This window comes from Psittacula echo (assembly GCF_963264785.1).
Source record: "Psittacula echo genome assembly, chromosome: 24".
Classification (NCBI taxonomy): domain Eukaryota; kingdom Metazoa; phylum Chordata; class Aves; order Psittaciformes; family Psittacidae; genus Psittacula; species Psittacula echo.
In genome coordinates, this window is record NC_137759.1 from 2255193 (window position 1) to 2316140 (window position 60948).

At 55.9% G+C, this 60948-nt stretch overlaps 1 protein-coding gene across 1 annotated transcript; it reads right to left on the reverse strand.

The window, feature by feature from the left end:
• Positions 1-24672: 24672 nt before the first annotated feature.
• On the reverse strand, positions 24673-58719 carry UNC13A (unc-13 homolog A). The gene is made up of 43 exons (XM_080634095.1): positions 58626-58719; positions 55361-55390; positions 54883-54982; positions 54619-54736; positions 54322-54445; positions 54118-54191; positions 53981-54035; positions 53312-53347; positions 52891-53101; positions 52265-52390; positions 50198-50788; positions 48551-48644; positions 47567-47616; positions 46268-46346; positions 44725-44796; positions 44242-44461; positions 43781-44008; positions 43403-43544; positions 42861-43030; positions 42321-42436; positions 42065-42228; positions 41697-41847; positions 39682-39750; positions 39503-39592; positions 39212-39346; positions 38750-38883; positions 38461-38546; positions 38061-38187; positions 37879-37975; positions 37595-37738; positions 36973-37056; positions 36611-36688; positions 36264-36352; positions 35957-36109; positions 35682-35805; positions 32465-32503; positions 31359-31388; positions 30130-30186; positions 29886-29966; positions 29624-29771; positions 27082-27174; positions 26852-27011; positions 24673-26593 (listed from the first exon to the last, which is right to left on the reverse strand). Exons 1-43 carry the CDS (start codon positions 58645-58647, stop codon positions 26305-26307), a joined length of 5280 nt encoding a protein of 1759 aa, XP_080490221.1. The 5' UTR covers positions 58648-58719; the 3' UTR covers positions 24673-26304.
• Between the last annotated feature and the right edge of the window lie 2229 nt (positions 58720-60948).

Consider the following 60948-nt stretch of genomic DNA (forward strand, 5'->3'; position numbering starts at 1 on the left):
GAAATCGAGGAGCGACAACAATGCGGGTGGCACCGTTGCAAAGCTGACTTTCTGCAGAAGAGGCACAGCTCAAGTTTTTTGCCCTGGCTCTTCGGCTGTGGGAGCAGAGGCCAACCCTTCGTGCTCTACTCCCTGGGATGCTGGGCAGCCGAGCACGGGTGCCAAAGAAGTTCCATTGTAATGGAATTTGAGTTGGGAAATCGAGGAGCGACAGCAATGTGGATGGCACAGTTGCAAAGCTGACTTTCTGCAGAAGAGGCACAGCTCAAGTTTTTTGCCCTGGCTCTTCGGCTGTGGGAGCAGAGGCCAACCGTTCGTGCTCTACTCCCTGGGATGCTGGGCAGCCGAGCACGGTTGCCAAAGAGGTTCCATTGTAATGCACTTTGAGTTGGGAAATCGAGGAGCGACAGCAATGCCGATGGCACCGTTGCAAAGCTGACTTTCTGCAGAAGAGGTACAGCTCAAGTTTTTTGCCCTGGCTCTTCGGCTGTGGGAGCAGAGGCTAACCGTTCGTGCTCTACTCCCTGGGATGCTGGGCAGCCGAGCACGGGTGCCAAAGAGGTTCCATTGTAATGGACTTTGAGTTGGGAAATCGAGGAGCGACAGCAATGCAGATGGCACCGTTGCAAAGCTGACTTTCTGCAGAAGAGGCAGAGCTGAAGTATTTTGCCCTGGCTCTTCGGCTGTGGGAGCAGAGGCCAACCGTTCGTGCTCTACTGCCTGGGATGCTGGGCACCCGAGCACGGCTGCCAAAGAGGTTCCATTGTAATGGACTTTGAGTTGGGAAATGGAGGAGCGACAGCAATGCGGATGGCACAGTCGCAAAGCTGACTTTCTGCAGAAGAGGCACAGCTCAAGTTTTTTGCCCTGGCTCTTCGGCTGTGGGAGCAGAGGCCAACCCTTCGTGCTCTACTCCCTGGGATGCTAGGCAGCCCAGCACAGGTGCCAAAGGGGTTCCATTGTAAGGGACTTTGAGTTGGGAAATGGAGGAGCGACAGCAATGCGGATGGCACTGTTGCAAAGCTGACTTTCTGCAGAAGAGGCACAGCTCAAGTATTTTGCCCTGGCTCTTCGGCTGTGGGAGCAGAGGCTAACCGTTCGTGCTCTACTCCCTGGGATGCTGGGCAGCCGAGCACGGGTGCCAAAGAGGTTCCATTGTAATGGACTTTGAGTTGGGAAATCGAGGAGCGACAGCAATGCGGATGGCACCGTTGCAAAGCTGACTTTCTGCAGAAGAGGCACAGCTCAAGTTATTTGCCCTGGCTCTTCAGCTGTGGGAGCAGAGGCCAACCGTTCGTACTCTACTCCCTGGGATGCTGGGCAGCCGAGCACGGGTGCCAAAGAGGTTCCATTGTAATGGACTTTGAGTTGGGAAATGGAGGAGCGACAGCAATGCAGATGGCACCGTTGCAAAGCTGACTTTCTGCAGAAGAGGCACAGCTCAAGTTTTTTGCCCTGGCTCTTCGGCTGTGGGAGCAGAGGCCAACCGTTCGTGCTCTACTCCCTGGGATGCTAGGCAGCCCAGCACAGGTGCCAAAGAGGTTCCATTTTAATGGACTTTGAGTTGGGAAATCGAGGAGCGACAGCAATGCGGATGGCATCTTTGCAAAGCTAACTTTCTGCAGAAGACTCACAGCTCAAGTTTTTTGCCCTGGCTATTCGGCTATGGGAGCAGAGGCCAAACATTCGTGCTCTACTCCCTGGATGCTGAGCAGCCAATAGGGGAGGCGTGGATGTGTTGATTCAAATGGACATTTAATTGGGAAATCGAGGAATGACAGCAATGCGGATGGCACAGTTGCAAAGCTGACTTTTTGAAGAAGAGGCACAGCACAAGTTTTTTACCCTGGCTCTTCGGATGTGGGAGCAGAGGCCAACCGTTCATGCTCTACTCCCCTGGATGCTGGGCAGCCGAGAACAGGTGCCAAAGAGGTTCCATTGTAATGGAATTTGAGTCAGGAAATCGAGGAGCGACATCAATGCGGATGGCACAGTTGCAAAGCTGACTTTCTGCAGAAGAGGCACAGCTCAAGTTTTTTGCCCTGGCTCTTCGGCTGTGGGAGCAGAGGCCAACCCTTCGTGCTCTACTCCCTGGGATGCTGGGCAGCCCAGCACGGGTGCCAAAGAGGTTCCATTGTAATGGACTTTGAGTTGGGAAATCGAGGAGCGACAGCAATGCGGATGGCACCGTTGCAAAGCTGACTTTCTGCAGAAGAGGCACAGCTCAAGTATTTTGCCCTGGCTCTTCGGCTGTGGGAGCAGAGGCCAACCATTCGTGCTCTACTCCCTGGGATGCTGGGCAGCCGAGCACGGGTGCCAAAAAGGTTCCATTGTAATGGACTTTGAGTTGGGAAATCGAGGAGCGACAGCAATGCGGGTGGCACCGTTGCAAAGCTGACTTTCTGCAGAAGAGGCACAGCTCAAGTTTTTTGCCCTGGCTCTTCGGCTGTGGGAGCAGAGGCCAACCCTTCGTGCTCTACTGCCCGGGATGCTGGGCAGCCGAGCACGGGTGCCAAAGAAGTTCCATTGTAATGGAATTTGAGTTGGGAAATCGAGGAGCGACAGCAATGCGGATGGCATCTTTGCAAAGCTAACTTTCTGCAGAAGACTCACAGCTCAAGTTTTTTGCCCTGGCTCTTCGGCTATGGGAGCAGAGGCCAAACATTCGTGCTCTACTCCCTGGATGCTGGGCAGCCAATAGGGGAGGCGTGGATGTGTTGATTCAAATGGACATTTAATTGGGAAATCGAGGAATGACAGCAATGCGGATGGCATCGTTGCAAAGCTGACTTTTTGAAGAAGAGGCACAGCACAAGTTTTTTACCCTGGCTCTTCGGATGTGGGAGCAGAGGCCAACCGTTCATGCTCTACTCCCCTGGATGCTGGGCAGCCGAGAACAGGTGCCAAAGAGGTTCCATTGTAATGGAATTTGAGTCAGGAAATCGAGGAGCGACATCAATGCGGATGGCACCGTTGCAAAGCTGACTTTCTGCAGAAGAGGCAGAGCTCAAGTTTTTTTGCCCTGGCTCTTCGGCTGTGGGAGCAGAGGCCAACCCTTCGTGCTCTACTCCCTGGGATGCTGGGCAGCCCAGCACGGCTGCCAAAGAGGTTCCATTGTAATGGACTTTGAGTTGGGAAATCGAGGAGCGACAGCAATGCGGATGGCACCGTTGCAAAGCTGACTTTCTGCAGAAGAGGCACAGCTCAAGTATTTTGCCCTGGCTCTTCGGCTGTGGGAGCAGAGGCCAACCATTCGTGCTCTACTCCCTGGGATGCTGGGCAGCCGAGCACGGGTGCCAAAAAGGTTCCATTGTAATGGAATTTGAGTTGGGAAATCGAGGAGCGACAACAATGCGGGTGGCACCGTTGCAAAGCTGACTTTCTGCAGAAGAGGCACAGCTCAAGTTTTTTGCCCTGGCTCTTCGGCTGTGGGAGCAGAGGCCAACCCTTCGTGCTCTACTCCCTGGGATGCTGGGCAGCCGAGCACGGGTGCCAAAGAAGTTCCATTGTAATGGAATTTGAGTTGGGAAATCGAGGAGCGACAGCAATGTGGATGGCACAGTTGCAAAGCTGACTTTCTGCAGAAGAGGCACAGCTCAAGTTTTTTGCCCTGGCTCTTCGGCTGTGGGAGCAGAGGCCAACCGTTCGTGCTCTACTCCCTGGGATGCTGGGCAGCCGAGCACGGTTGCCAAAGAGGTTCCATTGTAATGCACTTTGAGTTGGGAAATCGAGGAGCGACAGCAATGCCGATGGCACCGTTGCAAAGCTGACTTTCTGCAGAAGAGGTACAGCTCAAGTTTTTTGCCCTGGCTCTTCGGCTGTGGGAGCAGAGGCTAACCGTTCGTGCTCTACTCCCTGGGATGCTGGGCAGCCGAGCACGGGTGCCAAAGAGGTTCCATTGTAATGGACTTTGAGTTGGGAAATCGAGGAGCGACAGCAATGCAGATGGCACCGTTGCAAAGCTGACTTTCTGCAGAAGAGGCAGAGCTGAAGTATTTTGCCCTGGCTCTTCGGCTGTGGGAGCAGAGGCCAACCGTTCGTGCTCTACTGCCTGGGATGCTGGGCACCCGAGCACGGCTGCCAAAGAGGTTCCATTGTAATGGACTTTGAGTTGGGAAATGGAGGAGCGACAGCAATGCGGATGGCACAGTCGCAAAGCTGACTTTCTGCAGAAGAGGCACAGCTCAAGTATTTTGCCCTGGCTCTTCGGCTGTGGGAGCAGAGGCCAACCCTTCGTGCTCTACTCCCTGGGATGCTAGGCAGCCCAGCACAGGTGCCAAAGGGGTTCCATTGTAAGGGACTTTGAGTTGGGAAATGGAGGAGCGACAGCAATGCGGATGGCACTGTTGCAAAGCTGACTTTCTGCAGAAGAGGCACAGCTCAAGTATTTTGCCCTGGCTCTTCGGCTGTGGGAGCAGAGGCTAACCGTTCGTGCTCTACTCCCTGGGATGCTGGGCAGCCGAGCACGGGTGCCAAAGAGGTTCCATTGTAATGGACTTTGAGTTGGGAAATCGAGGAGCGACAGCAATGCGGTTGGCACCGTTGCAAAGCTGACTTTCTGCAGAAGAGGCACAGCTCAAGTTATTTGCCCTGGCTCTTCAGCTGTGGGAGCAGAGGCCAACCGTTCGTACTCTACTGCCTGGGATGCTGGGCAGCCGAGCACGGGTGCCAAAGAGGTTCCATTGTAATGGACTTTGAGTTGGGAAATGGAGGAGCGACAGCAATGCAGATGGCACCGTTGCAAAGCTGACTTTCTGTAGAAGAGGCACAGCTCAAGTTTTTTGCCCTGGCTCTTCGGCTGTGGGAGCAGAGGCCAACCGTTCGTGCTCTACTCCCTGGGATGCTAGGCAGCCCAGCACAGGTGCCAAAGAGGTTCCATTTTAATGGACTTTGAGTTGGGAAATCGAGGAGCGACAGCAATGCGGATGGCATCTTTGCAAAGCTAACTTTCTGCAGAAGACTCACAGCTCAAGTTTTTTGCCCTGGCTATTCGGCTATGGGAGCAGAGGCCAAACATTCGTGCTCTACTCCCTGGATGCTGAGCAGCCAATAGGGGAGGCGTGGATGTGTTGATTCAAATGGACATTTAATTGGGAAATCGAGGAATGACAGCAATGCGGATGGCACAGTTGGAAAGCTGACTTTTTGAAGAAGAGGCACAGCACAAGTTTTTTACCCTGGCTCTTCGGATGTGGGAGCAGAGGCCAACCGTTCATGCTCTACTCCCCTGGATGCTGGGCAGCCGAGAACAGGTGCCAAAGAGGTTCCATTGTAATGGAATTTGAGTCAGGAAATCGAGGAGCGACATCAATGCGGATGGCACCTTTGCAAAGCTGACTTTCTGCAGAAGAGGCACAGCTCAAGTTTTTTGCCCTGGCTCTTCGGCTGTGGGAGCAGAGGCCAACCCTTCGTGCTCTACTCCCTGGGATGCTGGGCAGCCCAGCACGGGTGCCAAAGAGGTTCCATTGTAATGGACTTTGAGTTGGGAAATCGAGGAGCGACAGCAATGCGGATGGCACCGTTGCAAAGCTGACTTTCTGCAGAAGAGGCACAGCTCAAGTATTTTGCCCTGGCTCTTCGGCTGTGGGAGCAGAGGCCAACCATTCGTGCTCTACTCCCTGGGATGCTGGGCAGCCGAGCACGGGTGCCAAAAAGGTTCCATTGTAATGGACTTTGAGTTGGGAAATCGAGGAGCGACAGCAATGCGGGTGGCACCGTTGCAAAGCTGACTTTCTGCAGAAGAGGCACAGCTCAAGTTTTTTGCCCTGGCTCTTCGGCTGTGGGAGCAGAGGCCAACCCTTCGTGCTCTACTGCCCGGGATGCTGGGCAGCCGAGCACGGGTGCCAAAGAAGTTCCATTGTAATGGAATTTGAGTTGGGAAATCGAGGAGCGACAGCAATGTGGATGGCACAGTTGCAAAGCTGACTTTCTGCACAAGAGGCACAGCTCCAGTTTTTTGCCCTGGCTCTTTGGCTGTGGGAGCAGAGGCCAACCGTTCGTGCTCTACTCCCTGGGATGCTGGGCAGCCGAGCACGGGTGCCAAAGAGGTTCCATTGTAATGGAATTTGAGTTGGGAAATCGAGGAGCGACAGCAATGCGAATGGCACAGTTGCAAAGCTGACTTTCTGCAGAAGAGGCACAGCTCAAGTTTTTTGCCCTGGCTCTTCGGCTGTGGGAGCAGAGGCCAACCGTTCGTGCTCTACTGCCTTGGATGCTGGGCAGACCAGCACGGGTGCCAAAGAGGTTCCATTGTAATGGACTTTGAGTTGGGAAATGGAGGAGCGACAGCAATGCGGATGGCACAGTTGCAAAGCTGACTTTCTGCAGAAGAGGCACAGCTCAAGTTTTTTGCCCTGGCTCTTCGGCTGTGGGAGCAGAGGCCAACCGTTCGTGCTCTACTGCCTGGGATGCTGGGCAGACCAGCACGGGTGCCATAGAGGTTCCATTGTAATGGACTTGGAGTTGGGAAATGGAGGAGCGACAGCAATGCGGATGGCACCGTTGCAAAGCTGACTTTCTGCAGAAGAGGCACAGCTCAAGTTTTTTGCCCTGGCTCTTCGGCTGTGGGAGCAGAGGCCAACCGTTCGTGCTCTACTCCCTGGGATGCTAGGCAGCCCAGCACAGGTGCCAAAGAGGTTCCATTGTAATGGACTTTGAGTTGGGAAATCGAGGAGCGACAGCAATGCGGATGGCATCTTTGCAAAGCTAACTTTCTGCAGAAGACTCACAGCTCAAGTTTTTTGCCCTGGCTATTCGGCTATGGGAGCAGAGGCCAAACATTCGTGCTCTACTCCCTGGATGCTGAGCAGCTAATAGGGGAGGCGTGGATGTGTTGATTCAAATGGACATTTAATTGGGAAATCGAGGAATGACAGCAATGCGGATGGCATCGTTGCAAAGCTGACTTTTTGAAGAAGAGGCACAGCACAAGTTTTTTACCCTGGCTCTTCGGATGTGGGAGCAGAGGCCAACCGTTCATGCTCTACTCCCCTGGATGCTGGGCAGCCGAGAACAGGTGCCAAAGAGGTTCCATTGTAATGGAATTTGAGTCAGGAAATCGAGGAGCGACATCAATGCGGATGGCACCGTTGCAAAGCTGACTTTCTGCAGAAGAGGCACAGCTCAAGTTTTTTGCCCTGGCTCTTCGGCTGTGGGAGCAGAGGCCAACCGTTCGTGCTCTACTCCCTGGGATGCTAGGCAGCCAAGCACGGGTGCCAATGAGGTTCCATTGTAATGGACTTTGAGTTGGGAAATCGAGGAGCGACAGCAATGCGGATGGCACCGTTGCAAAGCTGACTTTCTGCAGAAGAGGCACAGCTCAAGTTTTTTGCCCTGGCTCTTCGGCTGTGGGAGCAGAGGCCAACCGTTCGTGCTCTACTGCCTGGGATGCTGGGCAGACCAGCACGGGTGCCAAAGCGGTTCCATTGTAATGGACTTTGAGTTGGGAAATGGAGGAGCGACAGCAATGCGGATGGCACCGTTGCAAAGCTGACTTTCTGCAGAAGAGGCACAGCTCAAGTTTTTTGCCCTGGCTCTTCGGCTGTGGGAGCAGAGGCCAACCCTTCGTGCTCTACTCTCTGGGATGCTGGGCAGCCGAGCACGGGTGCCAAAGAGGTTCCATTGTAATGCACTTTGAGATGGGAAATGGAGGAGCGACAGCAATGCGGATGGCACCGTTGCAAAGCTGACTTACTGCAGAAGAGGCACAGCTCAAGTTTTTTGCCCTGGCTCTTCGGCTGTGGGAGCAGAGGCCAACCCTTCGTGCTCTACTCCCTGGGATGCTGGGCAGCCAAGCACGGGTGCAAAAGAGGTTCCATTGTAATGGACTTGGAGTTGGGAAATGGAGGAGCGACAGCAATGCGGATGGCACCGTTCCAAAGCTGACTTTCTGCAGAAGAGGCACAGCTCCAGTTTTTTGCCCTGGCTCTTCGGCTATGGGAGCAGAGGCCAACCGTTTGTGCTCTACTCCCTGGGATGCTGGGCAGCCCAGCACGGGTGCCAAAGAGGTTCCATTGTAATGGACTTTGAGTTGGGAAATCGAGGAGCGACAGCAATGCGGATGGCACCGTTGCAAAGCTGACTTTCTGCAGAAGAGGTACAGCTCAAATTTTTTGCCCTGGCTCTTCGGCTGTGGGAGCAGAGGCCAAGCGTTCGTGCTCTAAACTCTGGGATGCTGGGCAGCCGAGCATGGTTGCCAAAGAGGTTCCATTTTAATGGACTTTGAGTTGGGAAATCAAGGAGCGACAGCAATGCGGATGGCACAGTTGCAAAGCTGACTTTCTGCAGAAGAGGCTCAGCTCAAGTTTTTTGCCCTGGCTCTTCGGCTGTGGGAGCAGAGGCCAACCGTTCGTGCTCTACTCCCTGGGATGCTAGGCAGCCGAGCACGGGTGCCAAAGAGGTTCCATTGTAATGGACTTTGAGTTGGGAAATCGAGGAGCGACAGCAATGCGGATGGCATCGTTGCAAAGCTAACTTTCTGCAGAAGACTCACAGCTCAAGTTTTTTGCCCTGGCTCTTCGGCTGTGGGAGCAGAGGCCAAACATTCGTGCTCTACTCCCTGGATGCTGAGCAGCCAAAAGGGGAGGCGTGGATGTGTGGATTCAAATGGACATTTAATTGGGAAATTGAGGAACGACAGCAATGCGGATGGCATCGTTGCAAAGCTGACTTTTTGAAGAAGATGCACAGCTCAAGTTTTTTACCCTGGCTCTTCGGATGTGGGAGCAGAGGCCAAGGGTTTGTGCTCTACTCCCCTGGATGCTGGGCAGCCGAGAACAGGTGCCAAAGAGGTTCCATTGTAATGGACTTTGAGTCAGGAAATCGAGGAGCGACATCAATGCGGATGGCACCGTTGCAAAGCTGACTTTCTGCAGAAGAGGCACAGCTCAAGTTTTTTGCCCTGGCTCTTCGGCTGTGGCAGCAGAGGCCAACCGTTCGTGCTCTACTGCCTGGGATACTGGGCAGCCGAGCACGGGTGCCAAAGAGGTTCCATTGTAATGGAATTTGAGTTGGGAAATCGAGGAGTGACAGCAATGTGGATGGCATCGTTGCAAAGCTGACTTTCTGCAGAAGAGGCACAGCTCAAGTTTTTTGCCCTGGCTCTTCGGCTGTGGGAGCAGAGGCCAACCGTTCGTGCTCTACTGCCTGGGATGCTGGGCACCCGAACACGGCTGCCAAAGAGGTTCCATTGTAATGGAATTTGAGTTGGGACATCGAGGAGCGACAGCAATGCGGATGGCTAAGTTGCAAAGCTGACTTTCTGCAGAAGAGGCACAGCTCAAGTTTTTTGCCCTGGCTCTTCGGCTGTGTGGGCAGAGGCCAACCATTCGTGCTCTACTCCCTGGGATGCTGGGCACCCGAGCACGGATGCTAAAGACGTTCCATTGTAATGGACTTTGAGTTGGGAAATGGAGGAGCGACAGCAATGCGGATGGCACCGTTGCAAAGCTGACTTTCTACAGAAGAGGCACAGTTCAAATTTTTTGCCCTGGCTCTTCGGCTGTGGGAGCAGAGGCCAACCGTTCGTGCTCTAAACCCTGGGATGCTGGGTAGCCGAGCACGGTTGCCAAAGAGGTTCCATTGTAATGGACTTTGAGTTGGGAAATCAAGGAGCGACAGCAATGCGGATGGCACAGTTGCAAAGCTGAATTTCTGCAGAAGAGGCAGAGCTCAAGTTTTTTGCCCTGGCTCTTCGGCTGTGGGAGCAGAGGCCAACCGTTCCTGCTCTACTGCCTGGGATGCTGGGCAGCCCAGCACGGGTGCCAAAGAGGTTCCATTGTAATGCACTTTGAGTTGGGAAATGGAGGAGCGACAGCAATGCGGATGGCACCGTTGCAAAGCTGACTTTCTGCAGAAGAGGCAGAGCTCAAGTTTTTTGCCCTGGCTCTTCGGCTGTGGGAGCAGAGAACAACCGTTCGTGCTCTACTCCCTGGGATGCTGGGCACCCGAGCACGGCTGCCAAAGAGGTTCCATTGTAATGGAATTTGAGTTGGGAAATCAAGGAGCGACAGCTATGCGGATGGCACCGTTGCAAAGCTGACTTTCTGCAGAAGAGGCACAGCTCAAGTATTTTGCCCTGGCTCTTCGGCTGTTGGAGCAGAGGCCAACCGTTCGTGCTCTACTCCCTGGGATGCTAGGCAGCCCAGCACAGGTGCCAAAGGGGTTCCATTGTAAGGGACTTTGAGTTGGGAAATGGAGGAGCGACAGCAATGCGGATGGCACTGTTGCAAAGCTGACTTTCTCCAGAAGAGGCACAGCTCAAGTATTTTGCCCTGGCTCTTCAGCTGTGGGAGCAGAGGCCAACCGTTCGTGCTCTACTGCCTGGGATGCTGGGCAGCCGAGCACGGGTGCCAAAGAGGTTCCATTGTAATGGACTTTGAGTTGGGAAATGGAGGAGCGACAGCAATGCGGATGGCACAGTTGCAAAGCTGACTTTCTGCAGAAGAGGCACAGCTCAAGTTTTTTGCCCTGGCTCTTCGGCTGTGGGAGCAGAGGCCAACCCTTCGTGCTCTACTGCCTTGGATGCTGGGCAGCCGAGCACGGGTGCCAAAGAGGTTCCATTTTAATGGAATTTGAGTTGGGAAATCGAGGAGCGACAGCAATGTGGATGGCACATTTGCAAAGCTGACTTTCTGCAGAAGAGGCACAGCTCAAGTTTTTTGCCCTGGCTCTTCGGCTGTGGGAGCAGAGGCCAACCGTTCGTGCTCTACTCACTGGGATGCTGGGCAGCCGAGCACGGGTGCCAAAGAGGTTCCATTGTAATGGAATTTGAGTTGGGAAATCGAGGAGCGACAGCAATGCGGATGGCACCTTTGCAAAGCTGACTTTCTTCAGAAGAGGCACAGCTCAAATTTTTTGTCCTGGCTCTTCGGCTGTGTTAGCAGAGGCTAAGCGTTCGTGCTCTAAACACTGCGATGCTGGGCAGCCCAGCACGGGTGCCAAAGAGGTTCCATTGTAATGGACTTTGAGTTGGGAAATCAAGGAGCGACAGCAATGCGGATGGCACCGTTGCAAAGCTGACTTTCTGCAGAAGAGGCACAGCTCAAGTTTTTTGCCCTGGTTCTTCGGCTGTGGGAGCAGAGGCCAACCGTTCGTGCTCTACTCCCTGGGATGCTGGGCAGCCGAGCACGGGTGCCAAAAAGGTTCCATTGTAATGGAATTTGAGTTGGGAAATCGAGGAGCGACAGCAATGCGGATGGCACCGTTGCAAAGCTGACTTTCTGCAGAAGAGGCACAGCTCAAGTTATTTGCCCTGGCTCTTCGGCTGTGGGAGCAGAGGCCAACCATTCGTGCTCTACTCCCTGGGATACTGGGCAGCCCAGCACGGGTGCCAAAGAGGTTCCATTTTAATGGACTTTGAGTTGGGAAATGGAGGAGCGACAGCAATGCGGATGGCACAGTTGCAAAGTTGACTTTCTGCAGAAGAGGCACAGCTCAAGTTTTTTGCCCTGGCTCTTCGGCTGTGGGAGCAGAGGCCAACCGTTCGTGCTCTACTCCCTGGGATGCTGGGCAGCCCAGCACGGGTGCCAAAGAGGTTCCATTTTAATGGAATTTGAGTTGGGAAATCGAGGAGCGACAGCAATGCGGATGGCACCGTTGCAAAGCTGACTTTCTGCAGAAGAGGCACAGCTCAAATTTTTTGCCCTGGCTCTTCGGCTGTGGGAGCAGAGGCCAACCGTTCATGCTCAAAACCCTGGGATGCTGGGCAGCCGAGCACGGTTGCCAAAGAGGTTCCATTGTAATGGACTTTGAGTTGGGAAATCGAGGAGCGACAGCAATGCAGATGGCACCGTTGCAAAGCTGACTTTCTGCAGAAGAGGCAGAGCTGAAGTATTTTGCCCTGGCTCTTCGGCTGTGGGAGCAGAGGCCAACCGTTCGTGCTCTACTGCCTGGGATGCTGGGCACCCGAGCACGGCTGCCAAAGAGGTTCCATTGTAATGGACTTTGAGTTGGGAAATGGAGGAGCGACAGCAATGCGGATGGCACAGTTGCAAAGCTGACTTTCTGCAGAAGAGGCACAGCTCAAGTTTTTTGCCCTGGCTCTTCGGCTGTGGGAGCAGAGGCCAACCCTTCGTGCTCTACTCCCTGGGATGCTAGGCAGCCCAGCACAGGTGCCAAAGGGGTTCCATTGTAAGGGACTTTGAGTTGGGAAATGGAGGAGCGACAGCAATGCGGATGGCACTGTTGCAAAGCTGACTTTCTGCAGAAGAGGCAGAGCTCAAGTATTTTGCCCTGGCTCTTCGGCTCTGGGAGCAGAGGCTAACCGTTCGTGCTCTACTGCCTGGGATGCTGGGCAGCCGAGCACGGGTGCCAAAGAGGTTCCATTGTAATGGACTTTGAGTTGGGAAATGGAGGAGCGACAGCAATGCGGATGGCACCGTTGCAAAACTGCCTTTCTGCAGAAGAGGCACAGCTCAAGTTTTTTGCCCTGGCTCTTCGGCTGTGGGAGCAGAGGCCAACCCTTCGTGCTCTACTGCCCGGGATGCTGGGCAGCCGAGCACGGCTGCCAAAGAGGTTCCATTGTAATGGAATTTGAGTTGGGAAATCGAGGAGCGACAGCAATGTGGATGGCACCGTTGCAAAGCTGACTTTCTGCAGAAGAGGCAGAGCTCAAGTATTTTGCCCTGGCTCTTCGGCTGTGGGAGCAGAGGCCAACCGTTCGTGCTCTACTCCCTGGGATGCTGGGCAGCCGAGCACGGGTGCCAAAGAGGTTCCATTGTAATGCACTTTGAGTTGGGAAATCGAGGAGCGACAGCAATGCGGATGGCACCTTTGCAAAGCTGACTTTCTTCAGAAGAGGCACAGCTCAAATTTTTTGCCCTGGCTCTTCGGCTGTGGGAGCAGAGGCTAAGCGTTCCTGCTCTAAACCCTGCGATGCTGGGCAGACCAGCACGGGTGCCAAAGAGGTTCCATTGTAATGGACTTTGAGTTGGGAAATCAAGGAGCGACAGCAATGCGGATGGCACCGTTGCAAAGCTGACTTTCTGCAGAAGAGGCACAGCTCAAGTTTTTTGCCCTGGCTCTTCAGCTGTGGGAGCAGAGGCCAACCATTCGTGCTCTACTCCCTGGGATGCTAGGCAGCCCAGCACAGGTGCCAAAGAGGTTCCATTGTAATGGACTTTGAGTTGGGAAATGGAGGAGCGACAGCAATGCGGATGGCACCGTTGCAAAGCTGACTTTCTGCAGAAGAGGCACAGCTCAAGTTATTTGCCCTGGCTCTTCGGCTGTGGGAGCAGAGGCCAACGGTTCGTGCTCTAAACCCTGGGATGCTGGGCAGCCGAGCACGGGTGCCAAAGCGGTTCCATTGTAATGGACTTTGAGTTGGGAAATCAAGGAGCGACAGCAATGCGGATGGCATCTTTGCAAAGTTAACTTTCTGCAGAAGACTCACAGCTCAAGTTTTTTGCCCTGGCTCTTCGGCTATGGGAGCAGAGGCCAAACATTCGTGCTCTACTCCCTGGATGCTGAGCAGCCAATAGGGGAGGCGTGGATGTGTTGATTCAAATGGACATTTAATTGGGAAATCGAGGAATGACAGCAATGCGGATGGCATCGTTGCAAAGCTGACTTTTTGAAGAAGAGGCACAGCACAAGTTTTTTACCCTGGCTCTTCGGATGTGGGAGCAGAGGCCAACCGTTCATGCTCTACTCCCCTGGATGCTGGGCAGCCGAGAACAGGTGCCAAAGAGGTTCCATTGTAATGGAATTTGAGTCAGGAAATCGAGGAGCGACATCAATGCGGATGGCACCGTTGCAAAGCTGACTTTCTGCAAAAGAGGCAGAGCTCAAGTTTTTTGCCCTGGCTCTTCGGCTGTGGGAGCAGAGGCCAACCGTTCGTGCTCTACTCCCTGGGATGCTAGGCAGCCCAGCACGGGTGCCAAAGAGGTTCCATTGTAATGGACTTTGAGTTGGGAAATCGAGGAGCGACAGCAATGCGGATGGCTAAGTTGCAAAGCTGACTTTCTGCAGAAGAGGCAGAGCTCAAGTTTTTTGCCCTGGCTCTTCGGCTGTGGGAGCAGAGGCCAACCGTTCGTGCTCTACTCCCTGGGATGCTGGGCACCCGAGCACGGATGCCAAAGAGGTTCCATTGTAATGGACTTTGAGTTGGGAAATGGAGGAGCGACAGCAATGCGGATGGCACAGTTGCAAAGCTGACTTTCTGCAGAAGAGGCACAGCTCCAGTTTTTTGCCCTGGCTCTTCGGCTGTGGGAGCAGAGGTCAACTCTTCGTGCTCTACTCCCTGGGATGCTAGGCAGCCCAGCACAGGTGCCAAAGGGGTTCCATTGTAAGGGACTTTGAGTTGGGAAATGGAGGAGCGACAGCAATGCGGATGGCACTGTTGCAAAGCTGACTTTCTGCAGAAGAGGCAGAGCTCAAGTATTTTGCCCTGGCTCTTCGGCTGTGGGAGCAGAGGCTAACTGTTCGTGCTCTACTGCCTGGGATGCTGGGCAGCCGAGCACGGGTGCCAAAGAGGTTCCATTGTAATGGACTTTGAGTTGGGAAATCGAGGAGCGACAGCAATGCGGGTGGCACCGTTGCAAAGCTGCCTTTCTGCAGAAGAGGCACAGCTCAAGTTTTTTGCCCTGGCTCTTCGGCTGTGGGAGCAGAGGCCAACCCTTCGTGCTCTACTGCCCGGGATGCTGGGCAGCCGAGCACGGCTGCCAAAGAGGTTCCATTGTAATGGAATTTGAGTTGGGAAATCGAGGAGCGACAGCAATGTGGATGGCACAGTTGCAAAGCTGACTTTCTGCAGAAGAGGCACAGCTCAAGTATTTTGCCCTGGCTCTTCGGCTGTGGGAGCAGAGGCCAACCGTTCGTGCTCTACTGCCTGGGATGCTGGGCAGCCGAGCACGGGTGCCAAAGAGGTTCCATTGTAATGGACTTTGAGTTGGGAAATCGAGGAGCGACAGCAATGCGGATGGCACCGTTGCAAAGCTGACTTTCTGCAGAAGAGGCACAGCTCAAATTTTTTGCCCTGGCTCTTCGGCTGTGGGAGCAGAGGCTAAGCGTTCGTGCTCTAAACCCTGCGATGCTGGGCAGACCAGCACGGGTGCCAAAGAGGTTCCATTGTAATGGACTTTGAGTTGGGAAATCAAGGAGCGACAGCAATGCGGATGGCACCGTTGCAAAGCTGACTTTCTGCAGAAGAGGCACAGCTCAAGTTTTTTGTCCTGGCTCTTCAGCTGTGGGAGCAGAGGCCAACCATCCGTGCTCTACTCCCTGGGATGCTAGGCAGCCCAGCACAGGTGCCAAAGAGGTTCCATTGTAATGGACTTTGAGTTGGGAAATCGAGGAGCGACAGCAATGCGGATGGCACCGTTGCAAAGCTGACTTTCTGCAGAAGAGGCACAGCTCAAGTTATTTGCCCTGGCTCTTCGGCTGTGGGAGCAGAGGCCAACGGTTCGTGCTCTAAACCCTGGGATGCTGGGCAGCCGAGCACGGGTGCCAAAGCGGTTCCATTGTAATGGACTTTGAATTGGGAAATCGAGGAGTGACAGCAATGTGGATGGCATCGTTGCAAAGCTGACTTTCTGCAGAAGAGGCACAGCTCAAGCTTTTTGCCCTGGCTCTTCGGCTGTGGGAGCAGAGGCCAACCGTTCGTACTCTACTCCCTGGGATTCTGGGCAGCCGAGCACGGGTGCCAAAGAGGTTCCATTGTAATGGACTTTGAGTTGGGAAATCGAGGAGCGACAGCAATGCGGATGGCAACGTTGCAAAGCTGACTTTCTGCAGAAGAGGCACAGCTCAAGTTTTTTGCCCTGGCTCTTCAGCTGTGGGAGCAGAGGCCAACCGTTCGTGCTCTACTCCCTGGGATGCTAGGCAGCCCAGCACAGGTGCCAAAGAGGTTCCATTGTAATGGACTTTGAGTTGGGAAATCGAGGAGCGACAGCAATGCGGATGGCATCTTTGCAAAGCTAACTTTCTGCAGAAGACTCACAGCTCAAGTTTTTTGCCCTGGCTATTCGGCTATGGGAGCAGAGTCCAAACATTCGTGCTCTACTCCCTGGATGCTGAGCAGCCAATAGGGGAGGCATGGATGTGTTGATTCAAATGGACATTTAATTGGGAAATCGAGGAATGACAGCAATGCGGATGGCATCGTTGCAAAGCTGACTTTTTGAAGAAGAGGCACAGCACAAGTTTTTTACCCTGGCTCTTCGGATGTGGGAGCAGAGGCCAACCGTTCATGCTCTACTCCCCTGGAAGCTGGGCAGCCGAGAACAGGTGCCAAAGAGGTTCCATTGTAATGGAATTTGAGTCAGGAAATCGAGGAGCGACATCAATGCGGATGGCACCGTTGCAAAGCTGACTTTCTGCAGAAGAGGCAGAGCTCAAGTTTTTTGCCCTGGCTCTTCGGCTGTGGGAGCGGAGGCCAACCCTTCGTGCTCTACTCCCTGGGATGCTAGGCAGCCCAGCACGGCTGCCAAAGAGGTTCCATTGTAATGGACTTTGAGTTGGGAAATCGAGGAGCGACAGCAATGCGGATGTCACCATTGCAAAGCTGACTTTCTGCAGAAGAGGCACAGCTCAAGTATTTTGCCCTGGCTCTTCGGCTGTGGGAGCAGAGGCCAACCGTTCGTGCTCTACTGCCTGGGATGCTGGGCAGCCCAGCACGGGTGCCAAAGCGGTTCCATTGTAATGGACTTTGAGTTGGGAAATGGAGGAGCGACAGCAATGCAGATGGCACCGTTGCAAAACTGACTTTCTGCAGAAGAGGCACAGCTCAAGTTTTTTACCCTGGCTCTTCGGCTGTGGGAGCAGAGGCCAACCGTTCGTGCTCTACTCCCTGGGATGCTGGGCAGCCGAGCACGGGTGCCAAAGAGGTTCCATTGTAATGCACTTTGAGTTGGGAAATGGAGGAGCGACAGCAATGCGGATGGCACCGTTGCAAAGCTGACTTACTGCAGAAGAGGCACAGCTCAAGTTTTTTGCCCTGGCTCTTCGGCTGTGGGAGCAGAGGCCAACCATTCGTGCTCTACTCCCTGGGATGCTGGGCAGCCGAGCACGGGTGCCAAAAAGGTTCCATTGTAATGGACTTTGAGTTGGGAAATCGAGGAGCGACAGCAATGCGGGTGGCACCGTTGCAAAGCTGACTTTCTGCAGAAGAGGCACAGCTCAAGTTTTTTGCCCTGGCTCTTCGGCTGTGGGAGCAGAGGCCAACCCTTCGTGCTCTATTGCCTGGGATGCTGGGCAGCCGAGCACGGGTGCCAAAGAAGTTCCATTGTAATGGAATTTGAGTTGGGAAATCGAGGAGCGACAGCAATGTGGATGGCACAGTTGCAAAGCTGACTTTCTGCAGAAGAGGCACAGCTCAAGTTTTTTGCCCTGGCTCTTTGGCTGTGGGAGCAGAGGCCAACCGTTCGTGCTCTACTCCCTGGGATGCTGGGCAGCCGAGCACGGGTGCCAAAGAGGTTCCATTGTAATGGAATTTGAGTTGGGAAATCGAGGAGCGACAGCAATGCGAATGGCACAGTTTCAAAGCTGACTTTCTGCAGAAGAGGCACAGCTCAAGTTTTTTGCCCTGGCTCTTCGGATGTGGGAGCAGAGGCCAACCGTTCGTGCTCTACTGCCTGGGATGCTGGGCAGACCAGCACGGGTGCCAAAGAGGTTCCATTGTAATGGACTTTGAGTTGGGAAATGGAGGAGCGACAGCAATGCGGATGGCACAGTTGCAAAGCTGACTTTCTGCAGAAGAGGCACAGCTCAAGTTTTTTGCCCTGGCTCTTCGGCTGTGGGAGCAGAGGCCAACCGTTCGTGCTCTACTCCCTGGGATACTGGGCAGCCGAGCACGGGTGCCAAAGAGGTTCCATTGTAATGGACTTTGGAGTTGGGAAATGGAGGAGCGACAGCAATGCGGATGGCACCGTTCCAAAGCTGACTTTCTGCAGAAGAGGCACAGCTCCAGTTTTTTGCCCTGGCTCTTCGGCTCTGGGAGCAGAGGCTAACCGTTCGTGCTCTAAACCCTGGGATGCTGGGCATCCCAGCACGGTTGCCAAAGAGGTTCCATTTTAATGGACTTTGAGTTGGGAAATCAAGGAGCGACAGCAATGCGGATTGCACAGTTGCAAAGCTGACTTTCTGCAGAAGAGGCACAGCTCAAGTTTTTTGCCCTGGCTCTTCGGCTGTGGGAGCAGAGGCCAACCGTTCGTGCTCTACTCCCTGGGATGCTAGGCAGCCCAGCATAGGTGCCAAAGAGGTTCCATTGTAATGGACTTTGAGTTGGGAAATCGAGGAGCGACAGCAATGCGGATGGCATCGTTGCAAAGCTAACTTTCTGCAGAAGACTCACAGCTCAAGTTTTTTGCCCTGGCTCTTCGGCTGTGGGAGCAGAGGCCAAACATTCGTGCTCTACTCCCTGGATGCTGAGCAGCCAAAAGGGGAGGCGTGGATGTGTGGATTCAAATGGACATTTAATTGGGAAATTGAGGAACGACAGCAATGCGGATGGCATCGTTGCAAAGCTGACTTTCTGCAGAAGATGCACAGCTCAAGTTTTTTACCCTGGCTCTTCGGATGTGGGAGCAGAGGCCAAGGGTTTGTGCTCTACTCCCCTGGATGCTGGGCAGCCGAGAACAGGTGCCAAAGAGGTTCCATTGTAATGGACTTTGAGTCAGGAAATCGAGGAGCGACATCAATGCGGATGGCACCGTTGCAAAGCTGACTTTCTGCAGAAGAGGCAGAGCTCAAGTTTTTTGCCCTGGCTCTTCGGCTGTGGGAGCAGAGGCCAACCGTTCGTGCTCTACTGCCTGGGATGCTGGGCACCCGAGCACGGCTGCCAAAGAGGTTCCATTGTAATGGAATTTGAGTTGGGACATCGAGGAGCGACAGCAATGCGGATGGCACAGTTGCAAAGCTGACTTTCTGCAGAAGAGGCACAGCTCAAGTTTTTTGCCCTGGCTCTTCGGATGTGGGAGCAGAGGCCAACCGTTCGTGCTCTACTGCCTGGGATGCTGGGCACCCGAGCACGGATGCTAAAGACGTTCCATTGTAATGGACTTTGATTTGCGAAATGGAGGAGCGACAGCAATGCGGATGGCACAGTTGCAAAGCTGACTTTCTGCAGAAGAGGCACAGCTCAAGTTTTTTGCCCTGGCTCTTCGGCTGTGGGAGCAGAGGCCAACCGTTCGTGCTCTACTCCCTGGGATGCTGGGCAGCCGAGCATGGGTGCCAAAGAGGTTCCATTGTAATGGACTTTGAGTTGGGAAATGGAGGAGCAACAGCAATGCGGATGGCACCGTTCCAAAGCTGACTTTCTGCAGAAGAGGCACAGCTCCAGTTTTTTGCCCTGGCTCTTCGGCTGTGGGAGCAGAGGCCAACCCTTCGTGCTCTACTGCCTTGGATGCTGGGCAGCCGAGCACGGGTGCCAAAGAGGTTCCATTGTAATGGAATTTGAGTTGGGAAATCGAGGAGCGACAGCAATGTGGATGGCACAGTTGCAAAGCTGACTTTCTGCAGAAGAGGCACAGCTCCAGTTTTTTGCCCTGGCTCTTCGGCTGTGGGAGCAGAGGCCAACCGTTCGTGCTCTACTCCCTGGGATGCTGTGCAGCCGAGCACGGGTGCCAAAGAGGTTCCATTGTAATGGAATTTGAGTTGGGAAATCGAGGAGCGACAGCAATGCGGATGGCACCTTTGCAAAGCTGACTTTCTTCAGAAGAGGCACAGCTCAAATTTTTTGTCCTGGCTCTTCGGCTGTGGGAGCAGAGGCCAACCGTTCGTGCTCTACTCCCTGGGATGCTGGGCAGCCCAGCACGGGTGCCAAAGAGGTTCCATTGTAATGGACTTGGAGTTGGGAAATCAAGGAGCGACAGCAATGCGGATGGCACCGTTGCAAAGCTGACTTTCTGCAGAAGAGGCAGAGCTCAAGTTTTTTGCCCTGGCTCTTCAGCTGTGGGAGCAGAGGCCAACCGTTCGTGCTCTACTCCCTGGGATGCTGGGCAGCCGAGCACGGCTGCCAAAGACGTTCCATTGTAATGGACTTTGAGTTGGGAAATGGAGGAGCGACAGCAATGCGGATGGCACCGTTGCAAAGTTGACTTTCTGCAGAAGAGGCACAGCTCAAGTTTTTTGCCCTGGCTCTTTGGCTGTGGGAGCAGAGGCCAACCGTTCGTGCTCTACTCCCTGGGATGCTGGGCAGCCCAGCACGGATGCCAAAGAGGTTCCATTGTAATGGACTTTGAGTTGGGAAATGGAGGAGCGACAGCAATGCGGATGGCACAGTTGCAAAGCTGACTTTCTGCAGAAGAGGCACAGCTCCAGTTTTTTGCCCTGGCTCTTCGGCTGTGGGAGCAGAGGCCAAGCGTTCGTGCTCTTCTCCCTGGGATGCTGGGCAGACCAGCACGGGTGCCAAAGAGGTTCCATTGTAATGGACTTTGACTTGGGAAATAAAGGAGCGACAGCAATGTGGATGGCACCTTTGCAAAGCTGACTTTCTGCAGAAGAGGCACAGCTCAAGTATTTTGCCCTGGCTCTTCGGCTGTGGGAGCAGAGGCCAACCGTTCGTGCTCTACTCCCTGGGATGCTAGGCATCCCAGCACAGGTGCCAAAGAGGTTCCATTGTAATGGACTTTGAGTTGGGAAATGGAGGAGCGACAGCAATGCGGATGGCACCGTTGCAAAGCTGACTTTCTGCAGAAGAGGCACAGCTCAAGTTTTTTGCCCTGGCTCTTCGGCTGTGGGAGCAGAGGCCAACCGTTCGTGCTCTACTCCCTGGGATGCTAGGCAGCCGAGCACGTGTGCCAAAGAGGTTCCATTGTAATGGACTTTGAGTTGGGAAATGGAGGAGCGACAGCAATGCGGATGGCACCGTTGCAAAGCTGACTTTCTGCAGAAGAGGCAGAGCTCAAGTTTTTTGCCCTGGCTCTTTGGCTGTGGGAGCAGAGGCCAACCGTTCGTGCTCTACTCCCTGGGATGCTGGGCAGCCGAGTACGGCTGCCAAAGAGGTTCCATTGTAATGGACTTTGAGTTGGGAAATCGAGGAGCGACAGCAATGTGGATGGCATCGTTGCAAAGCTGACTTTCTGCAGAAGAGGCAGAGCTCAAGTATTTTGCCCTGGCTCTTCGGCTGTGGGAGCAGAGGCCAACCGTTCATGCTCTACTCCCTGGGATGCTGGGCAGCCCAGCACGGCTGCCAAAGAGGTTCCATTGTAATGGAATTTGAGTTGGGAAATGGAGGAGCGACAGCAATGCGGATGGCACCGTTGCAAAGCTGACTTTCTGCAGAAGAGGCACAGCTCAAGTTTTTTGCCCTGGCTCTTCGGCTGTGGGAGCAGAGGCCAACCCTTCGTGCTCTACTGCCTGGGATGCTGGGCAGCCCAGCACGGGTGCCAAAGAGGTTCCATTGTAATGGACTTGGAGTTGGGAAATCGAGGAGCGACAGCAATGCGGATGGCACCGTTGCAAAGCTGACTTTCTGCAGAAGAGGCACAGCTCAAGTTTTTTGCCCTGGCTCTTCGGCTCTGGGAGCAGAGGCCAACCATTCATGCTCTACTCCCTGGGATGATGGGCAGCCAAGAACGGGTGCCAAAGATGTTCCATTGTAATGGACTTTGAGTTGGGAAATCGAGGAGCAACAGAAATGCGGATGGCACCGTTGCAAAGCTGACTTTCTGCAGAAGAGGCACAGCTCAAGTTTTTTGCCCTGGCTCTTCGGCTGTGGGAGCAGAGGCCAACCGTTCGTGCTCTACTCCCTGGGATGCTGGGCAGCCGAGCACAGGTGTCAAAGAGTTTTCATTGTAATGGAGTGTAATGTAATGGTGCCATCCGCATTGCTGTCGCTCCTCGATTTCCCAACTCAAAGTCCATTTGAATCCAAACATCCACGCCTCCCCTCTCGGCTGCCCAGCATCCAGCGAGTAGAGCACGAATGTTTGGCCTCTGCTCCCACAGGTGAAGAGCCAGGGCAAAGAACTTGAGCTCTGCCTCTTCTGCAGAAAGTCAGCTTTGCAACAGTGCCATCCGCATTGCTGTCACTCCTCCATTTCCCAACTAAAAGTCCATTACAATGGAACCTCTCTGGCGCACGCTCTCGGCTGCCCAGCATCCCAGGGGTTAGAGTACGAATGGTTGGCCTCTGCTCCCACAGCCGAAGAGCCGGGGCAAAAAACTGGAGCTGTGCCTCTTCTGCAGAAAGTCAGCTTTGCAACGGTGCCATCCGCATTGCTGTCGCTCCTCCATTTCCCAACTCAAAGTCCATTACAATGGAACCTCTGTGGCACCCACTCTCGGCTGACCAGCATCCCAGAGAGTAGAGCACGAATGTTTGGCCTCTGCTCCCACAGCCGAAGTGCCTGGATAAGAAACTTTAGCCCTCCTCTGTAGAGAGTCAGCTTTGCAACGGTGCCACCCGCATTGCTGTCGCTCCTCCATTTCCCAACTAAAAGTCCATTTGAATCCAAACATCCACGCCTCCCCTCTCGGCTGACCAGCATCCCAGGGAGTAGAGCACGAATGTTTGGCCTCTGCTCCCACAGCCGAAGAGCCAGGGCAAAAAACTGGAGCTGTGCCTCTTCTGCAGAATGTCAGCTTTGCAACTGTGCCATTTCCATTGCTGTCGCTCCTCGATTTCCCAACACAAAGTCCATTACAATGGAACCTCTTTGGCACCCGTGCTGGGCTGCCCAGCATCCCAGGGAGTAGATCATGAATGTTTGGCCTCTGCTCCCACAGCCAAATCGCCAGGACACAAAACATGAGCTGTGCCTCTTCTGCAGAAAGTCAGCTTTGCAATGGTGCCATTTCCATTGCTGTCGCTCTTCGATTTCCCAACTCAAATTCCATTTGAATCCAAACATCCATGCCTCCCCTCTCGGCTGACCAGCATCCCAGGGAGTAGAGCACGAATGGTTGGCCTCTGCTCCCACAGGCGAAGAGCCAGGACAAAAAACTTGAGCTGTGTCTCTTCTGTATACAGTCAACTTTGCAGCGGTGCCACCCGCATTGCTGTCGCTTCTCTCTTTCCTACTCAAAAGTCCATTTGATTTGAACATCTATTGCAGAGTATGGAATCAAATGAAGTTTTCGGTGGGAAAGCAAGGAACGACAGCAATGCCGGTGAAAAGCTGCAGGATATGTGCAGTTATGTGCACAACTCTGCTGGCTGGGTATGGTGGGGCAGGGGACAGATCCTGCTCAGGGTGCTGCCATGCTTTGTCTTGCCTCAGGGAAATGCTTAAGGCTCAGTGGAAAATAGCAGACGCATTTGGGGCATTCCTGAGCAGGAGCTTCCAGATGATCTGCTGGTCATAGCTGCTCTCCCTGGACACAGAAAGAAGCGGATGGGGCTAGCATGGGACAGCAGACACTGGTGCTTCAACACTGCTCTCCTTTCTGTAACAGCCATCCGTGATTTGCTGGACAACGCCCACAACTCTGTTCCCTGGCATTTCAGACTTTGTTGATGCTGGAAACTATACAGCAGCAGCCACCATCAGGATGGTCCATATGAACACACTGCCGCTGGCTCTGTCATGGCAGGGAGAGAACAAGATCTCTTGAGGATAATGGCTGCATGTGAACTAAGCTGGAACAACCAGCCCAGTCCCACAGCATCCTTTGCATTCTGAGAGTGATGAGCAGTCAGCATCATTCCTGGCTTCTATTGCTGCCCGCAGGACAGCTCATCCTTCAGCACACCCTGGCCCCAGTTCTGTTTTACAAGTTTACCCCTTTTTTGAGCTTTCCCCCCAAAAGGAGCCATGTTTGTTCAGCCCTTGAGCAAGTTTTTCTTTTGGGAGGCAGAGGGCAAAGCGGAAATGACAGATGCCATCAGCCAGCCACTGGGGCCAGCATGTGCCAGGCTCCCCACACTCATCTTCCCAAAGGCTGGGAGGAGGCAGGGCATCAAATGCCCAGCAGCAGAGCTCCTCACCACCACTGACCAGCAGCTCCCTGCCTCTGGGACCAATCCCAGCCTGTGTCCCTGGGGAACCTCTGCCCTGCCAGCAAGCAGCTGCCACTTCAGCAAGGAGAGGAGGCAACAGGCTGGGAGTCCCAGGTTGGCAGGGATGTGCTGGCACCCTGCTTGTTCCAGCAGCAGCAGCACCAATGAACCTGCCGAGTTCCAGTTCCTCCTGTCACCTACACAGAGATACTATTTTGAAGGACAGTAGCCTTTATTATTTTATTTTGAAGGACATCTTTAGCCTGACAGCTTTCTCTCCAGTGCCAGTCGAGTTTCTCTCAAGCACCCAAAGGCTGTCACAGCAGCAGAAGTTATTGCTTGTCCAGACCTACCTTGTTAGTACAGAGGTAAGGCTTTGGCAAGAAACCCACAAAACCCTGTTTTCCTTGACTTCCTGTAAAGCCCTGCTGCACTTTACAGAGGAGCTGATCCTGGGCAGAACTGTCTTTCACAAGCACTTCCTTCTTGCCATAAGCTCACTCCACCCCAGGAGCCCAGCCCAGCTCAGAAGCATAGGATCAGCCCAAGGCATCACTTTCGCTGCCACTTCTGGGCTCCCTCAAGGTTTCTCTGGAGCTCACTAGATAAGTGAGGTATGGGTTTGCCCTTGGTGAGTCCACGTTGGCAGTCTCTAATCACTCCCATGCCTGGAATTTTGCAGCACAGCAGTTGAGAATAGTGTCACTTCTCAGGACAGATCTGTCCCAGTTCCATTTAATCCCTGCCCTCATTTTCTTGGCTTTGCAGCACTGAAGAGCAGACCTCAGGGAGGCTGAATGTGAACAGAGTTGCTTTAGCATTCCTGGGCTATTTATCTGTGGTGCGCTAACCTTGGAGTGGTTAGTGGATTGGAGTGGGAGTGAGTATAAAGAGTCCCTGTGTGCCTGCCCTCTCATAGCCCCACAGCAGCTGCAGTGAAGGGTGTGCTTTTTAATGTCAGTTATAATAAAATATCTTTACAGAGCCCAAAAAATTCAAAATAGTGCAAAACATCTCACTGTCATGCATCCATGGTAGCCGCCGCCAGCAGTGCCGCGCGTGGTGGAACAGACACACAGGCATCAGTGACACATGTGCTACAGGAGCAGAATTTGTTGGTTCAATCACATGCCAAACAGGACAGGTTGGGAAGGGAGCAAAGGGCCAGGGGCACCATGGTTGGGGGGCACAGGGCTGAGCCCCAGCCTCACTGTGTGGGAGTGGTGGTTAGAAAAGGGCTGTAAACACTGAAGAGTAACGAGAGGAAAGCTAAACCCTTTGGTCCCAGGTAAACCCTATAGAAAAAGGACCACAGGGGCCAGTCAGCGTACCCTGTTATGGGATGGAGAGGGGACTTGAGAGAGAGATATTCACTTGTAGGGTCATCAGGCCTCTGTCTTTCCCAGTACTCAGAGCCAGCTGGGGTGGCCATCCCCAACACTGCACATCCCAACCTCCCAGGCACTTGCACAAGACACACACACACCCCACACACATGACACAGAAATGGTGGTTAACGGGAAATTGAGGGGCAAGGGGTCCTCTGGGCTGGGGGTTGGAAGGGTCTTTCTTGCGCCAAGGAGGTCTCATGGGCACTGCTGCACTGCACAGGCATGGCTGGCCCCCACTGGTCAGAGCAAAGGGAGATGGGTCTCTGTACTCCAGCACTTCCAGCCCTTGCCCCCAAGCCCTGGCACCCTGGGGGCAGCAGTGGGGCAGCCCATGGTGGGACAAGGCAGGGAAGACAGAATATGGGCTGGAGGCTAATCCCTGCTGCTCCTGGCCCCAGTGGTGCCACTGCCATCCAGGAGGGGACCCTGTGCAGGGTATGTGGGGCTGCACCCACCAACCCAACAGCCCCAATAGCCCTTCCAGGTACAGAACACGGCCAGCTGCCAGTGTACGTACAGCGAATTACATATGTACAAGGTGCTCAGTGGGTGGGAGCCTCCCTGGCCCCCAGGGTGCCTGAAGATGCTTGAGGGACTGGGACAAGGGGCCATTGTGCTGTGCCAGCAACTCATCAATACCGCCAGGGGTGGGATGAGGCACCCCTCCCACCTTCACCTCCAGCTATTTCCTTTCGTTGTCTGATGAGGTCTGGGTAGGACAGGGTAGGGTCAGGGATGGGCCACTGTGGTTCCTCCATCTCAGGCACCCAGTCTGGATCTAGCCTTTCCCTGCAGCCCCACCAGACCCAGCACCTTCCCATTGGGGTGGGATGGTGGCATGGCCATGCTCTGCATCACTGTCACTCAGTCTGGCTGAGGGAAGGATGGCATGAGTCTGTCACTGCAGCCACACTGCCCCCCCTCACCAGCACAGGGAAGGAGACTCCTCTTGTGGCCACTCTTATGGCTTATACATGGCTGGAGGACGGTGTAGAAAAGGGGCCAGGAGGGAAGGGCTGGGGAAATGACAAGGGTTTAATTGCTGCCCTCCTCAGCTGAGCGTGTATCTGACTTGAGCTTGACGAATTCCTTGGCCACCTCATCATTGTTGCGCTGGGAGAGGATGCGGAGGACAGTGAGGCCGGTATCATCCATGTGGATGCGGCGGCCCAGGGGCAGCCAGCAGGCACAGCCAGGTCGCTGCAGGATATCACGGAGCTGCAGGACAGCAATGCCCACCGTCCGGTCCTCGCGGGCGAAGCAGTAGTCCTTCACACACACCTGCAGTTCATAGCACTCGGGGCCAGTCTCCACACCCAGCGTGCTGCAGGAGGTCAAGGGACAAGCAGTCATCACAGTGGGTTATACTCCCAGGTCCCCTGGTTCTGCCACAGGACACCTGGGTGCTACCTTCCCACTGCCCCTAAAAAACTTAGTCTTTTTTTTCCCCCCTTTCCTCAATCCCTGCTTTTACCAATGAGAAAACATCTAAAATATCTCAAGCTCCCTGTCAAGACCCCACCATGGGGCAGACGCATCGCCCAGCCCAGCCCCGTATCCCAAGCCCTGCAGCACCACTCACAACTGGAAGCTCTCATTGTACTTGGGGGCCCAGCTGTTGTTCTTGGATTTGGTAGCAAATTTTCTCTTCTTGTCACTGAGGTGAGGCCCAATGATGTTGACCTCAATGAAGGGACGGAAGATGCCTGATGTCTGCCATTTGAGGTCATTCGCAGCCACCACTGCAAAGAGGGAGCACATGAGCCTCATGGAGCACTGCCAGATCCCAGTATCCCAGCTGGGAGAACCCACCTTTGACAGTGACTTTGTGTTCACCAGTGCCTGGGTGGGTGAAGAGCTCCACATGGATGGACACCTCCCCAACAGGGTCATCCACACCAGAGCCTGCATGGCAAAGAGAGGTGACATGAGTGCTCATTCCTGCTGTGTCCCTGATGTCCACCACCAACCCCACTGGAGGAGGCAGGTCACCCACCAAGGGCAGCAGGACTTGGCCCAATGTGGCCTCTGCTAAAGAGTTCTGAGGAGAGCAGCATGGGTGAAACAACTGTCATGGATGGCTGGGGATGGCAGCAGGTAGGGCTGGGGGCACGGCAGGACATCCCCAGTACCAAGCTGGCTCTCTGTCATGCCACCTCACATCAGCAGGACCCAGTGAGCCCTCACTTGCCCAGGCAGGGGCTGAGGTGTCTGGGTGGGATGGGGCAGGGGAGAGTAGCCCTGCTCCACCTCCTGTAAGCACAGGGCAGGGGGTGCTGTCAGTGGTCCATGCACAGATCCGAGTATGGGCACAACACTGGGCAGAAGGGACCTGACCTGGCCCTTGTGCCACACGGCAGCCATGGCCCTGCCAGGGTTTGAGGCTGACCTGCCCCCTCCTGTATCCCCTCCATCCCTGGGGAATTCAGGTGACCTGTGACCAACAGCCCAGCACACCCCCTCCCCTCCAGGAGCCATGCATGCACTCATGGGTGAAGTAGGGGGTGCAAGGCAGAGGGACAGGGTCTGTATGTCAGACAGGGCCAAGGAGATCAAAGTGAGCTCAGCGGAAAGCTCCCAGGGTAGAAATAAACAGTGGGAAAAAGGACGCATACCCACGTGTCACCGCATGGCCCCCAGCACAAGGATGCCAGGCCATATGTGGTGGTGATGGCACGCTTTCCTCTCCATCCACCCTCATCCTCCACAGAGCCCGGCACCCCATCCCTACAGGCAGTGCCGCATGCTGAGCTGAGATGGAGCTGATGGCAGGTGAGGACGGGGTGTCTGGGTATGGGAGGCCAAGCATGGGGTGCAGTCCTGGCCCCTCCGGGTGCCAAGGAGGCCAAGCAGGGCCCATGGAGCTGGGCTCATTCCTCACACCCTGGAGCAGGCAGGCAGAGCTCACCGGAGCAAGGCTAGTAATGGTCCTTCTGGCAGCAGCGTGGAGGGGATGGGGGACATGGGCATGGCCTCCCCCAGGGCCACATGTCCCAAGTGGACAGCTCCCAGCTTGCATGGAGGTCAAGGCAGGTTCCCACCCCCAGGCAGCACTGGGGACAATGCAGGGTGCCCAGACCTAACCTGGGATGGGGCAGGGGTTGTCAATATAGCTGAGCACAGCTCCTCCAAATTCGGCTCAGAACAGCCCTGGGAGTGGGAGTCTGTGGGCAGAGGGCTCCAGGCTCTGGCCACAAGAAGGGCACCCAAGGCTGGCAATGCTGGGATGAGGCTCGTAGCCACCCCAGCCCACAGTGCTGGGACTATTACTAGCCCAGGCCGGTGGCAGGGGGGTGCAGGGGAGGGCAAGCAGCACACGTACCCTTCTCAGGATAAATTTCTTCACTAAGGGTAAACCTAATACCTTTCCCACCATGGACTAGTGGGAAGGAGAGAGAATGAGACAGAGGCACAGCACAGAGTAGATGGAGAGAGAAGGAAGGAGATGATGTGTGGAGGGGATGGGATCAGTAAAAGAGGAGGGGAGAAAACAGAGAGAAAGAGATCAGATCTCACAGACAGATGAACAGCTGAGCATCTGGACCACACTGCAGCAACACAGGAGTACCAGGCACTACCCGGCTCTGAGCCCAGGGGATCCTGGGGCCAGGCTGCAACTAGGCGCTCTGGCACCAACCAAACCCAAGGCCACCCCACCGACACAGCTGGCACAGGACACACAGACAGGACAGTTGTCCCTTGCAAGGAAACACGCAGACAGCAAATGCATGTCCCACTCCCTGAGGACACAGACAAGCCTGGCTGAGGCACTATACAACAGCCCATGACTGCAACAGAGCATATCTGTCCCCTCCTCACGCAGCCAAGGGGCAAATAAAGAGCAGCATTTAGAGACGAGGTCCTGCCCCAGAGGGTGCTCAGCACATGGCTGTGTGGCAGGGACAGTGCCTGGCACCCTGGACAGATCCCAAATCATGGGGTATGTGGGGCACCCAGCATGCCCAGGACAGGCTCTGGCACAGCATCTGTTTGGCCCAGATGTCAGCTACAAGGCAGCACTGGACCAGAGGTGTCTGTACTGGGTGACAGGGACCAGAGGGTGATCTCCCCTACCCACGGGGCCCATTTCTGTGCCAGCCTAGCCATGCCTTGGCACTGGGGACGCACTGTTGTTGCTGGTGGGGAACTTGGAGGTACCAGGCTGCTTCTGGGCACCCATGGTCCCTCTTCACCTGCAAACCATGGGAGAAAGAAGCCCTTCCCTTCCTGTCTATCCCTCCCACCCCTCCATGAGCCTAGCTGGGGCCCCCTAACCCCACAACTCACTGGGGCAACCAACCACATGCACAGGGAGAGGGGGCCTGGGTAGGAGGCCCAGGGCAGTGCATCCTACCCTGCGAAGCCTGGGTCTGCACAAAGGTTTTGATGAGGAGGTCAGTAGCCTGGGTGTAGAGGGACAGGGCATAGCGCAGCGACTGCAAGTCGGGGCTCTTCTCCAGGAATGTCTTCTTCAGCCCCACACCACCGGCATGGAAGTATTGCTGGAGGAGGGAGAATGGCCTTGGGGCCCTCAGCAGCTCTGCTAGAGCTCCTCCAGTGCCCTTCCAGGGCTAAAGCCCTCAGGGACACCCCTTTGTTCCCCAGAACACCCTTACCTTGATGGTGTCCAGTGCCAGCTCCACCACTGCACATTGCTTTGGGGTCAGGCTCTTGGCTTCCTCCCGCACCATGTGGTCCTGCAGGGCATGAATCCCGCTTTCAGTATGGAACCAGGGTCCCATTTCCCTTGCCCCAAACATGCCAAAAAGCGAGCACTGGTGGGGTCCTTGCAATAGTGCCAGTCTTAGCACAGAGAGGAGAACAGATCGCCTGCCCCCAGCCCACCCTCCCAGCCCTCACCTTCAGCTTGGAGAGCTGCCCCAGCTCCTTGGCTGCATTGAAAATCATCTGTGTGCCCTGCAGAGAACAGAGACAGGAACAGCCCCAGTGAGTGGCCAAGCTGGGGGTGACATGGCCAGGCTGGCACATGGTGCCAGGAGCTTGCTGCAGCTCTGGGGGCTCCCCCAGGCTCCAGAGGGATGAAGTAACACTCTCCAGATAGCCCCAGGTGCTACTGGGCATGGTGATGTGAGTGCACACCCCAGCCAATGAGTTCTCATTACACATGGGTGGCTTGGGACCTGGGGACCCCAGGGCAGGACATCATTGTGGCATCAGGGACCTCACACCCTGCTCAGCACAAGTAGCTTGGCCCAAGGGTCTCATCCTGCTCCCTGTGGTGCCCAAGCACCTACTTCTGCATCCAACAAAGCCCAGCACGGCACATCACTGGCACTGCCTGGACAGTTGTATGACACTAGGGAGCAGAGAGCAAATGCAGGGGGACAGTGGCCACGGGGAGGATGCAACATAATCCCCCTGTACTCCACAGCGCTGGCAGCCAAGCCAAACACACCCCTGCTACCCAGACCCCTGCCCAGTCCCAACCCCAGGGATGTTCCCCAGCCCCTGTGCACCCCAGGAATACGGCAGATGGGAGCTCCCGGCTGCCTTCATCTGCCCTGTGTCATGCCACCCCCATGGGCAAAGGCCATGAAGCCATTCCATGGGGCCCACTGGCACAGCTCCTAGGGACGCAGCCCCATGGCAGAGGCAGATCCCACTCACTTCCCTGGTCTACTGCCTGCTTACTGGGCTGAGCACAAGCTCCCCTTCTCAAGCCCTCCAATGTGCAACATACAACTGGATAAGCACAGGCCCCATGGGGCAGAGCCAGCAATTCCCACTTCCTTCCCCCAGCACCCGTAGCTCCAGTCCTTCCCAACCCCCAGCATCTATCCCACTAACCATTACCTTCTGCAGGGGCCTGGTCCCCCCATGCTCTTACTCTGTACCCCCTCCCACTAGCCTTTTGTGTCCTTCTCAATCCCAAGGTACTGTCCCATTCACTTGCTGTCCCCATCTCCTGCAGTTGAACAGGCTGGGAGCCGGGGACACTGGTGGCTTCCAGACAGAGCACAATGGAATACTGCACCCACACACACCCCACAGCACATGGGACAAAGGACAGGGAGGAGGCAAGAGGAGGGACCAGAGCCAAGTGGGGAGCAGAAGAGCCATGTCCTTACTTCAGTGTGACTGGGCAGCTTCACCCTGCTCTGGAAGAGAACAGCAAGGGACAGTTACTGGTGGCCCCAGCAGCAGCCAGCCGCAGGTCCAGGGCCCCCCACAACCCCCAGCCATGTGGGCTCTTGTCTAGAACAGCTCCTCTGGCTGTGCCCAGTTCTCCACTACTTGCAGGTGTCAACTGGTTCAGCACTAGTTCACATGTGCAAAGGCTCAGCCCCGTATGCTTGCTGCTGAGCCTGTGATGAGCAAGCCATGGCGGGTTCAGCAGGACTAAAGATACTTGCTGTGTGGGGCAGGCCTGTTCCCTACCTTGTTTGGGGCTGGGGAAATGTCAGCTGGTGGGAGGAAGCAGCTCACACAGCACACTCAACAAACTGGGGCAGGACCCAGCATCACCTATGAGAGGATGAGGCATTGCCCAGACAGATGCCAGCATGGCTCTTCCTGAGGTGTGGGTTTTGGGAACATGCAGCCCTCAGGGCTGTGCTAGGCCCCAGCCCAGCAGTGGGGAGCACCCAGACAGAGGGGGAGCCCATGTGGCTGAAGTAAGCCCTTTTGGCAAGTTTTGGGCCTTAGTGAGCCTTCCTGAGGCCTCCCTCAGCATCAGGAGGAAGCAGGTTCAGAGGTCCAGGGGACCTCAGCAGCCCCATGGCCTCCAGTGTGCCCTGCACATCCCCAGCATTCTGGGGGTGACCTCTTCCTGTGCCTCCAGGGATGGGACAGGTTTGTGGCTGGGATGCCCCATGCTTGGGTACCATGTCCCCATGCTGTTCTAGACAGGCAATGGGAGGGGTGCTGAGCAATGTGAGGCTGCCTGGGGATGGGTAACACCCCAAATACCCACCCACAGGGACTCAACACAACACGACACCCGCTCCCTACCCCAGGCGACACAGAAACAGGTTACTGTGCCCATCCTGCACACAGGCAGCACATCCCAGGCAACACAGCACACCCCAACAGGCCACGCAGGCAATGGCACATCCAGACAGCACAACAGAGGAAGCACAGACAAGCCTGGGCCTGGGGCCTCTGCAGCAGGTGGGTGTGGGGCCACGAGTGTGGCCACGGGGCAATGACACATATGGAGCCCACAGCTATTTACCTTCTCTGTCCCCTTGCCATGTTTTCTCAAGAGCGTGCCCTGTAGAAGCAACGTCAGAGGTTGAGTGGTGGGGTGGGGAGACAGAATGGGATGGGACACAGGGAGAGCAGGACAAGGCTGGGCACATGGGGTGACCACGAGCTGGTGGCAAAGACATCGGTGATCTCCTCAAGGACAGTTAACAGCCAGTGGGGAAATGGTCCCTCTTGGGGGTGCTAAGCCCATGGTGGACTGGCCCCCACTGGGATACAGGGTTAGTGGGGGACTGATCCAAAGAGGGATACTGGGTCAGTGAGGCACGGGTGTCTCTGGTATGCTTGGACAACTGGTTCTCACTGGAACACACAATGTCACACTGATGGGGAACCATTTCCCACACAGGGATGCTGGGCTTATGGTAGCTGGTTCCTTCTGGGATATAAGGGATGCTGACCACATGGGGGACTGGTTCCCAGTGGGATATAGGGAGGCAGGAGCCTGGTGGCACTGTGTGTGGGAAGCCTCTGGTGCCCCCACATTCCCCTACAACACTGGGGAGGAGACAGGGAGGGGGCAGCTGTACTTGAGTTTCACACGCAGCGTTCTGGTCCATGCACTGCTGGGCCCTGTGACAACCTCACACTGACCCAGGCCAAGAGAAACTATAAAATGGGGCAGCAGTGCCATGTGGAGGGTTTCTAATCAGCCTCTCAGGACCCTGTACCCTGAGTGAGCTGACACCATCCTAGTCCCCTGATAGCCTCAGCAAAGCTGAGCCCATGGGGTCCCTGTGGGGCTCAAGGGGAGGCTCAGCCCAGGCTGATCCAGGGTCTCTCCAAATGCTGCTTTTGGAAAGAAATGGTGTTGGGGGATGGGACAGTAATTTGTTCCCACATGGATTGGCACCAGCACCCAACCACCAGAACCCACACCACTGCTCCTTGCAAAGGTGCCCGTGGTCAAAGCAGGGGTGGGAGCAGGATTGGGGGTGGATGTGGCCCTTCCTTTGCCCCACAGGGCATAAGCCCATGGCCACAGACTGAGCAGAAGAGGACAAAAGGAAACTGCTCAGTCAAAGCCATGCAGGGACTCAGCAGGAATGCCACGAAGGGAACCCAGGAGTCCGGGCTCCCAGTGCTGTATCCTCGGCAAGGAAAAAGTACCACAACTCATGCCAGAAACTTGGGCCACCACTGAACAACAGGACCAGGGGCTGTTGTGTCCCAGGGAGATGCTCCTCTCCACAGACCTCTGCTTTCAACCCTTACCATAGCCACCTCCCAGCCAGAGCTCCAAGTAAGAACTCAGGCACAAGGGGTCAGGAAGAGCAATTCTGACTGCCGGGCACTCACTACACCCCCTCCCCATGTCTCCAGTGGCCTCAGCATGAAACAAGACAGGATCAGCCTGGATTAAATGTCTCTAATTACATGGCACTGCCCTATCCCCGTGCTCACCCACACCATCACTAACCCTTGAACTTCCCCACATCCAGCTCCCTTGAATCTCTCCAGGACCTTTCTTTCCACCCCCCAACCCACGCAAATGCCTGCCAGGAGCCAGTGCCAAGCGGGCAGCACAAGGATGGGGACCACAGACGTGGGCCATGTCGGGAGCCGAAGGAGGGTGTGGGCAGGGTGCGGGCAGCCACACGAGACAGGAACCGGCGGGGCCAGGACCGACACACAGCAGACAGACAGACAGACAGACAAAGAGCTGCCGTACTTACAATCATCTGCCATTGAGAGGCAAGCGGAGCAATTGGAGAGAACAACCATGGCATGAGTGTCGGCCCCTTCCTCCATCCTCCCCAGCCCTGGCTGCCCCCCAATCCCCACCAGGCAAGAGGAACAGCAGAGCGAGGGGCATACACTATCTGACATGCCACAGCACTCAGCATCCATGCCCTGCCACCAGCATCACTGGTCTCCATAGACCCAAGGTGGCCCCATCCCAACCTGCCTACTCCATCCTTACTGTGGCAGGAGGACTGAGCTCCAGGGACCCAGTGAACCCCCCTCAACACTCAGCTCTCTCATGTAGCCCCAGGTCATCAGCCATAGGGACCAGACCTCCCTTCCAAGGACTGCCTCCCCACAGGAAAATACACAGATCTACATGTCCATGGCACCTCCTCTGCCCTCAGCACAGGGCTCACTGCCTTCAGAACATGGCACAGTCACACACGGCCATGAAAGGACAGAGACAGGGACTGGATGGCAACTGGAGTGGAACCAGCGCTCCTGGTAGATTTGGACAGCTTTGGCCAAGGGTGTGTCACTCTGGCCAGGAGTGATGCAGGGTTGACCTGAGCTAGGCTCTGGGCTGTGACAAGGTGCCAGTAAGGTGGTACCATTGAGGGCTGACATGTCACCAATGTGCTGTCCCTTACCAACACAGCATTAGAATCCCCAGAGCTCCAGAAAAGTGACACAGTGGATGGTGGCTCCAGGGACTCCAAGTAAGAGCCTGAGCCCAACTATGTGACAGTGACAGAAGCTACTGAGAGTGACAAGGATGAATGTACAGTTGGCTCAGAGCCCTCAGTGTTACCATTCCCTTCCTGACCCTAAGTGAAGAGCTTCCCCAGGAAGCTTCAGGGCACATGGCTGCATGCAAGGGAGGATACACACAGCAATGTGATACAGAGACCTGAAGCCTGCCGGCAACCTCCCTTTGAGGAGGGACCAGCAGGGCTTTACTCAGGTTCCCTAGAAACTGTTCAGTCTATGAGGAAGGAATAGTTCAGTCCTGCTGAAGGGACATGACCCCTCATCCCCACATTACCCCCATCCCTGCAAAGCCAATCCCTGCTCCCCAGGCAATTCCAGCCCCACAGCAAAGCCAAGATGTGGTGACTTCTCACACTCCAAGAGCCTCCTGATCCATCTCCTGGCACAGGGATCATGTTCACAGCCAACACAGATGCGCATGGCATGGGATGTTGGCTAGCTCAGAGGGAAGGGTGGAAAGGAAAAGACCAGTGCCCTCTTGGTACCATGATGGAGATGGCAGGAAGGTCCTTTGGCAAAGCCAGCGAAGAGCGTGCTGGGCTGCACTACAATGACCTTTCTCTCCTCCATCCTTGCCTGGCCATGAGTTGGGAGTCAGTCTGGGGAGGCTGCCGAAGTCCTCAACCCCTCAGCAGCCAGTGAAGGCACTGGACCAGCAATGTCTCACTCTGGCCGCAATCAGCCATCCTCTCAGCTCCAGGGTCCCCTGTCCCTGTCTCACTCACTGTCTGGTCAGTAAGCGGGGGCAGGACAATGGTCTTCTCCATTGTGTTCATAACCAGCTTCCAGAGCTCCTTTAGCACACGCTTCAGCACTGTCTTCTCACAGATCTTGGCAAAGAGCGTCAGGCTGCAGAGAGGGGACAGGGCTGAAGGTCCCAGAATGGCATCCCCGATGTCACCCCCTTCCCAGTCACCCTGATCCTGCAGGTTCTCCAGACCTCCGGAGCGAGTCAGGAGCATCAGGAAGGGGGGGGGTCCCTACTGGCCCCTACACTCACTTGCTGTCCAGGAGGTCCATGATGGGCTGCAGGACATTGTCAGCATCCTGTGCAACACTGCTGCAGGTGCTGGCAGGGACATTGCCAGTGCCCTTCACCTGGCCCAGGATGTCGCCCATCTGCTTCACACACTCTTCAATGTGTGGCTGGAAACTGGGGACCGCAACACCCAGGCAGCTCAGCATCCTTATGGCCATGCCCAGGACCTGCTTGGCCAAGCAAAGTACCCAGCCTGGCCCCAGCCACAGCTCCTGGACCCCTAAACCTCTCCTTGACCCACTGCCCATACCCTTTTGCCTGGGTGTACCTGGTGGCAAAGACTCGGCTCAGCTCATCCAAGACATTGTTGAGTTTCACCTGCAGCTCCTTAAGGATATCACTGGCTTCCGTGTCCAGCTGAAAGAAGGACATGTTGGAGAAGCTATCAGAGTCTCTGACAAAGTCCACAGGGGGGTCTCTGCACCCCTAAATGCACCCGTGGGCAGGGCAAAGCCCATCCATCATCTGACATGGTGGGACACCATGATCCCATACAGCACTGAGGAACTGAGGTCTTCTCCCAGCACTGTGGAGCCAGGAAAGGGTCTGCTTCTGAGGAGAGGGGACAGATCCAGCCTCGCCATAGGCCTCCCTCCCAAAGACCCTGATACACACCTCCTTCCCACCCATGGCTTCAAACATCTTCTCGAGCTGGACACGGAGCTGCTGGATGTTGTTCATCAGGATGCAGGGCTGGAGGGGTGAGATGAAGATGGGAGTCAGCACCAACAGATGTGGCTGGAACAGCTGCCCACCACGACAAGTCCCTCTCATCCTGTACTGGGGTACAGGAGAACAGTCATGGTATGGAGCTCTGCCTGCTAGCATTTCAGGGACTGCCATCAGGCAGAGACCAAGGGCACGACCTGCTCCATGGGTACCAGCTGTGGAGCTGAGGTGGTGGCTGGGGTCACCATGTGTGGACAGTCCTGCCTGGCAGCACCAGGCAGGTAACAAGCAGAAAGGAGATACATCACCACTTTCTCCTTCTCCTTGGAGCAGTATGAAGCAAAATCCTTGGAGATGATCTCAGCATACTGGAGTAGAACATTGCTGATGGTCTGCAGCCAATAAGGCAGGAACAAGACACCCAGACATCAGGAACAAGGAGGAAGGATGGAGAAAGGGAGACCGTGAGTCCCACAGCAGTGAAACAACCCAATGCCTGAACACACCCTGCAACCCCTAGACCCTCTGGACCCACAGATGCACCAGGAGCTGCATAAGCACAGCCCCTAGAAAAACAGATCCAGCACTTCTGGTGTCCATAGACAGGTCCATTATCCACACAGCTACGAAAGCACCAGCCATCAAGCCTACATCCAATCCCACCCCACACTGCAGTGAGCCAGTGCATTTAATCTAAATTAATTAACCAATTAACTCATTAATTATCTAATCTCCTGTGCTAGCAAACATGGGAGGGCCACAGGGTCTGTTGATAGCATATTTGCTTGAGCATCACCATTAGAGGTGACACAATCTGTGCTGTATGCTGCTGCCCACAGCAGGATGGGAGGTGGCAAAGGCAGGCCAGAAGCCCTGCACCAGGGCTGGAACTGGGGTCCCAAGCATGCCACTGGCCTGGCAGCTGCCCACCTTGGCAAACCGTCGCATGTAGTGCCCAACAATCTGGGGATCGGGGCACTCAAGTTTCTTGATGATCTCGAAGCTCTGGTTGAGCTGGGAGAAGACGTCCACCACGGAGCAAGAGAAGAGCGCGTGCTCGGATGTCTGCTGGAACTGCGGGAGCAAGAAGCCGTGTCAGCATGAGGCGAGAAGGGAGACATTGACCCTGGCTGGGATACACTGGGTATTGAGGGACAAGGCCCTCACCCACCCCCAGCTGCAGCTCCTGTGCTCACTGACAGTCCTGTTCATACCCCATCCTTCTTGTCCCGCTCCAGTGCTCCGTGCAGGAAATCCCGTGACACCTCTTCATTCTCATCCAGCCACTGGATAACAAAGGGCTCAAACCAGCTGGAAGAGAGATCCATCCTCAGTGAGGCCAGTAGCCCCCAGGGCACAAGCACCCCCTCCCCTGCCCCCCAAGGGCTGCACTCACGCAGGGTACTCAGGCACACGGCTCTTGAAGGAGGGCAGCTCAGTGACATACTCATTGTAAAGCCACTTCACCTTGAAGTGCAGGTTCATGTAATCCGCGCTCTTGCACAGGCGGTGCTTGTCGTGCTCTGCATAGGGAAGGCAAGTACCATGGGGAGGGTTTTGCTTCAAGCCCCAAACCATGGCAAGGGAGGACACATTTGCCCCAGAAGCAGTGCTGGGGATGCCAGGGTGACGAGGTGAAGATGGAAGTGCTTCTTGGTGGGGTTTAAGCTAGGCATCGTGTTGATGAAGGGGTGAAATGGGCTTGCCCAGGGAACAGGTGAAGTGGGAGCAGAGGGCAGCTCCTGCCTGGTTCCTGGCTCCCTACCCAGGTAAGAGTGAGATGTGGTGGGACTCACCCTCCATCGCATACTTCATATCCTGAGCGAAGAGGTTCCACATCACCTCGGCACTGATCTTTCCCACATTCAGTTCTTGGGGGAACCTGAGGCAAGGGGACAGTGTGGACACAGGGTGGACCAGCCCTTCGCTTTGAAGATTCATCCCCACACACCTCCCACCTTCCTTGGTTTCCCAACTGTAGAATAGATGTTACAACCCACTTCCAAAAGACTAAAGCCACCATTGCCACCATGTGGGCATCCCCCCAGGTGCAATGCAGGGGCCCCTTTCCTGGCACCTACTCACTGGTTCAGGCACGGTGTGTAGGAATTCTTGTCTTCCTCGATAATGGAGACTATCAAGGTGATGAGCTTGGACCAGAAGTCTAAGTTTTTGATGCTGGGGCCCTGCTCCTCAGGGGGCACTTCGCCTTTCTTAGTCTGGAGTGATGGGGACACAGCAGAGGCTCTGGTCACCCCACCCATGGGGCTTGATTTTGGGGCAGAGTTAACAAGGAGGCAGGAGGGCTCTAGGAACACCCTGGAGGCCCCCACATAGGCCACCCGTGTTTGCCTCCAGTCTCAGCCCCACAACAGTGGGTCCCAAACCCTGCCCAAGGCTTGGGCCTCATTCTATATGGGACTGAGCACTCCGGAGAGGGAGCAGGAGCATCGCAAAGGGAAAGGACAGGGAATAGGGAGGTCAGTGGGGGAAATGAGGCTCCCCCGCAGCATCCCAGTGCATCCCAGCTCCCCCTGCCCCACACACCGGGTCCGTCTGGTACTCGCGGCTGTACAGCTCGTGGCAGTTGTTGAAAATGTACTCATAGGTGGAGTTGAGGCAGGCTTTCACGCAGTCCTTCACTACCTGGCTGGCTCGTGGGGGGCTCTGCAGCTCCTGGACCTAGGGCGTGTGAGGGGGGAGCGGTGCTGGAGGCAGACTCACAGCTCCAGCCAGCCACCAAGGAGCTACCACAGGAACCCAACTTTGTGAAGAACTGGGGCCAGTGGGGGTCGGCTCCTTGCTTAGGGGATGGGGTGAGTAGGGCCCCGGCAATACCTTCATCCGAAAGAAGGTGATGCTGGTCAGCAAATCCACCGTGGACTTGAGATCCTGCAGCCGTTCGGGGCTGCTGGCAGGGAAATTGTTCTGCCAAAGGGGAAGAAAAGACGAAACTCTCAACAGGGTGGGTAGAGGGGAAGAAAACAGCCAAAACTGAGGATTGGCAGGCACCTTACCCGATACATGGACAGGTCAATCCGCAGCGAGTTGTGAAGCTGGTCAAGGAGTTTGACGAAACGCTCCTTCTGCAGAGAAACACCCCAGAGACAGGTAAGAGGGGGAAAAGGTGGCAGGGACCGTACCCCCTCCCAGCTGCCCCTGGCTCCCTCTGATCCCCGCCTACACCATCCCAGCTCATCCCTCTCCTTCCTGCTGTCCTTCCTTGCCTCCTTCCTTCACCAGAGCCCAGCAGGCAGGCATGGGATGCCCACAGAGAAGAGCACATCCTTGCTGGTGGCCCAGGCTCACTGGCAGCCGTCGACAGCCCCTGGGGCAAATGCGGCTGTGCCAGGCACGGTACAGGATCAAGAGGCGACACTGCACATCCCCTTCGCTCTCACTGGCAGTTGGTGTCAGAAGTGGGAGACAGGCTTCTCTATCTGCCCTGTTCACCTGAACACCTCCAAGCCTGGAGCAGGCACACGGAGAGGGTGTGCATGATGGTGCCCCTGGGCCACATGGAAAGAGATCAAGCAAAAAGGGCAGGGAAAAAGCAGCTGGGCTCTTGCTGCAGTCACCCATCTTCTGGGCTGAGCTGGTATGACAAGACCAGGATGGCCCACCTATGTGGGCTCCTTGCTCACCCAACCAGGCTGCGCTGGGGACTGTGGGCAGGGAATCGTCCCAGGTAGATGATATACACTGGGGCTGAGTGGCTTTAATTCAGCTCAGCCCAGCTCCTGTCCAGGGAGTGCTGGGGCAGGAGGATGCAAATCCCAGGTTGGGCTGCAGATCAGGTGTCAGAGCTGAGGGCAAAGCAACTAATCTACCCCAAAATGCTGTTGGGAGGCATTTATTTTACTTTGCATCTCTGCTGGGGCAGGCTTTGGACAACCCTGTGGGCTCCCATGAGAGCCCTGGGTCTCCCCTACAGCACTTGCTGTGCTGGGTCAGGCTGCCCCATAGGGCAGCTCCCTGAGTGCTGGGGGGGAGGACAACAGGACGGGATGGGGCAGCGAGTCCTGCACCCGCGGCTCAGCCAAGCTCACAGCCTGCACTGGCAACCGCAAACCTTTGGCAGAGCCAGGCTCTGGGCCAAGACCGTGAGTCCCAACCACCGAACGGCTGCAGTGCTTTAAAACTGGACACGACGGGTGCTCGGGGTTAAAGCGACACGGCTGGGCACTTTAGGACCCAACCTTAGGCTCTCTAAAAAAAGAGAAAGAAACAAGTTTTTTAAACCCTCCATGTTAGAGAAAAGGTGCTTTTTCTTTTGAGTCTCGTATGGTTTCCTCCTCCTGTGTGACCTGGAGGCACAGCTCACACAGCTCCAGCTCCCATGAACCAAAGCTGCTGCTCCCAGAGCTGTGCTTGACCCTGGCTGCATCCCTGGCTACCCAGCTCTTTGCCTAACCCAGAGCTGGGCACTGATCCTGGCTCAACCCTTGTGCATCCAGAGCAAGGACCTGCAGCCTCTGGGATGACATGGGGGAGTCAGGGGGAGAGCTCAGCCCTTTCTCACCCGGGTTCACCTGGCCCCGGCACAAACTCGCCCTGCTTGCCATGAGGCTCCTATTGGGCACCCATGGGTGTTGGTACAGTCAGGCAAGTTTGCAGCGGTTCCGGTACACCCAAATGCACAGGGTGGTGCAAAACTCCCAGCAAGCTGCAGGGATGGCTTCTTGCCACCTGCTTGTGGTTTTGCCACCAAGATTTCACCCTCTCACCACCCAGCATCCCACTGGAGTCCCACTAGAGACCCAGAAGTCCCACTTGGACTCCAGCCACTGTTTCACCATAACAACTGGCAGGGGAGCAAATTTAGACCTTCTCCCAGAAAGGTGGTGGCTCTTTTCCTTCCTGAATAATGGAAGTGGGATGAATTTCAGGGCAAGCAGGTGCTGAGACCCCACTTCACCTGGCTGCCCTTTGGAGCAGGGTGTTTTGCACAGCCCTTTTTGCCCCCTTGAGCCCCCCACCCCCTCCCAAGAGAGAGAAGAAGGAAGGAGTGTTTACGCACCATCGGACTTACCCCGAAATTGGAAGCAGCAAAGCGGTCGGAGGCTGAAACGTTGGTGGACGCTGTGGTGTGTGCGTAGTAGGCATTGATGTTAGCAAGCAGGGTGCTCATCACTGCTGGCACCCCGGGGCACATGTACTTGGAGGAAAGGCAGGCAAAGTGCCTGCAGAGGGAGGGGGAAGGTGAGGGCCATGGAGCGGCTGCCCCTAAGAAGGGGTGCGGGGTTCGGGGTGCATGCATGGGAAACTATGGGGAAGGGGTGTGGGGTAAGCTAGGGCAGCATCTCTGTATCTGTGGCAGGCTGCAAACAGCAGCAGGGTGATGCTGACAATGACTCCCCCACACCCCAGACACAGCAGGATGGAGGGCAAGGAACTCACGTCATGGCCTGGTAGATGGACTCCACCCCATAGCGCATGGCAAACTCATCCACAATCTCCTGCGCTGTTTCATCAAAGTACACCTTCCAGGCGTCGTCCCCCTTGGCATCAGGGATCTTCACCACCCCGTTGTTTTGTAAATCCGTCACAAAGTGGAACAAGTTCTGGAGGTACAAATGAGTCCCACGAGGTCCCCAGGGCTGGTGGCATCGCTGGGGTGGGGACCACAGACCTTGGGCTGGGGTGGGCTGCTCACCTCATGCAGGCAAGTGTACTGTATGTGGTAGGGAGCCACCTTCTCCTCGCCTTTGATCTCCACACTGATGTGCAGCCGTATGGCTCCTGACACGGCCGACTTGTCTGTCCGCTTGTCTGCAGGGGTACAGGGAGGGGGACAAAGACATTAGGCTTCCCAGAGCAACTCTGCTCACTTCTGGCCCCAAAGAGGGGCAGATGGCCCCAACACAGAGGGGCTTTGGGGCCAGGGCCCGGGAATGCCCAGCTCCAAGTACAGCCAGACCAGGATACAACACAAACAAGACATTGCAGGAAGGGATCCGGCCATATCTCCAGCCACTAGAGAGACATGATCTCTCTGTGTCTCAGTTTCCCCTCAGCAGAGGGCCAGAACTCCTGAGCAAAGGGTTCTGAGAATGACCCTGGAAAAAACACTTGATCCCAACAGCTTTCTATATTTAGCGTTTTTAAAAGCAGACCCTATGCTAATATGAGAAATAGCCTTCACACCAGGGCTGGCAGCATGTCCCCCCAAGACTGCAGGGCCCCAGCTAGTTACCAAGGTTGTACCAGACGTCCATCTCCCCACTCAGGGTCCGGACCTCAATGATCGTCTGGCCCAGGAAGTCGTCAGACTCCCTCTTGAAGCGCTGCTTCACACGGGACTTGATGTCATCATCCTCGTCCCAGACACGGACCTTGATGCGGTCAGAGGAGTTATGGCACTCACTGGGGAAGCAAGAAGGGGCAAACCCTAGGATGAGCAGGGAAACCTTTCCATCTTCTCCCCAGCCTCTGTTTTCCAAAACAAGAGGGACCATCCCAGCTCTGGGCAGGAACTGGGAGAAAGAGCAGATGTGGGGGCACCAACCCTCCCACCAACACAGCCTGGATCAGCTCATATTGCCAGGAGCCAAACACTCCATGGCACAAAACCAGCACTCCCAGTGAGCCCAGCAGCTCCCCTCCACCCTCAACTGGGGCAGGATGAATCCCCAGCTGACTCCCCATCACCCCGCAGGGATGTGCCAACAGCCAGTGCAGCCCAACACGACTGTGAGTGGCCAGGAAGGGGGACGGAGGGGCCAGGGGTGAACTTACAAATGGAAATTCTCCTCCCAGACTGGGTTGAGATTGCCGTAGATAGTTTTAGTCCTTTTTTTTGTCTTTCCAACCTGGACAGTGACATAGGGGTCACTGGAGCCTGTCTTATCCTTTGCTTGCAGGCCCTGGGCACAAACAACTGCAGCACAGCATGCATACCCATCCACACAAAGCACACACAGTGGAGACAGCAGATAGAGAGAGCAGTCAGTGCCACTGCCACACCATGATCCCCATCACAGGCACAGCCCCAGGGGCTGAAGCTGCTTTGGAGAACAAGGGGCAGGAAGCGGTTGGACAATGCAGCATCCTTGTGCAAGGAGACAGCCCCATGGTCCCCCACAGCACATGGTGCCTGGTGCCACTGGTGCCTACCTGTGATGCTGATCTTGGCTGACCATTTGGAGGTGCCATCCAGGACACTCTGCTTCACTGCCTTCATCTGCTGTGTGTGTGTGGTCTTGGTGACCCCAAACACCTCCTGGATCAGCTCAAATATCTCTGGCTTGTTGCGCTCCCGGATCTTCATGCGATCCTTGAGCACCATGATGATGTTCTGGGTCCGGTCCTCTGCTCCATGCTTGGAGCTCTTCTCTGCCGCCCCTGGGAGAGGACAGCCATGGGTGAGACAGGGTAGACAGGCAGGTGGCGGCATCCAGCAGACAGCCGAGAGTTCCCCAAGCCCACCATGCATGAATTAATTCAAATCTGGAAGGGTCTACCCCCTGCCCAGGACAGACCTGCCCTGCTCACCACTTCCACCATGCACAAGGCAGGAGTCCAGCTCTCCCTCTCTAAAGTGAAAAGGGACAAGGCTGCAGGCAGTGGGTCCTTACTCTGCAGGCAGTCAGCATTGAGCAGGTCCTGACACTTCTCATGGCACTTGACGCCACACTCGGCACAGCGCATGCCCTGCCGGGCGATTCCCCACAGCAGCCCCTCGCACTCGTAGCAGTAGGTAGGGGTGGTGGCCGTCCACACCTCAAAGTTGTGGGGTGTTGTGCAGGAGATGGGGTACACTAAGGCTTGCAGGGTCTTCTTGTAAACATGGTTTTTCTGTGTGAGGACAGAACAGAGAATGGGAGAAAAGCTCAGGTCACTTATAGCAGCTGAGCCATGCACCAGAGTGAGGACACCCTGCACTGAGTGCACACAAGCAGGGCAGGGGACAAGCACCACCATCCCCTGGTGCAGCCATGAGCATCCTAGCTGCTCTAGCATCACCAGAGGAGGATGCTGGTATGGCACATACCCCCCTGGCCTGGGGCTCAGCCTTCCTGCCATGACCACCCCGCACACCAGCTAACCCCAGCACCTACCAGCTCCTCGTTGTTCAAGGTGCTCGAGGCCAGAGCAGATGTGATTCCTGCTTTCCTGGACTGGACCAGGGACTGTGAGAAAGAAACACAATTCCCAGATCTGACAGAGCATGGCATGTCCCTCTTGCACTCGTTTGGGGTCCCAGTGGCCATAAAACATGTTGAACAGACCCGCACCCCAGATAGCAGTGGGTGCTGGCAGTGGGGAGAGCCCAGCTGTACAGCAGGACTGGAACCAGCTCAGCAGCCCGTGGCATTCCCAGTTCAGCTCCAATCCCAGGTGATGGGCACTTACCATTGCCTGCAGGTAGCCAGGGCCAGCGAGGGAGGAATAAAAGGCTGTTAGTGCAAGCCACCTCAGAGCAGAGCAAGTCCTGGCCCCTTCCCTGCTGGAACAAGTGGGAATCGGGGCAAGACCAACCCCCCACCCAGTGCTGGACAAGTCCCTGGTGGTTTTCCACAGCACTGGCTGCAGCCTGCCAAATCCCTGCAGCAGGGAAAGGCAGTGGCCCTAGCTGACCTCTACATTCTGTCCACCCCATCACCACCCACAACCCAACACCCCAAAACCCCAACACCAACACAGCACAGTGCAGAAGCATCAGCGGCTGCCTGAGCAGGCTGGGGGGCGGAGGGCACTGGGGTGAGGGGAGCAAAAAGGGGGGCAGCGGGATGGGAGGGTACAGGCGGGGTGAGGACAGAATGGAGGCACCCTGGGGAGGTGTAAGGAAATCAGGAAGGAGGCAAAGAGCATCTAATTCTGGGTGCAAAGCATTTCCAAATTTGTCGTCTCTTGTCACGAAGGGGTGACAGCAGAGTGATCCTGTGCATCACAGCCCAGGGGGTGGATGGGACCCCAGCATGGGGACTGAGCCGGAGCGACAGAACGTGACAACAGTGGGGACAGAAGCTTAGGGTCTGTGCAGCTCAGAAAAGCCAGTGCTACTCCTCCTTTTGTACATGGGCCCATCTGCCCAGTGTCAGCACAGTCCAAGCTGTGGGGAGCCGGTGGTAGAAGGGACAGGAAGGAACCAGGGAAACGAGATGGGGCCCAGGAAGCATTGGCTTCCTGTTGGGAAGTGTTGGAACAGGGCCCTGGAGCTCCGTTAAAGAGAAGCATGCTCCAGTGGGGCAAGCTGAGCTGTGCCATCCTCACAGCTCCCCACTGCAAGGTCCAGGGCCAGGAGACCCCCAGAACAGCCTGGGACACCCCTGCCCTGTAGGGTTGGGGCTGGAGAAAGCTGGGCAGGGCTGGCCAGCAGCACCCAGAGGTGCTTTCTCTTTAACCCCTCAGGACCACGCTCACCAGATCGCTGACTAGAGGGAGAGATTTGCGTCCAGGCTTAATGTCAGGCATGCTGTTAATGCAGCGCAGAAACCTTACTGCCGCCCCCCTGCCGCCAGGGATGGCCAAGCCAGGCCGGAGGAAAGAGAACAGAAAACACAAGCCATGTTAGAGGCAGCCGGGAGCAGGGCACACAGTCCAGCAGGGCACAGCAGGAGCGAAGCCGGTGGCTGTGTGCTGCGTTAGGAGGAACCTCACCAAATCGCTAACTAGGGGGATGGGTTTTCGCTTGCGTATGTCCGGCATGCTGTCTATAATGATCAGCCCACCACCAGGCCTACAAGAGAGAGAGGAGAGTCAGCGGAGAAGGGGAAACTGATGCAGGAAGGTTCCCCTCCCTCCCCGCTATTACCCTATGTTTGCTTGGGACTGAAGAACCCGTGTGTGGCCTGGAACCAACATGTGGGAACCCCATCCCCATCACTACCTTGGCTAGGGCAGGGATCACTGAGATAAAAGCCAGGGGGATGAAGGGGATTGAAGCAGAAAAGTGTGATTTTTCCCCATGTGAAGATGTTTTGCTTCAGTGGCGTGTCAGTGAAATTCAGGAAAAAAAAATAGCCCCGGATGGGGACCTACAAGAAACCTGGAGAGGGGCTTTGGACAAGGGCCTGTAGGGACAGGCCAAGGGGAATGGCTTGAACCTGCCAGAGGGGAGACTGAGATGAGCTCTCAGGCAGAAGCTCTTCCCTGTGAGGGTGCTGAGGCGCTGGCACAGGGTGCCCAGAGAAGCTGTGGCTGCCCCATCCCTGGCAGTGTTCAAGGCCAGCTTGAACGGGGCTTGGAGCAAGCTGCTCCAGTGGAAGGTGTCCCTGCCCACAGCAGGGGGTTGGAACTGGAGGAGTTTTAAAGTCCCTTAAACTCAAACCATTCTACAGTTCTATGATTTGGCTCAGTTAGCTTTATCTTGCAGCATGGAGCGGGAGAGCTGGCATCTCCCTCTGGGACACCAAAGGTGAGCTCCAAGCTGTTCTGCTATGAGAGGAACCAGGGTAGTGCAGCTCAATCACAGCCTCCAGGCCTGTCCACAAGAAAACCCTGGTGTGATCTGGTGGGCTCTCAGGAAAATCTGCCAGGTTCTGCCTGAGTCAGTGGCAGAGCTGCCCATGATGGCAAGATGGGACAAACCCACAGCCTGTCCAGGTGAGAGGTTCACAGCTCCCTATGGCATCATTCAAGGTGTAGATGGCAGGAGAGAAGTCTGAGCCACCACCCCAGCTCGGTCCCATCTCAACCTACTCACCTCCTCACTCTCCCCCTCAGCAGCAGCTCTCAGGGACACGAAGTGGTGGCATCTCTGCTGGCTCCTCCAAAAGCACTGAGCGCCCAGTATTCAGCCCAAAACTCTGGCCCCTGGCATGCCCAGAGCTCAGCAACATTTCCCCATGCCAGCCCCATGACGAGTGCATTAATCACATCCTAACAAGGAGGGGAGAGGAACCCACAAGACCCAGAAGGGGGGGGGAGCACAAAGTACCAACTTCCCCACATACTCACCCGCCTTTGAACCACAGGGATTTAGCTTCTCCATTACCATCCCCACGAGCCTGCAAGACACAGAGCAGCCATCACGGGCACAGCACTGAGTCCCCAGTGCCCTCCCCAGGGCTCCCCTTGCATGGGAAGCATGTAAAAGGTTTACAGGGTGGGCAGAGAAAAGTGTGTTCCTAAACTGATGGGGCTCTTTCCAGCCAAGGGCTTGCACTGGGAATAAAATATTTCCAAGAGGGTGAGCTGGGCAGGCTTCAGCAGAGGAGCTCTGGTTGGCAAAGCAGTGGGGATGGCTGCACCATGCAAAATTTGGGCATTTGGGAGATGGGAGCATGGGGAAGACTCAGCAGCTCCACATAGACCTACAACCAGTTGGAGACAAGTGCCAGGAAAAGCCGGAGCACACCAGGTATGGGATGTGTGCAGGGATCATCCCACAGTGCCACCTCCCTTGCAAGGAGGGGATTATTTGCAGGGAGAAGGGAGGAAAAAGCCAATTTTACCTCCCTGGTGGGGCAATCCCTGGCACACACAAGCACACACGCACACATGGGGAAGGCTGGATCATTCGACTGGACATGCTTACCTGCAGGCAGGTTACACCCCTTCCCTGCAGGAAGGGGAGACGCAGGTGCAAGGGCCATGGTGGTGGACAACTGAAAAGAGAAGCGGTGGGGAAGGGGATCGAAGCCCCAGGGGGCAAATCCAGAGCCAAAATAAAAAAGAAAAGATGGAGGATGGGATGGAGTCTAAAAACAGAACAAAAAATTGTCAACTCAGTACATGGGAGAGGGCGAGGGGCTCACACCAGCACATCGCATGCAGCACACACCAGGGGAAGGTCCTCAACACACTCTGCCCCTCGTGAGGCTCCCACAGGTCCCCACTGCCCTCAGGGTGAGGGGTGTCCAGGGGATTGGACGTGTCTGAAGATGCCCAGCACATGGCTGGTGCTGGGACCCAGCAGTTGTCAGCCACAGCATTGCTCACCTCCTGCAGCTGCATGCAGACCTTGTTGAAGGCTCTCAGCCAGTTGGCTTTGGCTCGCGCTTTGGGGTCCTGCACCTCCACCTCTGCTTGCTCCCTGCAAGCACACACACCTTGCTCACCCCAAGCATGGCACTGGGGAACAGGAAGTCAGTCTGGGCAGGACTGAGGATGCAATTTGGGGATCCTGATGGTCCTTGAGTCAGTGTGGCCATAGCAAAAAACAAACCACTTACTACCAGGAAGGGCTCTAAAAAGACAGCAAGTCCCTCTGCAAAGGGCAGCACCGTCAAGGCAGATGGAGAGAAGCCAGAAGTTCTCACTCCCTTGGGAGACTCTGGCCTGGGCACCCAAGGGACACAGAGGGATCTCTCCAGGTCAGGGTGACACCAGCACCTTGATTAAACATCCTTCAGCTCTCATCTCCCCAGAAGGATGTCCTCTGGCCTCCTCCCACCACTCTGGGAACTCCTGGTGTTAAGAGCTCTCAACACTCCTGTGACTTTGAGGACAGGGGACCTGTCAGCCTGGACATGCTGGTTTGGTGGGGTTGGGTTTTTATCTCCTCTCTTGCAAAATCAAGACATGGAGGAAAAGAAAACAAATCCTCCACACGTACCAGCCTCCTGGAGAGCCTGGTGTGACATGACACTGGACACGTGTGCCCAGAACCAGGCTGGAATGAGGCTGTGGGGAGCTCAGGAGGCAAACCTGCCAAATCCAGCCGTGTGCTAGTGTGTCATCCCCAGCACCAATCTATGGTCCTCTGGGACCACTAATCTGGGGTCCTTGGCACTAATCTGTGGCCCACAGCACTAAGCAATGGTCACTAATGCCCAGCACAGGACCCCCAGGCTCCCTGCCCAGAGAACAGGCACTGCAGGCAGACATGAACCTTAGTTCATGGCCACCTTCACCAGGACTCTAGCCAGCCCTTGGCACTAAATACTGGGGGCTTTTTTAAAGCTCATTATACATTCTTTTAAATTAGAGATTTCCCATTTCTGGTCTATAATTTAAAGTAAATAAAAGACTGAAAAAGCCCATCACACTTCCCCTCTGTACAAAGCAGCGGCGCTCACCAAAGCAAGGAAGAATGGACACGTTCAATAATTAAAGGACATGTTCAAAAATTAAATAATTCGCCTTTGTGAATTATTCACATCATACCAGGGACCTGACCACCAAATAATTCATCTGTACAGCACAGGAGACCTTAGATGAGCTTTTACTAACAGCTTAGGGAGAGGATTGACTTCTGTTAAGGAAATTTCCTCCTGTTGAGCTCCAGGGTATCCCCTCCATCCAGGGAGCCAATAGCCTGAGACAAAGGAGAGGAATCACAGCCCCAAGCCCTCACTTCCCCTATCCCCAGGTTTTTCCCAGGATATAAACCTACACCCCCAGCAGCCCTGGCAAGGTCTCAAATGCCTTGAGCTCTGCCCCTGCTTACCATGGGCCAGGGCATCATGCCCCAGGAGCTGCCCCTTGCCTGGGTGGTACAAAGTGAGCTTCTCATTCACTGTGGAAAGTCCCTGGCACTGCCCTCTGGCACCGCAGCACAAGCCCTGGGTCACTTTCAGAGCATCTTCAGTGTCACCAGGCACAGTGCCAGCGCAAGTACACTACAGGTCAAAGTCTCCCTCCTACCTCTCAGATGGTTTTGGGGGCTCAGGCTCAGGAGCTGCCTCTTGCAGGGGAGCTTCATCCACACTCCGCTGGGCCTGGAGGGCCTCTGAGATTTCCTCGGGGGCAGAAGCGTCCTTCTCCTTTCTCTCCTCTTTCCTCTCCTCCTTCCTCTCCTGCTGCTGCAGCTTCAGCTGAGGGACCAACTGGGGTTGCTGTGGTTGCTGCTGCTGCGGGACCTGTTGCTGCTGCTGCCCGTGGGGTTTCTGCAGTGGAGGGTAGGCATCGTGCTCAGGGGCTTCGTAGGTGCCCTGCTCCCGCAGGTCCTTCTCCACCTCCTCCTTGGGGCAGCCTTCCTCATTCTCACTGTAGTCCTCATTGAACTCTTCCTCCTCCTCTTCTTCCTCCTCCAGGTAGAGGTCATCGTCCTCCTCCTCCTCCCAGCGGGGTGAGTCCTTGTGGTAGCTGACGGAGCTATGGCAGGAGTGGTAGGAGTCCCCATCCCGCTCATCCAGCTCCGAGTCCCGCAGGCTCTCGTTCTCGAAGTCCTCGCTCAGCTGGGAGCTCCCCTGGCTCAGCTCGGCCGATGAGGCATAATGGCTGCTCCCCGTGGGGCTGCAGGGCCGAGGGCAGACAACAACAGGGCTCTGTGGGGCTGTACCACAGCTTTGCCTGCCCTGTGCTGCCCCACAGCCCCGGCGTCCCTGCACCATGGGTGGGAGGGATGTGGGGTCCCCCTCAGGGCACAGCCCTTGGTGAGCACTGGGCTCCTCATCCTGGGAGTCGAAGGCATGGACCCAGGAGACTCCATGAGCTGAGATTAGCCCCCCAGGGATCTGACCTTCCTGTATCTGGGTTGAGTGTAGAAACGTAGGGGTCAGGGTCTGTCCCCTCAGCTCACTCCCGTCAGAGAAGGGGGCAGAGCACAGCCAGACTGCACGCTCAGCCAGATCCTGCCTCCTGCCAGATCCTGCCAGACATCCTGTCCTGCCTCTAGTCCACATCCAGCCTCTGCCCTGACACCCCAGCACCGCCTGTACACCTCCCAGGCATTCCCTCTCCAAGGACACCCTCTCTCAACTCCACCAACTCCCCTTAAACCCATCATCCCTACTCCAGTGATTCTTACAGGCCAAACCCCTTTCCACCAATCCCATCTGTCCCACTGGCTCTTCCAGCATCCCCATCTCACAGCTGCCTGCACCCAGGGGAGCAGCAGCACAGAGGGGCTCCCTGCATCCCAAAAGGCTGCTGGGGACAGGGCGGCCACGGTGCTCCATGAAGACAGGCTCACATAAGCAAACATGCAGACAGGACAGGGACATGCCTAGGAAGAGGCCGACACCATGTCTCCAGCACTGGCAGCCAGGGCTTAGGGGTGAGCAAGCAGGAAGTGGACAAGGGGACAAAGAGATGGGCACAGCCCTGGGCCCAGAGCAACTGGGTTAGGCAGTGGGGAGCCAGGTGACATGGCAGGAAGGAGGGTGCTGGCGGATGCCCAGGCTGCTCCCAACAGGGACGGGTACTGGCATCATCCAGGTACCTTGGGAAGGGGGACTTGGGGCACAGGGGTGCAGGAGACATGGCTCATGCCTAGAAACCCCTCATCTCCTCAGACGGATCCTGGCCAGATCTTGGCACATCACAAGGGTCCCAAATTACTGTGTGAGGCTTTTGCCCAGCCAACTGCTCCCTGGGAGGTACCAGTATCAGAGGGCGGCATTTAAGTCCCCGAGGCTCATTTGAGCTCCAGCTCCCATTCCTGCCGGCATGACAGGGAGCAGGCAGCAGTGCTGCCACATAGTTGCTGTGCCAGTGAGTGGGACCAGGGTGCTGGGGTAGCGGGACCAGGATGCTGGGGTAGCGGGACCAGGATTGCTGGGGCCTCAAGAGCAAGAAGGGCTACCACGGGGCTAAGAGACACCCTGGAGCATCCCAATGCTGCTCCTCTGCAAGGCAGCCCAGGGCAGGAAGACCCTGCAGTGGCATGGGGCCGCCCTTGCCAGGACTGGTGTTGGCCTCACCATGGCTGCAAGGACCGACCACAGCACTCTGCGACGGTACATAGCACGCAACAAGGTAGCGACCCACCTATCGGATAGGTCTAGGGACCGCCTGCTCTCAAGGGAAGGCTGGCGGCTGGTCCGCCTGCTCGACTCTGAAGCGGACTCGGCGTCACTGCGCCTGTTTGCGGCAGAGTCAACGCTACCATAGCGTCTGCCGGGGAGGAGAGGAAGATGATCAGCAAGGTCCCAGGGCACTGCACCACCACCACCCGCCGTGCCCCAGCATCCCCTGCTGCCATGGGGACATCAGCAGGGAGGCTCTGTGGTGGTGGACAGGGGTGGCACCTTGGTCTGGGAACATGCTGGGACCACAGGGACAAAGCACCGGGCTGGTGACCCTGCCTACAGCCATGTCTGCATTCCAAGGCAGGCCATAGCTCACAGCAAGGAGAGCTAGGACTTGAGGGTCCCAAAGCCCAGCAAGGACAGAGGAGCCTGATGACTCAAAAGAGCTTGAAAACTTCCAGGTGAGAAGGAAAGGCTTAGGCCCAAGACCCTTCCTCTCTTCCTTGCCTCAGCATCCCTCCCTGTCACCCACCACCCTGAGAGTGCTGTCCTTGGCATCATTATCCCAGGGACCTCCTGGCCTCTCCTGCCTAGAGGGTGAGATTAAGAGAGCAGGTCCAGGGGAGCTGGCTGCACAGACACTACCTGATGGGATGCTGGTCTGAGTAGTCCATCTCATAGCTCTGCATGGAGTCAGTGTAGGAGTCACGGGAGCTCTGCTGCTGGTGCCTCATGGGGTACTGGTGGACAGAGGCATTGGGCTGGGAGGTGGTATAGTAAGGTGGTGGGATGCTGTTGCTGGTCTCACTGCGATAATCGCTGTCACGATCATCCACTGTGCTGTCAGGGTCATCATCTGCAAGGGGCCACAGTGAGTGGGACAGGGGATGACCCCACAGCTCCTGTGGCCAGGGATGCCCCAAATCTGCCCCATGTCCTACACAGCCCAGCTACTGCCACTGTGTCCCCATGTCTTTGGGACCTTGCTGCAGAGATGGACCCAGTCAGATGTGAGGAGACCTGGGGACTGCCAGGCTGGAAGTGGAGGAGGGGACAGGATACTTACTCTGCTGTTCTCCCCATCCAAAGTAATTCCAGCTGCCTACAAAGAAAAAGAAAAAGGGGCAGAGACAATAAGGTTGGAGTCAGTTTCAGGGCAGCAGCACGAGGTGGCTAGGGGAAACCAGCATCTCCCAGGCATGGTGGCACCAAGCTCGGCTGGGGACAGCACCCAGCATGGAGCACATCAGCACTGAGCTAGTCTGGGGTCAGGGACTGTGGCTGGATGATGCGGTACTGAGAGAGGATGGGGACTGGGTGTAGGGATGGGCATGGTGGCACTGAAGTGCACCCCAAATCCCCCAGATCTCTCTGCCAGTGCCCCCACTGAGCAGCCCTGTCCCCAGCCTCACCGCCCCTTACCCAGGTTTCCCAGGGGACCATCCTTATCAGACCCACTGCCATGCCCTGCCACGCACTTCTCCCCTACAGCTCAGCCCCACAGGAGGGCTCACACACTGTGGGGCAGGGAGAAAGCAAAGAAACACCAGCAGACACAGGAGTCTGGGAACAGGGCTGGGAACAGGGTGTGGGGTGAGGCTGAGCCTCACTTGGGTTGGGGTTCAACGCCCCAAGGCAAGCACAGACACCACTCCTGCACATCCCCAGTGTGGGGACTTGGGGCATGGGGCAATGGGGGGGCTCTGCAGTGGGGCAGGGACAGGGCAGCACTTACAGCACTGGGAGCTGTGAACGGGCAAAGGCTTTTCTTCCTCCTCCTGGAAGGCATACTGGGGAGAGACAGGCTGCTGAGGACTGCCGCTCTGCAGCACCACTGCCCCCTCACCCCAGCCTGACACTGCACTGACTTACATCATCCTGGTCCCGCATGGCATTGAGCTGCTCCAGCTTCTTGGCCCAGTACCTGGCCTCCTCCTCAGGGATATCTGCAAGGGCAAAGACCCCAATTGGTGCACAGATATCCCCCCCCCCCCCCAAAACAGCCTCTCATCTTTTGGAGCTACAGGATCAGACCCCCATCCTCAAACCTGAATGGGTCCAGGCATAGGTACCCACCCAGAGGCAGCTCAAAGCGGGTGTCAAGGAGGATACGGTGGAAAGTGGGGTCCTTGGTGCCCGAAATCTCATTGTCGGTCATGATGACTTGGGAGTCGAGTGTGAGCCACTCCCCAGGGCCCTCCTGTGGGGTGGAAATGTGGGAGAGGAGAACTGTCAGGGACCCACATTCCCACCCCCCCAACCCCTCTCCAAGCAGGGGTGGGAAAGTCTCTGCCACCACGGAAGGACAACCAAGGGTGTGGCTACATGTCCTTTAGGGTCTGATGAAAGGCGTGGCCATGCCTAAGCTCCTACCTCATTGGACTGCCGGATGGTACGGAGGGGGATCCACACCATCCCCACCATGGTGTCCCAGATGAGCCCCTTGTTCCACACCTCTACCGTCAGGCCCAGGTCAAGCCGGTTGATCTCACTGGGAAGGGGAAAAGTGTCAGGTAACCCCCTCCACAGCAGCCCCCTGGGGCCATTCCAGTCTCTGCAGGACTCAGGTGAGCCCCACAGGGCTGGGGTCATGGGGGCACTGGGGTGGGGGCCCCAGAGTGGCCCCTATACACTCACAACATGAAGTCCTGCTCCCAGGAGGGCAGGTTGCCCCGCACTGCAATGGTTGTGCTCTTGACATTTTGTACCTTCAGTGTCACGTAGGTGTTAAACTTCTCTATGGGAGCAAGAAGAAGGTGAAGTGGACACCAAGGGACCCCCCCAGACAATCCCCAATTGCCACCCTCCCATGGGGTACCCACACACTGCCCTCAGCACCCCCGTCCCACCCAGTCGGGATGGATCCCACCACTGGCAAGGGTGGCCTGGCTGCAGGCACCCCATCCTGCCCACAGCATTCTCATCTTGCCCAGGGCACCCCCATCTCTGTGTGTGTTCCCTCCCCTTGCCAAATGATGCCTTCAGATCAGAGGCTGAGTCTGGGGTCCCCTTGCCATCCCCTGCCCTTCCTCTGATCCTGGCTCACCCAACCACCCCAAGAGCAACGCCCCTCACCCTAAACCCCCCCCCAGGCAGGCAGCCTGGGGGCACTTACCTTGGGGCCCATCGAACTTTGCCTTTTTAACTGTGGGGACAGAGGGAGGGAAGAGATTCAGGCTGAGGATGCCCCCCCCTTCCCCCAAAACTTCCCTCCCAGGTGTACCGAGGGTCTCATTCCCACCCTGCCCATTGGGGACCCCACCCCACAGGCTGACTGTTAGCATCTGGGCCAGATCCTGCTCATAAGCAAGGGAACAAACATCACTGATTCTGGGTGACGCCCCAGCTTTACATGAGTGAGTACCTGGCGTTGCCTGCAGTGGGGAGGAGGCAGCAGCCAGGTACCAACACTGCCAGTGCTGGGCGATAAGGGGCAGTGAGGGAAAGGGACCAGGCAGGGAGAGAATGACACAGCACCTGGTAAAATGCTTCGGTTGCCAGCGAGTGAGAACTACTGTGACCAAGGAGGGATGAAAATAGCCCTGGTGATATCCAAGGTAATATGTTCAGAGACGTGCTGCTCACAAAGGGGATGCGAGGCTTGGGGGAGGCAACAGGGCACAAGCCTGACCCGCAGTACCACTGATGGGGGGGATCGTGGCTCAGCCTCAGCCTCCTGCTCAGTAAATAACAGGATCCTCTGGCTCAGTCATGCATTGGGTGGTGCTTCGCTCATGGCCAAATCCGTAATCTCAGGACTCCAGGAGCTGCGGCTACACCCAGAGATGGGGGAGTTCGTGTAGGAGGGCAGGGGGGAGGTTTGTTTGAGGCCAGGCAGGAGGCTCTGGGATCCCAAAGATCCGCTTTTGCCACTGGGCTGTGAGCCTGGGAGACTGTGGGAACATCTGGAAGCAGTGTGTGGTTTAATATTAAATATATTTTATATGCCAATTTTATTATATATAATGCATTTTATATATTCTATATATTTTATGTTATGCATTGTATAGCATATATCATACATTCTTAGGTATTACATATAATTATATACCATATATATCATATATATTATGTATTATATATTATTTATTAGATATTGTATATGGGATATTGTATATTATAGTTTAAATTTTATATTTTTGTATATGTTATATATATTATGTTATACACTCTATACTATAGATTATATATGCTAGTGTATATTTTTTATTATATTTTATATGTTATATGTTATACATTGTATGTGGCATGTTATACATTGTTGGGGATTAATATTATTTAATATTTAATGTTACTATTAATATTTATATTTAATATTAAAGTAATAATCGTTATAATAGTAATAGTAGGAATAATAGGAATCATATGATGTTAGAATACAGTCTCTGGTACCAGGACACGTGCTGCTTGGAGCTGCACAGGGACCCCTGTAGGTCGGAGCTCATCCCTGTCCCAGCCCCAGAGGCACCCACCAGCCCAAAGCTGCCTCCGAAATGAAACAGAGAGAAGCAGAGGAAGGAAAAGCTCCAGTAATACCTGATCTGACAGGAACAATTACTCAGGGAACACATGGTTCTCCTGGCTGTCATCTACTGCCGGGGAGAAGTCCTGCTGCCACCATCTGTGGCTGCTGGCCCCAAGAGGTTGTGCTGCCCTCCCAGCTACCAATGGGCCCCCAAAACTGGCACAGTGGTGGCATGTCCCAGGGTGTCACCTTTGGGCTAAACTCAACCTGAGCCCCCAGACAAGGAGCTGACGACAGCGGGACCCTCGTGGGAGCTGGGTGCCCCCACAATAGGGTGGAACTCGAGGTGCTTCCCAGGTTGGGGTGATCATCCTTCTCAGGGGGAAGGAAGAGGAAGTCAATTGGGGAAACTGAGGCAGGTTCAGCTGGTGGGCTTCAGACTGGCAATGAAAACCAGGTTGGTCTGTAGGCATCCTGAAACAGGATGCCATCTGTCTGCCCAACCCTCTGTCCATTCATCCATTTGTTTGTCTGTGCATCCACCCGTGTCTCTGTCCACCCCTCTCTCTGTCCATCCTTTGACCATCCACCCATTCACCTGTCTCTCCAACCACCCCCTTCCTCCATGTCCATCCACCCATCCCCTTCCCCTCTCCATCCATCCACCCACCCATACTCTCCCTCTGTCCATCCACTCCTCTTTCCATCCATCCACCTACCCCTCTGTCTACCAGCCCACATCTCCCGATCCCTCCATCCGTCTCCTCCATCTGTCTCTCTAGACACCTGTCCACCCGCCCATCCATCTGTCCATCTACCTCCCAACCCCTTCAGACCCCGCTCTGGCCATGCACCCCTTTCCCCATTCACGCCACACCTCCCAGGGCCACTTCAGTCCTTGCCTTCCCCCAGCACAAAGCCCTTGGGGGCTGTGTGTGGCCCTGGTGCCCCAGGAGGGACAAGGGAAGGCTGGATGGGGGCTTTGGGTTGAACCCTGTGCCCTACCTTGTCCCTAGCTGCCACTCTGCCACCTCCGACCCCCCACCCCAAGACCCACATTGAGATGCTGCAGGGCCTTGAGGAGGTGGGAAAAGGACCACCCAGACTTATCTCCCTAGCCCAAACTGACCACGCAATCCAGAGCAGCCCCCATCAAGGCCAAGCCTGAGGCTGCCGGATCCATCTGCACACTGAGTTGGGCAGGTCTCAGCATGCTGGGGAGTGGGGATGTGGATCCCCCCCAGTTCTTCCCAGAATGGCATGATCAGCCCACACAAACCAGACCCCCATCAGCATCAGACTACCGCACCCCTCCTCTGCAACCCCCCCAACTGCTCACAACCCCCCCAAAGCATCACCGAGGTGGGGCAACGCCTGCAGGGGGGTGTAATTTTGGAGGATATTTAGGGGTTTGGAGGAGGGGCCGAGGGAAGATTGGAGGTTTCGGGGGGTAGGGGGCTGGGGATGTTGAGATGCTCTGGGATAAATGATGCTTGGAGGAGTGGAGGGTGGGAATCGCGGGGGTTGGGGATGCGTGGGGGGACGTCTGAGGCCCCCTGTTTAGGTTAGGGGCTGGTTGGCCTAGGGGAGTACTTGTGGAGAGATGAGTGAGAATAGAGGGGGGGTTGTGGGGGGCTGCATTTGTGGGGAGGGTGGAAGGGATGCAGCAGAGGGAGGATGAAGAGGGATTGATGTGAGATGATGAAGGAGGAGGGATGCGGAGAACCCTCCGCGAGTCCACTCACTCCCCCCCATCCCCGGGTAGGGTGCCGCGCGCGCGCCCCCGCCGGTTCATTCATGAATCCACGCGCCAATTTCCCGTGAATGGACCTGTTCCCACAGACACCACCCCCATTCCGCGCCAGCCCCCGGCCCGCTCCATGCCCCCCGCGCCGGACCCCGCGCCCGCTGGTACCTCGCACGCAGAGCAGCGACATGGCGCCGGGCGCGGGGCGCAGGACTCTCACAGCCACTGCCACCACTCCGCACCGCTACCGCGCCGCCATCTTGCTTCACCAAGGACGACTTCTGACGTCAGCCCCAACCGCCCCCGCCTTAAAGGGGACGCCGGGAGCCGCCTCTCGATAGCCCCTGCGCGCCCCAACACCCCCCAACCACACCCAACTCCCCCAACACCCACAACACCCCCAAACCACACCAAACAGCCACAACATCCCCCCAACCACACCCAACAACCCCCCAACACCTCCAACACCCACAACAACCCCCAATACTCCCCCAACCACTTCAACACCTCCAACACCTCCCAAACACTCACAACACCCCCAACACGCCCATAACACCCCAAACACCCCTACAACACCCACAACACCCCACAACTCACCCCAACACCCCCAACACTCACCAATACCCTCCTACAACCCCCCTAATACCTTCCTACATCCCGTGAACACAGCCCAAACACCCCCAACACTCCCCAACATTTCAAACACTTCCTCAACACCCCTCCACCTCATTCAGAACCAGGGAGAAATCCCGATCAGGGTGGCCCGAGGGGCTGCCCGGAATGTATGGCCCCGGAGATCCTGCTGTATGGACATGGGGGGGATCTGCCTGAATGGAACACGGGGGGTTCCTGCCCGAATGGACCACGGTGGAGTCTGTATGTATGTTACCAGCGGGATCCTGCACATACGGATCCGGGGTTCCGCATGTTCTTATTGCCAGGGTGGGTGCTGTCCTACCAGCAGCCACTGTCACATCATCACCACGTCCTGCAGGGATCAGCAGAGGGCTCACGCTCTGCAGGTGCAGCCCAGCCCTCAGGGGGGTTCTGCCCATCTAGACTGATGGTGAGATAGACAGGGTCCTGGTGGGATAGAAAGGGTCCCTCAGCTGAGCACGCTGCGCTCAAGTGCATGTGTGTTGGGAGGACATGGGCTGGCAATACTGGGAGGGGTGATGTGGAGCTCATCAGCCCCGCAGGGACATGTCTGTGTATGCCTGGTTTTGAGAGTCCCTGGCATGGGACTTGTGGGTTGGAGGTGATATCCACAGCAACCCCTTCCCAAGGAAGACAAAGCCAAAGCAATCCCCACAGCCTCAGAACGCCTGCATATCCCATCGTCCCCCCAACGTGCGTGCTGTCCCACAAGGTTGCCAAGCTGCCCTGGGTGCAGTGACGGTGACGGCAGACAGCAATGGTGAGGGTGACACCCACCAGCCCACCCAAGAGAAGCCGACCCGCCTCCCCCACGGCAGCTCGTAGACAGGCATTATTCCTCGGCTCTACCCAGCTGCTTTTCCTCAAGTGCCCTTCAAGGTTTGGTGGTGTTTTTCTTGGGGGGAAAGGGTCTGTGATGGCACCAGGAGTGGGGCATTGTGCCCGGGACCTCCTGGAGTAACCAGGTGTGGATGGAGGTGCTGAGCACAGCAGAGGACTCAGTGAAGTGGCAGCTCTGCTACAACGTGAGGGCAAAGACGTGGTGGATGGTGAGTGACAGCAGCTGGGATCAGGTCTGAGGTGCTTGGGTTTGGAGTGGGGGAGGCCAATAGTGGGGCAGAAGTGCGACTTTGGAGCAAAGATGGGGGGGTTCTGCCCATGCTTGTTTGGTTCAGTGGTTTCCCTGTATCAGGGATTTGGTTTTCTATCCCTTCCTGCTGGTTCTGGCCAGGGTCCACACTGGGCTCTGCTCACCTCCGCTCAGTTCAAGTGCTTTGCTCCCATGAATGTTTTTTGAAGAAAATCTTGCTGGGTACATCATCCCCCTACTTGGCTATGAAGGTCTCTGCTGGTGTGTGAGCCTCACCAGACCTCTGCCAGCCCCTGCCCTCGGGACAGTGCCCATGGGAGGAACTGGGTGTCTGCCCATCCCTCAACACCTGCCCTGGCTCAAGGCAGGGGCTGGAGATCGCCTTAAGCCAGATTTAAGGCGGGTTTGGGCACAGCCCCCCAGAGTGGTTTTGGGAAAGAGGGGAATCCCTCCACAGCTTCCAGGCAAGAGGTTGTGAGCCAGGGGCTGCGGGTCCCCAAGAGCTCCCAAGAGCCCGTAACAGCTCCCAAGAGCCCGTCTCCCCTTGCCAAGGGAGACTGCAGCTCCCTTGGGCTGGCAAGTGGGATTTCTGGGAGCAGATGAGCTCAGTGGATCCCTGCCAGCAAGCACCAGCCTGTGAGTGAAGCCCAAAAGCCCTGGCCACGAGCAGCACAGGGCACTCAGGCAGGACAAACCCTGGGGGTACACTCAGATGTCCCTGTACACATGCAGGGATGGCACCCA

Excerpts from the sequence above, each read along its gene's own strand:
- UNC13A (XM_080634095.1), bottom strand. The coding sequence starts at position 58,647 with ATGTCGCTGCTCTGCGTGCGAG. Across the intron at positions 38,188-38,460 it reads TATGAAGTATGCGATGGAGG|AGCACGACAAGCACCGCCTG; the intron begins GTGAGTCCCACC and ends TTCCCTATGCAG. Across the intron at positions 27,175-29,623 it reads GCAGACCCAGGCTTCGCAGG|GCTCTGGTGTGGATGACCCT; the intron begins GTAGGATGCACT and ends TTTGCCATGCAG.